This window comes from Numenius arquata, chromosome 8 (assembly GCF_964106895.1).
Source record: "Numenius arquata chromosome 8, bNumArq3.hap1.1, whole genome shotgun sequence".
NCBI lineage: Eukaryota > Metazoa > Chordata > Aves > Charadriiformes > Scolopacidae > Numenius > Numenius arquata.
In genome coordinates, this window is record NC_133583.1 from 44,079,317 (window position 1) to 44,151,405 (window position 72,089).

General features: G+C 39.9%; 1 protein-coding gene across 1 annotated transcript; it reads left to right on the forward strand.

The window, feature by feature from the left end:
- The first annotated feature begins 15,729 nt into the window (after positions 1 to 15,729).
- On the forward strand, positions 15,730 to 46,097 carry ZNF644 (zinc finger protein 644). Its single transcript, XM_074151955.1, has 8 exons — positions 15,730 to 15,785; positions 28,378 to 28,483; positions 29,824 to 31,873; positions 32,315 to 32,870; positions 33,069 to 33,674; positions 36,242 to 36,364; positions 43,649 to 43,751; positions 44,276 to 46,097. Exons 3-8 carry the CDS (start codon positions 29,855 to 29,857, stop codon positions 44,466 to 44,468), a joined length of 3,600 nt encoding a protein of 1,199 aa, XP_074008056.1. The 5' UTR covers positions 15,730 to 15,785; positions 28,378 to 28,483; positions 29,824 to 29,854; the 3' UTR covers positions 44,469 to 46,097.
- The last annotated feature ends 25,992 nt before the right edge of the window (positions 46,098 to 72,089 follow it).

Sequence of the window (72,089 nt, forward strand, 5' to 3'; positions counted from 1 at the left end):
GTGTCAAAGGCCTTACCAAAGTCCAGATAGACAACGTCCACAACCTTCCCCGCATCCAGAAGGTGGGTCACACGGTCATAGAAAGAGATCAAGTTGGTTGGTTAAGTAGGAACTCCCTTTCATAAAGCCATGCTGGCTGGCCCTGATCCCTCGGCTGCCCTGCACTTGCCGTGAGAGCTCACTCAAGATGATCCTCTCCATGATCTTTCCCGGTACCGAGGTCAGACTGACAGGCCTATAGTTTCCCGGATCCTCCTTCCCGCCCTTCTTGTAGATGGGCGTCACATTGGCCACCCTCCAGTCATCTGGTACCTTTCCTGTTGACCAGGATTGTTGATAGATAATGGAGAGAGGCTTGGTGAGCTCTCCCGCCAGCTCCCTGAGTACCCTTGGGTGAATCCCATCCGGCCCCATGGACTTATGCGTGTCCAGGTGCATAAGCAAATCATTAACTACTTCCTCCTGGATTACGGGGGGGGTTGTTCTGCTCTCCAGCCTTATCTTCCAGCTCAGGAGGCTGTACACCCTGTGGGTAGCTGGTCCAACTATTGAAGACAGAGGCAAAGAAGGCATTAAGTATCTCAGCCTTCTCCTCGTCCTTGGTCGCAATGTTTCCCCCCGCATCCAGTAAGGGATGGAGATTCTCCCTGACTCTCTTTTTGTTGATGTATTTATAAAAACTTTTTTTGTTGTCCCTTATATTAATGGCCAGGTTGAGTTCCAGCTGGGCTTTTAATGTAATGTGCATTAACAGGCATAACGTATTTCTGCACAAGGGAGAGAACCAAAAATAGAAATGATACTTGGGAGAAACCATTCAGGTTCCTATATAACTGAAGTGTCAGGCTATTTCTAAAAATACTGTGCAGGTACTGTGATAATTCATTTTTAGATATGTCTTTTAGACACTAAAATCAGCTTGGGAATTTGCATTCCATTTTTTTAGTCCAATGAAGTTCTAGCAGAGGTGAGCAGAGAAGATGATGTGCAAGAGGTAGTCTAGCAAGGATTTATGTCAAAAACAAACAAAAAATTGCAATGTTGTAGTAGGGGACATTTTTCTTAATCATTGCAGGAGTTTTGTTTGTGTGCATAGTTTGCAAGTTCCTTTGTCTATCCACATAGATCTTTACACTTACATAGACACAAGCAATTAAAATCTTCTTTATTGTTTTCCAATGTAAGAGTATTGTGTTATGTAACAAGATACAAAATTCTAAATTAAGGCTATATTTAGGGTGATGTATTGACATTTAGTAAAATTGTGAAGACATCCAGGTTCTGTAGTCTCTTTAGAAATCTGGCAACGTTCATTAGGGAATTAGAGGGATGAGTTCATATTTTTGCATAAAAAGTACTGCAGTATCTCAGCAGAATGTTTCTTCATGTCATTTGGAGCATAAACAGTGAGTTGGGTTTTTTTACTGTTACACCATTTAGAGAAAAGTCGGTTTGTTTGACTTCTGCGAGGCGATGATTTTGCTGTTTAGGATGTTAGGTGCTGTTTTAAATGAAGTTCTATTTAATATATTTCAAATAATTTGGTTTAGGTCCATCTGGTAAGCTGGTCCTGAAGCATGCTGATGCATACTGTTTTCGAAGGATGTAAATATAAAGGAGGGAGGATTAATTAGTGATTCCTTGTGTTGTGGTTTCCGTGATCATCTTAAAACAAAGTCTTCTTCCAACTTATTAATACTAGATCCCAGGGTGGTTTTGTTCAAAGTAATCTCTCTGTGACTTCACTTTCATTCTGCCAAACATTTTACCTTAACTTTTCTTTCAGTTTTTTAAGTCATCTTCTGGAATGCCACTTTCAGCAGGAGAAAGTGTAGTGGTTTTTACATTCTTGAGGTTGTCCCTTTTTCTTCATGTTTGCTGTCACTGTAGATTCATTAGCATTTCTTCCTGACCTTAAAGGAGATTTTAGCATTTAGAAAAGAAAACCAAAGCTATATGGTGTTAATCAACAGCTTACTTGAAGGAATGCAAAAATATTACTGTTACCTTTTGTTACCAATACTTTTCTATTCAGAATTCACACTATTTTTTAATAGGACAACCCTATTAGTGTAAAAAATCCAACCAACCAAAAAAGCCAAGCAGAAAACAACAAACAAACCACCCCAAAAGCCCCTCGCCTTTTCTTTTATCTTGCCTTCAGTACAAATCTAACTCTTTTATGACTACCTATACTTCATAAAAAATGAAAGACACAAATATCACATTGGTTTCCCCTAAATATTGTAAATTCCCAGCAATTTTCTGATAGGCTTAAATATAGTCAATGAATAACTGTGGTTAGGGTATTTTGAAGTGTAATTTTGGAGAAGTTGACCTGTTCTGTGCTGTATCTTCATTTGTTTTCTGTTTTACTTGTTCTCTGAGTTGTCTTCAGTTTTGGGAATCAGGGGATAAAGATGGGTTATTTCTTAAATTTGTAGTAATACCTTATGTATCTCTGTACTTTTAGCAGAGTTCTGGGGAGTAGTTCATGACTTTTTTTCTCTGAAGCTGTTTAAAGTTGATTAACTAGGAATTGAGTAAGTTCTGAGCATTTTTATCAGACTTGCTCTAATGTTGTCCATGAACTTAAGGAAAAGTTCCTCTCTCTCCTTTAAGCCATTTAAACCAGAAGATTTCATACTCGTAGATATTCTCAAAACATTCAGTTATATTTTCTTCAGTGTTCCAGCTAAAAACAAACATTAAATGCTGGAGCTAACCTTGAAAATCTAATTTGTATGTTTACAAAATTCCCAAGAATAAGCTAAAATAGTAGCTCTTGGGCCAGTCAGTGGGCAAATAATCAACCCTATTTATGGGCCTAAAAGTAAGCACAGAACCTCTGTTGACATAGGTGACTAAGTTTTTGGGACATAGTAGTCAATATCTATGTGAATATATGAAGCCTTTGCAGGAGGTATAGTGGTGGTCGTTTTGTTTTAACTGTGGATGTCTAAGACAATGGCAAAGTTTCCTTTATCTTAGGTACTCCCTTCCATTTGTTTTAAGAAGCTTTGTTATTAATGCAAGTAACATAAACTGTTTCCTTGCTAGAAGAACGTATTTCTGTTTTGGGATTAACTGCTTTTTAAGGTGCAAGGGAGGTGTGGGAAACATACATGTTTTTTTGCCTCAGTTAGAAGACTGTCATTTGTGTCTATATTCTGAAACAGTCACATGAATGGCTTGTGCCAACTGTGTATCTTCATTTTATACTTTTGATTTTATATAACCGTAGCCCATTGGGTTTATACAACTCTAGATCCAGTTTTTCTGCACTATCCCTGTAATCTGATGTAAAGCATATGAAACAAGCTTGGCGTATGTGTCTCATCTTTTCTGTTTCTTGGGCTACTTTTGAAAGTTTGTTTGGGAAATCTGTTTTGGTCAGGAAAACTGACGCATCAAGTGTTGTTTGGGTTTTTTTTTAAGCTGCAAACTAGGTGCCTAAGGACAGCCAATGGGCTGGATATGCACCAGTGAGGATAACCAATGTGGTGTGCTTTTTGCTGTTGTTGTTTCTGAAAATCTTACAACTTCTGTGGGGGTGTACTAGAAGGATGGTTCCCTCTAGCCAGAACAAGGGTATTCACTGCTGTAATTTGTCATGTGATGGACACATCAGCACTTTTATCATGAGATCAGTATTTCATATGAGTAGCAACGTATGTCATATCACCAAATGGTGGCAATGAAATGGCCAAACACGTGATGTAATGGGTTTTCTGTTTTGTGCTGTGGCAGGTATGTTGTGAACTTTAAATATATTTGTTAGAACCTGTATGCCCTGCCTCAGTTATTGGTTATGTATCATTATAGCTAGCTAGTGGAAACTAGGCCAGAAGGTACGTATTTGCAGGTGTGACAAGGCAGTAAAAACCAGTATACTTGGCTGTATATGCAAATGAATGGAGGTAAGTCTCTGCATGAAATGCTGCATGCCTACATCTGAAATCCTAGGTATCTTATTACTAAAAAATGCAAGTTTGAAGGCCTGAGCTTGTCCATTGGCTGTCATGTGTTTGGAATAATTAATTCAAATAGTAAAAGAATCAAAGATACAAAGGTTTTGCTCGATTGTTGGCTAAGGACAAGGAAGTGAATGGTGCAACAAAATCCACAAGTGTTTAAAGGGTTCAGGTTTGAAGAAAGAAGGATTAATGAAGCAATCTGACATGGAGACTCCATAGAAGTTTATTAAACAGTGTAGAAAGTAGACCTCAAGGTACTGCATAACTTAGGTAGAGAGACCTTGGGAAAGATCATGGGAATATCTGCTTCATAGCAAAATGCTTTTCACAAAATAATTTTTGAGCAAAGGCTTAGTAACTTTACAAAACACTTGGAAATTATAGTATAAGAAACAGCCCTGTATGGTGATGAATTTAGAATGATAGTAATAAAACTTGTAGATACTGACTGATTGAACGCAGGGACCATGAATAATGCTCTTGCTACTGAGACATGGATGTTGTGGTGCTGGTGATGTGTGGCTGGAATGATGGAGTGTTCCAAAGGGTAACTTGAACTACCTCTCAAAGAGGTATGTTTGTTGGAGGCATTTACCTCAGTTTGCTTGCCAGGTGTGGTATTATAATCTGGGTTGCAAGATGTGGGCTGTTCCTATTAACACCCCCCCCCCCAAAAAAAAAAAAACAACCAACAAACCAAAACAAACCCCTAATGCAGCTGTGTAGCATAAAGAGGTAAAAATAAAACACAACTGGTTTAATTATGTTGCATTGCTACAGCTTATCTAAAGTAGGAAATAGTTTTTTCCTATTTAGATATGTGGTGGACAATGTTGGAAGCTTAAAGTGCCACCAAACCAAGAGTGAACACTGAGTAGCTCGGTGAGGAATGGATTTTTACTCATTTTTAAAACCATTTTCAAGCTGTTACGGTGATAGTGCTGACAGCATATTCTAATGTCACTGCTTCACCAAAACCAATCCTCTGTCACCAAAAAGCAGGCTGATGGAAAACGAACGAAAGGCTTTACATTACTGCTTACGTATATGTGACTCCCCAAAGTGATCTTTCATAGATTATAAGTAATAGTATGTATATGAACCCAATTAGAAATCTTCACTTTTCACAATTGTAGCTTCACTTCAAATCTGATAAGCAGTAGTTGAATCTTATTGTATAAAATACATGTATATTTTATTTGGACAGAACTATTGCAGGAAGAATGCCAGTACTGGCATTTATATTTTTAGGTGATTACTTTTTTATGGTTATTTTCTTCATACTGGAGCATTTACTGTAGTGACAGCTTAGTCCTCTGATAAGCAAGCAGGCTCCTTGGGAGTTAGCAGTGGTGTTTAAAGATCTGGAGTGTCTACTCTGTCCTCTGCTGGAGGTTACTGTCATAGGGATATCAGAGTGAAATGTCTCAGCCACACCAATTCAGAGTTCAGCATAAACCTACCTTCATTTTAAGCTTAAGTCCTTACATATGACATATTTATTATTAGTTTATAAGCAGAGGTTTACTAATACTTAGGGAGATGTAAGTGTGCATGAAATCTCCAGGAAGTTTTTGTTAGATTTTACGTTTTCACATGCATAGTAAATACACTTCCTCAGAGGCTGTGAACAGGAGATTCCCTTTCCTGCCATGGTCCACGGGAAGTGTCAGAAACACTGTCTAGACAGACAGCAGCAGGCATTAGAGCTCGTGATCCCAGTATAGCTACCCGTTCAACTGGAACAAACTTGTGAGGAACTGAATTTGGACTTAGGATCCTGTTTTATAGGGGGTACTTAGGCACTAATACCAGTTTACTGTTCCATCCCGTTGCTGTTAAGAATGGTTATGTGTGTCACTTTCTTCTTAGTGCCCTCCCACCTTTGCTTTCTTTCAAACTGTCATGATACAAGAAAGGGAGACTTTTTTAAACAAAGAAGTGAAAACAGTGTCGTTTATCACTAATTTTAGCTGTAGGATTTTAGGTTCGACCCTTTAAAAAAAACTGCATTGCAGTCTTAAGAAAGCCAGGAAAGTGTTTCAGGTGTTGTCATTTTTAAGACTGCAGAAATGTAGAGGAATTGGAACTGAATGTGTATGCTAGTTTTGTCTTAAAATGGTTTTCTAAATACAGAAAATTCAGAGATGTCAATCTACTGGGAAATTGCTTTTGACTACAGCACCTGCTTTGATTTTTTTTTTTTTTTTTTTTTTTTTTACTGTGTGTGATCTGAGAAGGGGTTCTCTGCGGCTGCTCTCAGCGTAATGACCAAGGTATCAGCCTGCTACCGGGTAGTCTTGTCTTGGGCTGTGCTCTTAGGAGACTGTAGTTAAGATAATGAATTGCATCACTGTTCTTCTCTTCCAGTGTCCTGCAAACTGTTTAGCCTCCTAAATGTAGGGTTTTTTTAAAAAAAGTGAACTGCCATACTGTAATATTTTCATAAGAGTAAACTGAAATTGTGTCGAGTCCAGCATTAGAGAATACTGTTGGGTAAGTGTATTAGACCGGAGAAGGCAGTCTAGGGGGAGGTATCTGAAGTATGTAGCCAGAGAGAAAACTGCTGAGCAGTTTGCCGCCTTTGGGTTTAAACAGAGATTGCAGTAAGAACTGTTGGCTTTGGAACAGTGTTAAAGCTAAAAAGAAAATGGCTACCAGAAATCATTGTTGCTACAGTAACAACATGGCTTGACTATTAATGTGCTGCTTTAACTACTATTACAAATGTTGTGCGAGATACTGCTTTTAGGTAAAAGCGTTCTTAATGCAAACAGAGATTTAAATCCATTTAGATATTAATGAATATCATCCGGCTTCTTGCTTTAGAATAGTAATCTGTTTATTGGAAAAACTAATTTCTAGTAAATATTTTTTAAAAACCAAAAAGTTACTTAATGGTTTTACATTGTTTTAATAAACATGATGTCCTTATAAAACAACTCACAGGAAAAAAAACAGTACAAAGTATTGATCTGTCTTGGTAATTATTTTTAAAAAAAATCCTGATACTATTTCATGAAATATGTGGTGTCTGGTAACATAATTCTAGCTTTCAGAAATTAAGCCCATAATTTTATTTTTTTTTTCATGCAGCAAAGCTTTTGTTTAAGATATTTTTATATTTTGAGTTCAAAATAAAAAAAATGGCCAACCTAAATCCTGTTTGAAGATTTATAAATAAGGATCAGATTCTAGAGTGGAATCTACTTGGGGTTCTGCATTGTATTTTATTTCATAAGAACATTTGTGTATGTGTTGTGGAATAAACTTTTTGTAGTTTTTTTTATTAACAGGGAAGGGTGCAGTTATGTTGAAGAATTTCAGAGGTATAAAATGAAGTATGTCAGGAAAGGGATATGTGAAGTGCAATGAATGTGAGAAGATTAACTGATGCATTTCTGTGTGTGTCAGGATTCCACAGGTGGCAGACTTGATGGCAGGCACGGACTGACAGTAAACTGTGTCTGCTCTTCATCAAAGTCCTGTATGTGTGATATGTCCTGTATTACCTATAGCAGATCCCATTTTTCTGTAGTTCTTTTGGTTTTGGGGGGATTTTGGTGAAGTTCTCTGTCAGACTTTGTGACTCAAAAGACACCGTATTCGTTCAGTAGAGATGGAGCTGATAAGCTATTCTCTATTCAGGGGACTTAAGAAAGATTATTCAGTGGTCAATGATAAAAATTAAGAAGGCCTTTACTTAAAGTATGCATTGAAAATATATGATTGCCTATGACTTGGAATGCAAGTATCTGTACTTAAACCCAGGTATTTCTCAAGTAGCACATGCTTTATTTACTTTGTATATATGTATCATTTTTATTGTACAATCTTACTTCACGCAAATGTGGTGGCCTTCGGTGGTGGCATTGCAGCATTGGTGGATAAGGGAAAAGCAGCTGACACAAGCATTTGACGCTGTCTGGCATGGCATCCTTGTCTCTAAATTGGAGAGACATGGATTTGATGGATGGACCACTCAGTGGATAAGGAATTGACTGGATGGCCGCACTCCAAGAGTTGTGGTCAATGGCTCAATATCCAAGTGGCGACCAGTTTCAAGTGGTGTTCCTCAGGGATTGGTACTGGGACCAGTGCTGTTTAATAGAGTTGTCAGCAACGTGGAAAGTGGGATTGAGTGTGCTCTTGGCAAGTTTGCAAACAACGCCAATCTGTGTGGCATGGTTGACATGCTGTAGGGAAAATATAAATACAGGCTGGGCAGAGAATGGCTGGAGAGCAGCACTGAGAAGGACTTGAGGGTGTTGGTGGATGAGAATCTTGACATCACCAGCGATGTGTGCTCGCAGCCCAGAAAGCGAACTGTATCCTGGGCTGCATCAAAAGCAGTGTGGCCAGCAGGTCAAGGGAGGTAATTCTGCCCCTCTATTCTGCTCTGGTGAGACCCCACTGTAGTACTGTGTCCAGCTCTGGGGCCCCCAAAATAAGAAGGACATAGACCTGTTGGAGCGGGTCCAGCACAGGGCCATGAAGATGATCAGAGGGCTGAAGCACCTCTCCTATGAAGACAGGCTGAGAGAGTTGGGGTTGTTCAGCCTGGGGAAGAGAAGGCTCCGGGGAGACCTTATAGCAGATTCCCAGTACCTAAAGGGAGCCTACAGGAGAGATGGGGAGTCTTTTTCAGGGAGTGTAGTGATAGGACAAGGGGTAATGGTTTTAAACTGAAAGAGGGGAGATTTAGGTTAGGTATAAGGAAGAAATTCCTTACTCTGAGGGTGGTAAGACACTGGAACGGGTTGCCCAGAGAAGCTGTGGATGCCCTATCCTTGGTATAGTGCCATCTTCTCCTTTCTACAAAACCCCCAGCATTTTAATAAAAACACGAAGAAGGCAAAGCTGGAAGAAATTCCTTACTCTGAGGGTGGTGAGGCACTGGAACAGGTTGCCCAGAGAAGTTGTGGGCAGATGGTCTAACATCACTGTACAGTTTGGTATTTTAAAAATTAACCTTGAAATGTAACAGGCTTTTTCTTAAAATGAGCACGTGGAAGGTGCTGCCTCAAATGCTTCTAATTTTTATTATTTTTTTTTAAAGACACAAAATGCATGTTTTTTAATTAAGTCTGTTGGTTCCTTAAAAAAGTACTTCAGCGAAAAAGCTTTCTGGTTTTGATTTCCGTTTACTTAGCTCCAGCGAGGAAACCGGGTGTGCAAACTTGGACTAGAAATTTGTAAGGACTGATAGTTTCTATGCAGTAGGCAGGATCTCATGTAACTCTGCTCTGGAGTTGCATTCATGCAGTGCTTATTATAGTCGGAGGGTATGTCGCTGTATTTTGGGGTGCTATAGAAAAAGCTTATGTGATGATGTGGTGAAGCTAGATCTAGTGATTCAGACTGGAGGAGTGATTCTGTAGCTGGAGTGATTCTGTAGCTGAAGGGTAGCGGCAGTTCCTGCTCAGGTAATGTATTGATGAGATTTTGCTGGCAGCATAATGAAAGGAGAAGTATTCAATGTCAAGGATGACGCCAAGGTTATGTACAGTGCCATTAGTAGTTTGGAGTGGAATAGAGAGATGATGTCATCCTGTGCTTTAAGCTTTTCCTATTTGAGAGAATCTGTTATATTTAAGGTATATAAATCTAGCAAATGAAGAGCTAGTTCATGTGGTCAAGATAAATAGTCTGAAGTATAACTGAAAATCTACAGGTGTTTAGTATGCAAGTGGTGAGTTCATTTGTAGCTTTAACTGGTAGGGAAATGGCAAAGAAGGTGAATTACTTCTCTGCAGCTTATTGCTTATGATGATTCTCATTGTGAATAATGTCATTTGATTTAGTTGGATACTGATGGACTGTAAACTTATTAAATATCAATGATACTTAGAATGTTACAACTAATCTTAGCTGAGGGGGAAACTGCATTGATAAGAAACCTTCAGAAACAATATATTAATATTTTCTCTTAAGGCTTTGAAGTTCTAAATATTTTCAGAATTCCGTCTTTAAACTGATGCTTCAGTTTAGCGCTTTTATGATGCTTTCATTTGTATGTGGACTGTTACATATTTGCTTGCTGGATAATGTACACTCAAAGAAAACAGCTCTTAAATTATGTTGTTTTCCCCTTGCTTCTCTATGGACATCTTTCCATCTTTGTTGTTTGCCTATTCTGCACATGTTTAAATGCTTACTTCTTTATGTGTTTAGTGATAGTAGAGGAAAAGTAACTTTTTTGACCATTATGTGTTTTGTTAGTCCAAACCCCAATTTACCTAGAATGTTTCCCTCTGATGGCTTTTCCATTTTTTAGAATTTACGTAATAGAGATTTTTGAAATAATAATTAAATCTGCCTTAGTTGATGGTAAAAACACAAGTCCTTTTTTTTCCATTCAAGCTATTCTCTGACTACTGTTTTTCCCTACTGTGATACTCCTATTAATGTTGCATTCATCTACTTGTAATCTTGTTTGGACTGAAATAGCTTCCCAGTCTGAGGTATGATCAGTTATGTTCATTTCCTATGCTGTCACGCTTTTCCTTGAAGTGCTTCACCATCCCATATGGGGTGTTGTCAAAAGCAAAACTTTTTCTAAGGAGAAAAATGAGAGATTTCAACACTTCCACGTGAAAGCCCTACCACAGCTTTGGGAACTGTGCATGTGGCTTTTACTGTGATGAATAGACAAAGGAAGAATTGTAACTACTTTGAACTATTCTTCAGATAACTCAAAATCTAGCAGGAGATTCAAAATGCAGGAGGCAGTCTTCTCTCTTGCAGTCCCTTGCTTGCTCACTCTTGTTCAGTCACTGCAGATTCTTTGAAGTCAGAAGCATTTCCAGTAAAAGGACGTAAATTTTGTCTCTTCGTGTTGTGAAGTGCTAAGTTTTTGCTTAATTTGACTTCTGGATAATTCAGGCTTCAGTAGGGTACATGCACTTAAATACTGCTTTGCATTAACTATTGCAAGAAGAGTGATAGTTATTTTTCTTTTGCACATTTATTTTTGGTAAAGTTGATTGTAGCATTTATAATTCAGTTGGTTAAACTAAGGTTGGAATAGCACAGATTGAGAGGATTTTGCAAATTCTCAAAGGGAATTAATTCCATGATTTTAGAAAACTTCATGTTTACATTCGAGTGATTATTTAATCTACACTGAATGTTAGTTCTATATATTTGTGGGTACTGAATGTAGATTAAGTTGGTTTTATACTTTTTAATAGAAATCAAAGGGCATCGAAGCTCCTTGTGCAAACAGAAAGCAGGAAGCTACATTTTGTACAGACAAGGTCACTGTTGACTACCTGTTGGTAAAATGGCAGTATAGGCTTGTATTTAAAGAGTTTTTCGGCTGTATTAACTGATTTAGAAGACTGTTGCCAGCTACATTTTTGCTTTTTCAGACCTCTTCTGGAATTATTTTGTTCTTGGTAGTTGTGTGCACAGTTTTAGCTGGAACGTCATCTGGGCTTCTTATAATAGCCTTTTCTTAGAGTAATCTCTAGTTTCCACTGCCTTTTTTTTCCTGTATTGATTCTTATTATTATTAGATTTCTCTAAGATTACGGAATCTTTCCAGAGCTGCATAAGATATTAGAAGGAAATTTCTGCCCCCTCCCCTTTCAAACTTAGCAGATTTCAATGCCGGGACAGCAGTATCCTAATAAATGTAAATGCCACTCTCCACCAACTAATCAGATTTTGTAAGTCCCAGAAAGTACTTGAAATCAAGACTACAGTTTCAAACGTTTTGCTGTGGTTTTATGTTAAGCTGGTGAAATGGACTGTTTAGCCACAGCTCGTACCAACAAAAGGCGTTCCTATAGTGTAGTTTATTCTAGCCTGTGTTTCTTCTTCCTTCCTTCCCCGCAAGGATAATCAGCTATGGGGGCAAAAGCTAGTTTTATATTACATTATAACTCTATTTAAAAAAAAAAAAACAAACATCAATGAAAAAGCCCAAACAAATAAAAAAACCCACCAAAAAACTTCTCTGTGAATTACGTTCCTGACTTGCAACCATTCCAAGAGAAGGTGCTGGTTAAAGGTAGTTAAGTGTCTTTTCCAAGATAGATGTAGAAATGTCATTTATCACAGATCTGTTAGGAAACAAGGGCTAAGTAGTAGATAAATAGGTCAAAACACTTTGTCAGGATTACTGAAAATTTTATTTACTCTTGCATTCTAGTGTTTCTCAAACATTTTCCCCCAAAAGGGGCATGTTACAGGAGATATTTTATTATAGCAAAGAGGGCCCTAATAACGTAAATAGAAAGTGAATAAAAGCAAATTTAGTCTTGACATAATATCCATCTCTAATGACAACAGGAGTAGTTAGACAAATTTTATGTAGTAACTTACGTTTGAACTCAGATCAATTGTCTTTGTAAACCTTGTATTTTGAATGGTTATGAGCTTTATGCAAGAGTCATGGATAAATTTTTTTGTGCTATCTTTATACGTGTGAAAGTAGCTATCTTAGTTGTTCTTTATGAACCTGACTTTTGAAGTAGCACCTCTAACTGTTGTTCACTTGGGAAAGCAGAATTATGGAAGCTTTCGTAGCTGTTCTCTAGCTAGCCAGAAAGATTAAAAATTTTAAATAGACTAGTGTGATTATCTGTAACTATTATTTTACAGCCTGTATATTTAGCCTCAAAAATTATTATTCCTCAAACATGCTTTTTGAGAATCTCTTTCTATCTGTAGCTCAGATACACTTGGGGTTGTACTTTTGTCTCTGAGCAATACCCACAGGTGTGACTTTGTCATTGCGTACAGACTGGAGAACTTTTTGTGCCTACTTCGGCCTTTTTCGTGTGTGGCATGAAAAGAGGTATGATTGGTATGCTGCTTTGGTTTTGTCGCTGGGCAAGGTGATCATTGTGAGCACTGAACCAGCCTTGGTTCGCATTTACTGATGGGTGAGAAATGCTTATGGCTTCAAGCACTTTCAGTCCATTTGTGTTTCTTTAGTATCGCTGGAGGTACCTCTGAGATATCGCCCATCTCCACCATTGCAGTTTTCTTCTACTTCCTGTTCTCTGCCCTTATCAGAACAGGCAGCTGCTTATCAGTGATCAGAAGCCTAACCATTTTACAGCAGTCCTTTTACCTGCTGTGGGCCCTTTTTCAGTCTTTGGATGGCGAGGCCTCAAGGTAGATGCTCTGTAACCTAATTTTGTACCTGCTTCTGAGTCCCTTTTGATGCTGTCTTTATTACCTGGTGCAGGAGAGTGGCTTTCATTTTCACTTCCTTTCCTGATGAGAATTAAGACTGGACAATCAGAGCCAAAGCATTTGTGATTCTGAAATCTTTGCCTTTCCCTAAGGAGTCTTAGAGAACTACCTCTCTTGGATCTGCTAGTAAAGAATTTCAGGTCCTCAGTTTTTCCAAATGTCAACACCCTTGAAATGAGGTATTAGAGTTTGATTGTTTATGCTAGAGTGAGAGGAATTTTCCTTGACAGCAGAAAGACCTTTGAGAGGTGAGTGTTGGTTAAGTACTGTAACAGTGAGAGTCTCAATGCTATCAATAGCTTGGTGCAGAAATCTGGTGTCCTGATGTGGATTGCATTGCCTCCATCAAGATGTTTGCATGCCACTGCACGTACTATCTCCCATTGGGTAGAGCTTTGAACACCAATGGGTTTAAAATCCCAAAAAGGGGAGTTAATTCTGCGGGGCCCTTTGAAGTTTGTAACACAGGGCTGCAGTGACCAGCCCTTTCGTCCTTCAGCAGTTTGCTTGCTGATGATCTCTTTATGAAACTTCTGTCACCTTTCCATCAGCTGGACAACATCTGAATTATGATGCCCCATCGTCTCTCTTCCATTCTCTTTCAGTCTGTGCCAGATGTAGATATAGAGTCACCTCAAGTTTATCCCCAAAGCGGTCTGTGAGCTCCCTGTGAACTAAAGAATACTTACATTCAAGAGTACTTGCACTTAAGTTTTCTCCAAAGAGCACATTCGAAGAGTACATGCCCTCCAGACAGGCAGTGTAAGGCAAGGCTTCCCATGTTATGTCAACAGAGTAAATGGATTGGTCTGAAGTAATGTGTTTCCATGCAAAAGCTGTTGCAGTGAGTAAGGGGTTGTATGACAGCCTGCTGTATTGCCACAGGGCCCTACAGTTGTCTGGGCTCAAACCTTTGATGCAAAGATTCTGTCTGCACTTGAATCACAAATCATGGAATCTACATTGAGAACAGTTATTGCTAATGTTTAGCTAGTTGCAACGTTCAGAATGTGAGAATTGCTGCAGTGGTTTTGTGAGATCATTTTGCATGGGCACAATCATCGATGTAGTTCTTGTAGTGAGAGAAGTGTTAGTCTGGAATTGACTCTGCCCAGCCAAAGTGCAGAGGTTTACTGAGATGTCTGGTTTAGTGCTGATCGTCGTGTTTGATAATGTAAAGCCTGCATAGACCTTCTTTCACATTTTTTGAAAGGTGTTCTGGCCCTTCATACCTGCAGGGTGTATTTTGTGGGTGTTTTTAACAGTATTTTATATTTACCTTCTGTAACCTACAGTTGGGCTCCACTACTGTTTGAAAATAACACTTTGACCTCTTTAGGTGCATTAATATTACTCTAGAACCTCACTAAAGAATTTTAATTTTTTCTGTAATACAGCTTGAGAAATGAGCATATCTTTTGAATAACATTAAGGCATAAAGGCTACAGCTTAATTTGGTAGCCAGGAAATTATCCTGGGGCTAGGGAAAGGAGCTTGGAGATGTCTGTTGCTTTATATTGGCCAGCATGACTTTTTTGAAAGATCTGTCTTTCCTTACTCTCTTTGTATTATAGGCAGGTGGCTTTGAGACAGTTACGGGGAGCTTAGAATCAAAAAGCTGTGTGTGAACAAATTGAGGGAAGGAATCTGAGGCAGTATGTGAGGATAGGTCTCTCTTTCAGAGTTAATTTTGGTGATGGATATATTAGTTTAGCCTAGATGTGAATAACCCTCTCTAAAGCTGTATGCTAGTTGTTGTGTCTTCATTAGAACTAGATCCAGTTCTGTAGAGATGCTATACCCAAATCCATTCTTGGTTTTGTGCAGCTTCAGTGACTTTCCGAGTCTCTTCCAAATGTTTTATAATCTGGTATCTTCAACTAGGAAGTGAAAAATTTCTTTGTATGGTTAGTTCTGTTAAAGATCCACGAGCAAAACTGAAATTAGAACATTTAATCTGACATTAGTCAGCCTTCATGAAGGCAAAATAAGTTATGATTTTAAAATGGGCCAGCTAATCTTAAAATAATAAACATAACTTTGTCATTGGAAAGGCAAGGAATTAGTGAGGCTCAGGTTTAAAACCCTCCAGCACTTAATCTCAGATCTGTTGATTGGTTTTGCTAAAAAGATTTTTTTAAAAGCTTTCATTTGCAACCATTTCCTTCCTGTACTGCGTTCCCTATTCAGGGAACTTAAGACAGCTGACTTTGAAGGCACTAACAGAAAATGCAGCAGAGGTTTTCTTGTCATGCAACCTTTTTTCCCCCCGTTCTGCCCACTTAGTTTAATAGCGTTATGTATATCTGATACAATTTATTGGTGAGTTTTTTAATTAAAGTACCAACATCTATGTTATTTGAAAATTACATATGTATTTGAGAGACAACCACTAGAATCTTGGTGCTTCTACCAAGAGAAAACTGATAGAATGCATTTGTAGCTGTGGATTTCTTACCTCTGTGCTTTGCCTGTCTTGTCTGATAGTGTCTAGAACACAAGCAGTGACAGCTGTACAGTAAGTTCTTGCTTTATTTTGCAGGTTTGTTTTAATGTGGAAGTGGATCTCTCAGCTTAATGCAAATCAAACAAATAAAGGTGAGTAGAAGTTTTGGTTTGTTTTTTTTTGTCGCTGGTTTGTTTGTTGTTTTTTTTTCCCCAAATCTCTTGGATCCATTAGTGTATACTGCTAAACACTCAGAAAAAGTGGTCAGTGAAAATTTTATTGAAACTTGTGTTTTGATTACTGTAATTCATGGGCATAGACTTCTGTGATACCAAAGTAGGAACAAAACACACACCCCCCAAATATTTTAAGATTATAATTATATTTTTCTTCCATAAACTTCTGTAGTCAAAAAGCTATCAAGGCATTCTGCTAGCTGTTGGGAACCAAAATTATGATTACTTCAAATGAATTTCATCCTCTGCATGTTATCCACCTGGTTTCAAAGTACTGAAAGTGTACTTTGCATTGTCAAAGCAGCGTGTTAAACTTGCACTTATACTATTAATAAATAACTGTGGGAAATTTGACCAGCTACCAGAATAGCATTTCAAATTTTTAATAATGAAATTCTGTTGGTATCCCCCCCACCCCCCCTTTTCTGTCCTCAGGAACCCTTTTGGGAGCTATTTGAAACACGTAGTATATGAGGATTTAGTGCTGGTACTTGTGAGAGGTAGAACTTAAGTGTCCATTTGCAATTACAACATGTCCGTCTAGGAAAAAATTTTCTGTAACTTTGGCATTTCTCCTCCTCCCCTTACCCCCCCACTGCCATTATTTTGGGAAAAAAGAATTTAAGCCCAGATTTTGTTTCTCTTTGTGTTACTTGATATTCTGCTTCAGGAATACTTTGAACTGTAAAATTAATCTTTTCTCTATGAAATTATGTGAAACATTTAATAGAGCAATTTGCTTTAATCTGTTTTGGATTGAGTCTTTCAAGAGTATCTTTAGGTAAGGCCCCACAGTTTGGTAAATTCTCTGCTGTGGAGACAGGGCATGAAGGATGGACTGGTGTACATAGGCTTCCGTAACAAACAAAAGCTGGCTTCTCAAGTTCCCTGTTCGCTGTTTGGCTCATGTGCCGTCTCAGAATGCAACTGCTTGCCATGAGTTGGTATTTTGAAGAGGTGGGAGGGAGATCCCATTTGCTCAAATGAGGTTGTTCTTCAGTTCTAATCTCCAATTAATATGTAGACTTTATGTAACTTTAAAAATGTGATACGTGCATTTTAAAGTAGACATGACCTGTTTGTTTGTATCTTCTGCTCTCCTAAGACTTTTTTAGAGGTGCTGCTGTCAACTTTAAAATACTGATTATAGCAGCATGCTTTGTAGGGAATTTCAATAACTATTCTGTTCAGTGTTGTTCTTTTGTATAACATATAACTGATTTAGTAGTTTGATTAGAAATTCTTCTGAATTATGAACAATTAAAAGCATGCAGTCCTATGAACAATTAAAAGTGTAGTCTGCATGTACTTACGTGTAAAGGATGTTTACTGCCTTAGTCTGACTTTGCAGGTTTCTAAAGTGTGCTGCTTTGTGAATAGGAACAAATGTAACTGCAAAAGGAAATACTTTTCTTTATCTGAAGTTGAGTATAAAACAAGAATTGTGGCTAGGGAAGGGACTTGAATTCACAGTAAGATTTTGATTGTTCCCTGTGCCTTCCAATGCTTTCAGTGCTTAATGCTTACAGTTTATGTTCTTCTGTTCTTAATTTGTTATCTCATCAGTGGTTTAAATGCAGAAAATTAGTTGAGAAGTCTAATATATAAATAACTGAATGTGTTCTTTAAGCATGAAGTCTTCTGAATTAAACGCCAAAGGCGTTTTATCTTAACAGTGGATAGCTGTGTGTAATAGAAAAAGCTGGTCTCTGAGGAGGAAGCCTGTACTCTTGCTTACATAACTAGAGGACAGAAAAATGTGTAAAAGAATGCATGGAAACAGTGTAATGAAGTTTGGTCAGTATTATTACTGCTTGGAGGAGATCTTGAGGTTCTGACAGTTCTGTGCAAATGACAACTGAATAGTCAGTAAATCAATGAAAATACTACGCATTATTGGGGAACAAAACAAAAACCAGAACAAAACAAAACCCAGATCTGGTTATACAAATTTGTGGTGTACCATAGTTGTATTGCGTTGCAATGTGTATTGCTTTTTGAGTACTCATCTAGTCCTGTGACTGAAAAATGACATAGCAGAGCTGAAGAAGGTTCACAGAAGGGCAGCAAAGATTACTGAAAGACTTAATTTTAAATAATAACCTGCATTTCCCAAGTGCCTCTGTCTTCTGTCTCCACTCATGAGTGTAGTGGCTGCAGTGTCTTGTAGACTTCTAAACAATTAACTTACTCGCACAACTCTGTGCAGACTTGTCCTTTTGTGTAAGCTTATGTTACTTAAATGTGATTTTGTGAGCTGAAAGTGTGATTTAATGATTTGCTCAAATGTTTTTCTTGTACTCTTGACCAGAATGTATTTCCTAATGACTCTTGATAGTGTGCTTTCCATGTAGGTTTTCTTTGAGTAAAGGCTTTGGGGGTTTTGTTCTTCTAATTTCAAATAATTCACTTTCCTAATGCAAATATGAAAGGTATGATATCCTGACTGTTGGAAATTAAAATTAAAAAAATAATTACCAGTTAAAAACACACAGGTGTAAGGTAATTTACAAACACTGAATGTACTTTATTGGGATGACCGTAGTCTTTGTTCTTAGATTTTATGACTGCCAGACTGCATCTTATGAGCTTTATAGGAGGATAAGTCTTGTTTTAAATAAGGGGGAAAGTTAGGAAAAAATAATCGTGGTCTCAATGCATTAACAGTATAATGGCTAACATTTCTGTGTAACAGGAAGCGTTACAGAAGGTAGATGTTTGTGCTGAATTTCCCTGTAACAGTGTGTAGAGTGGGGTCAGATTTTGAGCATTTGAGATCCCAGGCAAAATGGGACTTGCTTCCCGAAACTGTCTTGAATATATTTTAGTATTGCTTTACCTAAAAATAGAGGGTGTAATAAATGAAGAATAGCACCATAGATGCTGAGGAAGATTATATACAGAATTCTGCACAAGATAAATTTGAGTATGTGGTATTTGTGTTTCTTTGGCTCAGACAGGAATCATAAAATTTTTATCTTGTTCATATTATCCTGGTAACATAATGTTGAGTTTTCTACCATTAAGTTGCTTATGGTGATGACTTTAAAAACAACCAACCAACCAACCAACCATAAGCCAATTATTAGGGGAGTTACCTTATCTTTTCTCATCACTTGGAATTACGAGTTTTGTCTGCTCATGTGGTCATGTACAGAGTTATATAGCTTTGGGCCTTTTAAAAACTCATTTCATATGTTCTTCAGTAAGGATGATAATGTTCTTCAAGTTGACAGAATTTTTTGTTCTTAGTCTAAAAAGGTACAAGATAGGTTTTGGCCTTACTTGTCTGGCACTGTTACTTCCAATCATATTAGCTTTTTAACCCTTGATTACTGCAAGAATATAGAGGATGATGAGAGCCAGTTTGCTGGTAAGGATGAGTGAGTATCACTAATGTAATTTGTTACACTAGGATTCTACATCAAATGAGTAGAAGCAGAGTATTCATTTCAGGTAGTCTTTTTATAATTGGGAAGAATAGCATGCTTTTTAGGAGTTAAGAAGTCTCTACATTAGCAGGAGAGACAATCTTAAAATTTGTGATACTACTAAGATATGTACAGCAAATTTATCAGCCAAAAAAGCAAAAAGCAGGAAAAATTGCTAGGTGTGTTTCAGATCATGATGGGTAAAAAGACTTACAACTTTTATCAAATATAATAGGAAATAAGGTCTGAATTTTTCCAGAGTTGAAAGGTGTGTCATGTTCAAAGATCTGTCTCAATAAAATTGGGTTAAACTGGTTTTTAATGTTGTCTTTAAGAAAGTTGTACTGTCAACGTGTTACGAAGCATCATGTTGTCATGCATGTTTTGATTGTGATCTGTAGGACTGACACTTCAGGACTAGTCCATGCAGGTAACTAACAATAGAGTTTAATGAACCTGAGAAATACTCCTGCAAAAAGGAGTCAAATATACCTGACTTCTAAATATCTGGTTGTGATCTTTATATACTAACAAATGTACATTGAATAGCTTATCTAAATAACAAGCCGAATGTTTATACCTTGAGAGGTCTTTTGCTTCAGTTACTGAATTCCCCTTTCTCTGAAGTTTGGAATTGTAATGAAAAAGAGACTTTTGTGGCCATGTAATTGTAATCACTAGGGATTTGTATAGAGTTACAAAAAACAGCTAATTATTAGAATTGGTTCATTGATACAGTTCTGTTGGGAGAAAGGATTCTTCACCCAGCTGCTCACAAAAGGTGTCTGAACAAAAAGACTGAAATGTAGGAAAAATCTTTGTTTAAATTGAAAGTCAGTTTTAGATTTGGATATGAAAATTCTCTAGGTTCTGCTTTTATTAATTGTAAATGTCTTTGTGCTAGTACACCATTGCTCAAATTTGGTGGCTGGGGGAATGTTTTCAGTTCTGTGTGCTCTACTAGTAGGGAATAATTAGATTTGCATACAGAATTTCACCACCACTTGGTGGCAGTACTTGGCTTCAAAAGGACTTGTTTCTGAGTAGATAAAGTGATTTTAATTCTGTAAAACTATAGGTTATGGGGGGGGCTGGATTGGTTTTAAAATTTCTAAAAGTTACTGATGTGTTTTAGAAATGAAAATGCTTTTTATTTAACCTACTGGAAGTATTTGCATTTGTATGTCTCTATGGAAAATCTAGCTATCATGTCTAATATGTAATTTAAGAGTATTTCTTGTGTTAATAGTATTCTCAGAAGATGTATTTAATGTTCCCCAGTTGAATTATTTTAGCATTTACTTCTAGCATTTTACTTGAATTGAGTAGTGTACTTCAAGTAATTTTACAACATTAAACGTGCTTCATGATAGTATTCTTCATAATGTTGTCTTCTGCAGTTACCTAGAGGACTGGCAAAGCTTATTTTTTGCCTTCTGAAATGTTCTCTACATTTTCACTTTTTTATTTATTGATACAAATTTTAGTAAAAGATTCCCCTGTAGATTTTCCTGTCAACAAAGTTAGTGAAGGTTTGTGCCCTTACTCACAGTTGTTGTCTCTCAGTTGTGCTGATTCAGCAGTGTGTGGGTCCCAGCTTTTTAAACTGGATAATGAAGTTGTTGATAAAGTGGGAAAGAAGGAAGGTGAGGGAGTGGAGGAAGGCAGGAGTTATTTAAATTGGCTTTGCTGCAAAGAAAAGCATAATTCCAATGTGTAGCACTGTAATTTGACAGCATATGGCTCCATGTTGAGACTGCTTCCTCTTCTCTGCAAGCCAAAATCTTCTGCAACGACAGCAAGTCTTTCATTTTAGTATTATCCCCCACATAAGGACCGTAGTGGTGAGACCAGAGCCTGGAAGAATGCAGGCTCTTTCCTAAACATCTGCTGTTTGTGAAACATCTCACTCACTGTGACTGGAGTTATAACAGCTTTCTGGTTGGAGTGGGTTCTAGGAGGAGGAAATATTTTTATTATATTGCCTGAAAAGCTGACACTGAGAATGCAGCATCCTTAGGCCATATCAAGACGTGTGAAGGCATCTAAGTAAATTGTGACATAGAAGAGAGATTCATCCTGGGGAAAGTCCTGAATTGTGAAATACTAATAGAAAATAAGGTGGGATTTGGGAACTGCGTGTTTATAAATTTGAGTGTGATAATAGTACTTTACTTAGTGAGTGATAATATTATTTTATTTAGTGAGAGAAGTCTGGAAAATGGGAACGCTGGAAGATAGATAGAAGGGAGAGGGGCATCAAATTATAGTTTTGCTGTGAATATGTTCTACATAACTTGGGATAGAGAGAATGCACTTTTGCTGTATGCCTAATTATTTTTGTGTAATTTTCTTAACCTTTCAGAATGATAAATCTGAAGTTAGTGGTTGGAAACTTTTTTCTTAATTCAAATTCTCTTGTGCCTATATTGCTGATATTTTGAAATGAAAGAAAAAAAGTGGATAATCTCAGCATAGGGAGCACTCTAAAGAGGAATAAATAAGTGAGAATTGGGGTACTGTGTGGCAAAGTGTCTTAATTGTCATAGTGGCCCTTTGCTGGACTCTCTCCAATAGCTCCATACTTCTCTTGGCCTGGGCATCCCAGAACTGGACATGGTACTCCAGATACAGCCTTACCGGTGCTGAGTAGTGGGAAAGGATTACCTCTGACCTCAGTGTGCTGGCAACACTCCTAATGTAGACCAGGATACTGTTGGCCTTCTTTGCCAGGAGGGCACACTGCTGGTTCATGTTCAGCTTGCTGTCCGACAGGACCCGCAGGACTTCTCTGCAAACCTGCTTTGCAGCATGTACTGATGCACAGGGTTGTTCATGGTGCGGGACTCATCCTATCCTTGGTTGAACTTTATGAGGTTTCTATCAGCCCATTTCTCCAGCCTGTTGAGATCCATCTGAATGGTAGCACAACCTGCTGGTGTATCAGCTGCTCCACTCAGTCTTGTATCATCGGCAAACTTGCTGAGGGTACCTTCTGCCTGTTAGACCCAATATTGACCCCAGGATCCTGTGCTAGTTACTGGCCACCAACTATACTTTTTACTACTGATTACAACCCTTAACTTTTTGGCAGTCTGATAAAAACATTGTCTTACAACAAGGATTGGGAGCAGGGCTTTTATTTATAGACTGTAATGAGGAAAATATTTCTTGTTTTGTAATGCTGGTTGTTAATAAAATAGATGGTTAATTGTATTGTGTCTAGATAAAAGCAATTTTTGGTACCGTACTTGAGGCTTAAGAGTACGTTTGACTGAAAAATACAGGTAATAGTCATAAAAGAGATGAACAGTGTTTTCTCAAACATTTCTCTTTAGAGAAGAAAAAGGTGTGAGCATGTGAGACTGACATAAAGGAAAAGAGTTTATCTATGCATGTAGAAGTATGTGAGGGAACAGTTTTGGAGAGAAATAGTGTGTACTATCACAGAGCATTAAGTCTGTATTTTTCAAACTTCTATGTCGCTTACTGGAATGCTGCTAGTCATTACCATCTATGCCTGCATTTAGGAAAAATAAATATTTGATTGTAGTTCTCATCTTTAATAGAAACTAATGGCAGTGCAATTCAAACTAGATCATACTCCTCAAAATCCGAATTAGACAAAGAGCTGCAGGAACATGGAGACTTAAGTACTTGGCTGTCCTCTATATGGAGTGCTGCGAGGAGTTATGGAAGCCCGTAGAGTTGCCAGACAGTATGTGACTAACTGTTCTTAAGTTATCAGTTTCAAAGGCTTGAATTTTTTTACTGGCTAGGCGTCTTTTAGAAATACCTAATTCACCTTGAAAAGTCGCTACCAATGAAACCATCTTAAAATGTTGCATTAGCACTTAAAACTAGAAGAGTATTTTTTTTAAGTCATACATCTGATCCTTGTGACACTTAAATTGTAATGTCATTTATTTTATTGATTTCAGTATTGAATTTTAGCATGATGCACCCCATTGTGACAAACTGATTTATTTTCCTAAGCAAATCAATATTAGAGGAATAAGATTAAGAATGGTCGGTGGCAGTAATGGTATTCTCTTCTATGATTTCTGAATTGTAAGATGATCATTCTTCAATCGTGTACCTGTTCCTTTCACATGTGGGATGTTAAAATATCTTAAACATTTTAGACCAGAAATCAAGTTTCTGAAATTTTGACATTTTTAAAGAAACATTTTTTTTCCTTACTACTCGACACATAGTTTTTAAATAAATTGTTTCATTAGAATCAAAGTTTCAGGTAAATAAACTTTCTGAAAAAGTGTGCTTCAGAGTTGATGTTCCTGAGTATAATCATACTGAAAAGATGGATGCTTTTTTTGTGATGACTCCGCTATAATTCAGAGTTTCTCTTTGGTCAGCTTTTTCCACAGAGATATGACAACTCGGTAATATTTAAACAGCAGGCGAAAAGGTTATACTATGGGTGGCAATAACTTTGTATTTCTTTATTTAGGCATAATACAACTTCTTAGTGTTGTAGCAGTAATTTTTCTTGCTGCTTTAAAAATTGTTTTTAATACGGGAGTCTGATTAGCTATGAGAGTTTTCTGATACTTGTTGTTTTCATGTGAACAGCTATGGAGCTGAATTGAAGATAACTAGTTTTCAGTGGAACTCGTCATACTGTAGTTATATTAATAACCGTATACTTGAATGTGAAGTAGGTGTGGGAGAGCAGTATTTGTGGCGGTGTGCATATTAAACAACCTGTCTATTCACTATAGAAGTTTAAAAAAAATCCAGAAATGTTAATGTGAATTTCTAGGTCTCAAAGCTAAGTAAGGCAGTCTACAAATAGTCAGTGTCTTTGCTGTGCAGAAGGGAATCTATTTTCAACAACTTAATTTGCAAACACAGGTGGGAGCTGGAGGAAGACAAGGTGAGTCACTGACTCATCCTCCAGTTGTCAGGCTTTGTGGTTCTATTTCCATCTGAAGGGTGGGTGGATCTGGATAGCTTTTAAGAAGAGATAAAGTGGAAAATGAGTAATAGGTATTCTTCTAATGATCAAAGTATCATGATTTTATTGACTTTGCATATTCGTATTGCTAGATAAACACAAAACTTGAGGGGGTGTGAACCGTGTGCATTATTTCAGAAGAGGCAAAAATATTGTCCAGCTATCCTCTAAATAACTTGATTATTTTTTTCTCAAGATGTGGCTGGTTTATGCTAGTACACTACTTGTTCCTCTGTTACTTTGTAGGAATGTTTGTTTTCCAAACGTTCAGAAACATTCAGTTTTGATGGAAGCTCCATGCTTGACATTTGCCATGATTAAGTTGAAGGAACAGACTGCGTAATGGGACAAATGGAAGGATATGCCTCTTTAGTCCTGGGCCACGATGTACTTAAGCTCACTCTGTCTGGTCTGTTGTTTGTTGCCTAAAAAGCTGTGACTTTGGTTTTATCATCTTTAATATCATCTTGTCATTTGAGAAAGCTTTACTACAGGAATGCTTGTGGATAAAAAGATAAGTTTTCTTAATTTTCTCTATTTACATAACAAAGTCTTGAAGAAAAATCTAAATGGGAACAGTGCAAACCTGAAACACCTTTCCTATCTCTTGAATATTCGAGTAATCCTTTGGCTGTCCTGGTTATTCACAAATTAGCTTAGAGAACTGGAATTATGAGGGATTACTTGGCACAGGACAAGTATATTTTTGCCTTCTTTACAGCACTATGTTTCTTCAGTTACTTTAACTAGGCTGAGTGAATTCAGTCCGTTTAGGAGATGGCTTCTAAGTTTTTGTGTCATTTAATAGTTGTTCTGTGCTTTTAGCTCACTGGTTTATATTTATGATTTTAATGAGAAACTTGCTATCAAAACACATAAAAGCACTTCATGCTTTTCACATACTCAACCAGATTCTTCCATCTTAATTTTTCCACTCCAGCATGCTTTCAAATCTATTGTAAAACCATGTAAAATAAAGTCGGTTTTGTAACAAACTGACAAATCTCTTGCTACTAGTAGGCAACAGCATAGTACACTGAGCACTTGAGTGTAAGTTTTAATGAACTAGTATTCTATGAAGGCAACACTTTTCATTTGGTGTGTGACCCTATTACATAGCGACGGATGTCATTATGAAGTAAGAATGTGTAAGTATTGTAAGTCTACTGGTAATAAATACAATTAATAATGTACATAGAACAATGGAATTAAGTACATTCCTATCAAAAAGAATTATTAATGAACAGAAAGTGGACAGCATAGATCTGATGACAGGAAGGTTGCATCTAACCTGAATTACTGAGTGACCTAGGAAGCTTGCTCAGAGGGATTACTGAATAATTATGTTAATATGCAATTATCACCTCATTTCTTCTGTAGTAACCTCAAGATGTAGTGTAGTAAGGGTGTTATAGCAAGTGCTGATAGTTTGCAAAAATACTGATGTTCAAGATTTTTGAGACAATAAGATTAGCTTAAGGCATTTAAATGATGATCTGTCAGCTTGAAGATAGATCTGACCTTACGCTTTTTTAATGCTTAGACTATCTGGCCACAGGCAGTCATATCTGCAGAACTCATTACGATTTTAAAAACTGGTATTTTACCAAAAAAAATCTATTAAAAATACGTAAATTTAATAGGGATGGAATGTGGCTTAGGTGGCTAAATAATTGGTTGCTTTCTCCTTCTGAATATAAAATAATTCCTATATAGTAAATAGCATATTGTGTAAACCAGGAGTAACAGTTAACTGCACTATAGACATTCTAGGCTTAACTGAAATAATTGAATTGAATTTGACCTAGCATTTTAGATAAAGTGTGTTTCAAAGGTATGAGCCTGGGATTGTGTATGATTGAGTAGAAATTTTGAACATTGCCATTTTTATACTTACGTATCTCCTAGGTATATTGCACTATGTGCTTAAGTAAAAATTACCTCAACTGTATGGTGCTGGCCCTGGTAGAGGATGTAACAAGCAGTATTTGCAGCAAACTTAAAGTTTGATCTCAATGTTTAATTTTTCAAATACACTAAATAAGGATTACTTAACTATATATTTTGACAGAATTAATAATTTGTGTATTTCTGATAAGATGTAGAGAAGATAATTTTAAAACTGTGATGGAAATACACAAAGAATATTGCATAGACTTAGTTAAATCTTAGTTGTTACAATGATTGATTTTTCTTTTTTTTCCCAGAGTGTTCAGATTAAGTAGTGTTTCAGTTTGGGTGTTGCAATTCCTGGATGCTATGAGTTGGATGTTAACGTTTCCTCAGAAACAATGGCATTATGTTGAATGTTTTCTTGCATGTGTCTCATTACACCTGTCATTGTTGCTGCATGAATTTCTATGCATGGAATAGATAATGAAGTATTGCGTCTTGGCTCAGTGTTGTCACAAATTCTAAATTACTGTAATTTTAAAAGATATTTTATATGTTTTATTTAATTCCACGCTGTTAAAACTGCTAACTTACTTCTTGTTGTCCTGCACATAAAATAGTGAGTTGTGCCACCCTGATAGCTGGAAAAAATGTGATAATTAGCAGAAAATTATTAAAATGTAACGGTGATACTATTGATACAGTAAGCATTTCAGGGTTGATTCAAAGACTGAAATCTGTAGGGACAGCTCTATTACCGTAGAAGTCTTCTAATCGGATCCATATGGAATACCTCACAATCTCCATAAATACACAATATAGAAAGGCGTCTCTTATAAGATTGCACAGTGTAGTGTTTTAGATACTGCTCATGGTAACTCTGAAGAGAGTCTCAGTTTAAAGGTGATCATATGGTGCCCTAGCCACCTTTTCAATTTAAGCTTTAACGCTAATATTTAGCATCAGTATGGTTTTGTATGCAGAGCAACATGGGTTTGTCTTCATCACATAAACCTGTGAAAAGTTTTCAGGAGCCATTCTGATAATGAGGGTTGCAATCTCCAAGCAGGCACGATATTCTCAGTTTGCCTCCCTGCTGTTCAGGGGGTACCGGTGAAGTTGCTTTAAATGGGAAGCGTCTGTTCTTCCTCTGAACCCCTCACACCAGAACAGATGGGTGGAACTTGGAACGTGGAAGGTTTTACCTCAGAGGTGGTAACAGTGAAGCCACTCATTAACACTGAATTTACCACTTCGTTAGCAACGTTGCTTCCTGTTGAGAAAAGCTAATATAGGCTCTCAGATTGACTGAGCATACAATTGTCTACCTCTGCAGTAATAAAGCGAGGAAAATGCACATCTTTCAGGCAAAATTGGCTTACTAAATTTCTTCTAAACTTTTTGTGAACACTTTTATACTCCGCTGCGTGATGCTATATGAAACTTACAGTATTCAGTTGTAAAATTGTTGGAGCTGTTGTGCATCCTTGGAGGTTTCACTTCTTTTAATTGACTTTTGCATTACTGGTTCTTAGTGCATGTTTGCACTGCCCATTTCTAACTTGTGTAGGTGATGTAAAGTCTCCTGCTGGGTGGTGCATTATCACCATTTTAGGGTGATAGCTTTGAATGTGATCTTATTGGAAGTCTTTATTATGGTGGAAATGACCCATCTGAAAATAGCAAAGAAATGCAAAAATCTAAGAAATAGGAAGATGAGAAACTGGGATATCTAGTAGAACATGTGCATAAAGGTATGTTATAGGTAAATAATACGATAAAATATTTCATACACATTAAGCATTTATTTTGCATCTGATACAAGCATTGCTGTATTTCCAAATTGGCTAGTTCAATGACTGAGTAGCAAAGGAAACATTTTTTTAATGGCAAAATTTTTTCATTACATTTCTAGTCCAAATATAGTTACTCTTATCTTCAAAATAGTAAATAAGTTGTATCACATTAAGGTTTGTATTTTACAAACTTAAAGGAGGTTAAAGTATTTGTTTTGTCCTTTTGCCAATTTGAAACAAAAGAGGCACAATAACAGAGCATTTCCATGGGGCCATAGCTAGCTTTGAGTTGTGTGGATAGCTGTCGTAATGTTGACTTGAAAAACTAATAGAAATGCTGGACTCATTTTAGAGTGTGATGTATAAAGGTGAAAGTGGTGTCGTTTAACCAGGTGGTTTTCTCTCCTTAGGAAAAAAGGATGTCAAGCGTGGTCTTCCTTGATTTCGATGAAGGACTGTTGCAGGGAGCCATGGATATTAGTTGTGAGTTATAACATCTTAATTCCAAGAGTCTAGGTAATGACTCCTTTTAACTGAGCTCTATTCAAAATGTTAATTAGTAACTGAAACTAAGTGTGTGATGGCAGGAATCAAATTCCCCAAAAAATCAAAGTGAATAGTACTCTTTAAAGGTAAAATATGTGGTTTCTGTAAAATATAGATAGATGTTTCTGGCTCCTAGATGGATGTTTTAGTGCCTTATGCTTCCTGTGTTCTGAGGACACAGTATAAGCATTTATCTCTGTGTGTAAGAGGTAAATGCCTGGGTAGACTTAAGTTCACACCAGTTTCTTACACACTGATTTTTTTTATGTGGAGGCAACTCCTTTGTGCTCACTACACATTGGTACATGATTTTGTGTATGAATGGAAGGCACTTGTGGAAAGACATTTTTATGTGCACAAGGCCTGCCAGAGGGAATTAATATGTACTAGTTATCTGTACTAGTAAATACTATTATTGTCATGCTCTGGATTCGACATGGTGATTTCCTCTGGTAGGTAAATCCTAATTAAATGTTTCTAATTGTGGGGTTTTTTCCACCTTTGAGAAGATGCTAGTTTATTTGCTTGTCATTTAAAATGGCCTATATAACATAAGCAGGATCTGATTTATTTAATTTAAAGCAAATAGAGCCCTTTTGTAAGAAGGGAATGGGAAGACATTTAATTTCTTTAGTGAGTTTGATCCTTTGCTATGTCTCTATCAGTAATCAGATGTTCAAAATCAGCTTAGTTGTGTTTTCTCCTTTAAAACCACAGTAAATATTTCTGCAGGCTTCTGTGTAGCATCAGGTCAGTTGTATAAAAGCACTTTGGAAAAAAGTGGTACCTTGAGATATGTAAGGATTATTTTCATTCCCTAGGTGCTAAAGGGAAGTATGTTTGTTTTGTTGGATTTTTTTAAACATCACTAAAATGAATAGCGGATGTCTGGGTAGCCATTATTCCTAACTTGCTTTATTTCTAGAAAACAACTAAAGATAAACTCTGTTTATGTTAATGCACATGTAGAATGTATTTGCACAGTTTTTGACAATCTCCCCCATCTTGTTTGCATACAGGTGTTCAGGTTTTTTTGAACTGGAATACTGGGCAGTGACTAGTTTGCTGTATGGTCATTAATATAGCATAGCAAAAAAGTATAATTTTTTTAATTGCTTCATTGGTTAATTTTAAACATGTCTTGAATATCATAAATAAAAAAGTACATTTTTAAAAATGTCAAACTTATTTTTAGGTTACATTGTGAAGAAGGGTGATCCTGAAGAAAACTGTAACTTATTTATTTAATAACTACCATTATTTATTTCTGTGATTGCCTGATTCTTTTTTTGCTTTTTTTTTTTTTTTAGTATAAATGTACTTAATGGACAGACCAGCAACATGGATGATTTAGAGATAAATACTGAAGTCACTGGTGCTAAAGAAGAGGAAGAAATCCTATGTGATGATAATTTCATATCTGAGGAAGAAGGTGGCATTCCTAAACCGCAAGAGAGCGACACATCATTTCAGAAGAACAATACATTGACTCTGCCTGAGGAGCTATCAAGGGACAGATCTGAAAAAGCCTTAAGTGGAGGCCAGACTTCTCTATTTATACACACTGGTGCTCCTACTGTTTCTAGTGAAAACTTTATCTTGTCTAGAGGAACTGCTGTTAATGGACCAGTTTCACACTCCACCTCAACTAAGACTTCCATTATGAATAAAGGCAGTGTTTCATTAACCACTGGACAGCCTGTAGGTCATCACACAGATTCCTGCTCAACTTTGACAGTGGTTCATGATCTCCAGCTGCCTGCAAAGAGTACAACACAGAAATCAAATCAGCACCCAGTTCTATTTTTGTTACCTGATGTAGCACATGCTAAGAACCTGACTCATTCCATTAAAAATCTACCTACCTCTGCTTCAATTGGTTGTGATTCACAGAAATCAGTAGGAAATAGTGTAGATAGCACTTTAGTAGGCCAAGTAGAAGGTTGTGAGGATGATAAAAATTTACTAGTAAAAGATGATTGTGTTGATACATTAACAGGCATTTCCTCAGGTACAGGTGGTTTCAGATCAGGATGTGATCCCAGCTGGGATCCACAAAAAGAGTTTATACAGTTTCTTATGACGAATGAAGAAACAATAGAGAAGTCTCCAATTCACTGTAAAGTAGGCTTAGAAAAAAAGCGAAAAAGGAAAATGGATGTTAGTAAAATAACACGCTATACTGAAGACTGTTTTGGTGATACCAGTTGTATTCCCAGTAAATCAAAACTATTAAATGTTGACTTCTTAGAGCAGAATGAGGAGCTACAAATAGTAGAGCCACAAAAATATTCATTGACTAAAGTAAAGCCTGAATCCACAGATGAAGAGCTGGAAGCTGTCGATGCTATCCAGCAGCTCATTTATAGTCCCGGTAGTAACTGTGCAGAAGATACTTCTCCTGTTCACAGTAGCACTTTTCTTTCCAATACTTTAAAAAATAAATGTGAACAGAATGATTCTGAGTCACCATCTACTTTCAGTACTGATGAACCATCATTTTATCCCTGTACAAAATGCAATGTGAATTTTAGGGAGAAGAAACATCTGCATAGGCATATGATGTACCATTTAGATGGGAACAGTCATTTTCGACATCTCAATGTCCCCAGGCCCTATGCATGTAGGGAATGTGGAAGGACATTTCGAGATCGTAATTCACTTCTTAAACATATGATAATTCACCAGGAAAGAAGGCAGAAACTGATGGAAGAAATCCGTGAGCTGAAAGAACTTCAGGATGAGGGTAGGAGTGCACGGTTACAGTGCCCACAGTGTGTATTTGGTACCAATTGTCCCAAAACGTTTGTGCAGCATGCAAAGACCCATGAAAAAGATAAAAGATATTATTGTTGTGAGGAATGCAATTTCATGGCTGTGACAGAAAATGAACTGGAATGCCATCGAGGGATTGCTCATGGAGCAGTAGTCAAATGTTCAATTATCGGTAGTGACATGTCGCAGAGGAAAACACAGAAAAAGGCATCCTTGAAAGATCCGTATTTAGGATCCTCAAAAAAGTCATCGACATATATGTGTAAGATGTGTCCATTTACTACTTCAGCTAGAAGCATTTTAAAAAAACACATGGAATATCTGCATCCAGCATCATGCATTGATCCCTTTGGTAGCCATCTTAGACTAGAAAAAAGAAAAGGCAGCATAATAGAAGAATCTTTAGATTTTGGTAGCAGGACAAAACAGTTGATGAAACAATCTTCTACTTTTCCAAAGAACTCTGTTTTAAAACAGGATGTAAAAAGATCATTTGGCTCTACTTCACAGTCCAGTAACTTCGCAAAACTTCACAAGAGGCCCTACAGGATACAGAAGGCTCGGAAAAGCGTTTCACAGTCATCTGTAAGTGTGTGCAATCTAAATTCTACAAACAAGACCTTTTTGATTAGAAATAGCATTGAACAGAAACCTAAGTATTTTCATCAAGCAGCAAAGCAGAAAGCTTGTGTCAAAACAAGTGGTAATTATTTATATAGACACAAATATGAAAACTACAGGATGATTAAAAAATCTAGTGACTCTTATCCTTTGCATTTAAAAAAGGAAGAGTCCAACTCTGTCAGTTCTTTACATTTGTTTTCTTCATCAAGTAGTCCCCATAATAGTTGTTTTGTCATGGATTCAAATAATCTTGATTGCAAAAGGGCAGAAGGCCGTAAAAATCGTAGGCATGTAGCTGTAAAAAGAGTGGTTAAAGATTCCAAGAGGGAAGGCTCTGTTACAGGAGATGATTTGGATTGCTATCCAGATTTTCTGCATAAAATGACTGTTGTTGTTTTACAGAAACTTAACTCTGCTGAAAAAAAAGACAGCTATGAAACGGAGGATGAAAGTTCATGGGATAATGTTGAACTATGTGATTACACTACACAGTCTGTGGAGGATGAATCTTACAGTGATATTAACCAGGAGCATGTAAACCTATTCCCCATATTCAAAGGTAAAATGGAAGATCATGAAGCTGGTGATAAATCTTCACTTGGTTATGAGCAGAATGATGGCTTTTATTTTGAGTATTATGAAGATGCTGAGGGTGGTACCTTCCTGCATGATTTGCATGATCCTCAGAATTTAGAAAATGTAGGATCAGCATTGCCAAAGCATAATTCAGTTTTCCATTGGACTGATTTATCACTTGAAAAGAAGTCCTGCCCATACTGTCCAGCAACCTTTGAAACAGGTGTTGGATTGTCCAATCATGTCAGAGGACATCTTCACAGAGCTGGACTAAGCTATGAAGCCCGTCATGTTGTTTCACCAGAACAGATAGCAACAAGTGACAAAATGCAACATTTTAAAAGAACTGGAACAGGAACTCCTGTTAAACGTGTTAGAAAAGGTAAGTTGTGTTGGTTTGTGTTTGTTGTTTTTCTGGGGGTTTTTTGGATTTTCTTTTAAAGGGGACAAAGGGATTTATTGAGCACTAAACAAGACTTGCTTTACCTTGTTGTAAAGCCTGTCTTGTCCTTGTGATTTGCTGTTGTTACGTTTAACTGTATATTATTGTCAAAACCCATGAAAATTATTTTCTTTGTAGCAATTGAGAAATCTGAAACTTCCTCTGAGCATACATGTCAGCTCTGTGGAGGCTGGTTCGATACTAAAATTGGATTGTCTAATCATGTGCGAGGACACCTGAAGAGGCTTGGCAAAACCAAGTGGGACGCACACAAGTCTCCGATCTGTGTTCTGAATGAGATGATGCAAAATGAAGAGAAGTATGAAAAAATCCTGAAGGCTTTGAACAGTCGCCGCATTATTCCCAGACCGTTTGTTGCTCAGAAATTTGCATCAAATGATGACTTTTTATCTCAGAATGTTATACCTCTTGAAGCATACCATAATGGCCTAAAGACTGAAGATACATCTGTGTCTGCATCGGAGGAAGAAGGGCTGAGTTTCCTAAATGAATGTGATGAAACAAAAGCAGTGCTACATGATGGGAAAAAAAATCAGTCACTTACACTGATAGAACTCCTGAAAAATAAGAGGTTAGGAGAAGAAAGGAATCCTGATATTTCTCCTCAGAAGATGCATAATCAAACTGCAAGAAAGAGGTTTGTTCAGAAATGTGTTCTTCCATTAAATGAAGACAGTCCATTGATGTATCAGCCACAAAAAATGGACTTGACTATGCAGTCAGGTAAGAAGATGTTTCTAGCTGTTGACAACATTTCCAAAGAATCCTTTAATTCATAGAAAATGTCCAAGTGCAGAGTGTTTTATTTGGGATTCTGTTCATTTAATTCTTTTTTCATTTCCAGAGGACACTGACTGCAAGAGGTAGCACAGCAAATTTTTCTGTTGTTTTTTCTAAAGTGAAAAAACCCATCAGCAGCACTGAGGGGTTTTTGCCTGGAACATAGTTCCTGTTCTGCATGTGGCTGGGCATACAAATTCAAAGTGGACACAAAATGAGCCTCAGTGAGGAAGAAGACACATCCTGCAATAACAAGTTGAAGTTTTCATGCATATTGGGTAGACTAACAGTTCTGAAATGTTTGGGCTTGTAACCCGGTTTCTGGGCATGAAAACAGCTGGTTTGGGACCTACTTCTTTTAAGTCTCTGAGGTTTGTGCAAAGCAGCATTTGCTCAAACTAACAGAACTGTTGATACCGTTAAAAATGCATAAAGTTCCAAATTGGTAAATCACTGTCAACTAATTTTGATGGTTCTAGGCAAACATACTCTTACAACAGATTAATTCTTGTTTGTTTCAAAATTGTGGCTGCTGTGAGAAACTGATGCTTGCTTAGGGCCTGTCTATCCCGAGTGAAGACCTGTGCTGGTTCAAACTTTGTTGGAATACAGTTGTAGCCAGTGGGTTTCTAAGGCACAGCCCCTGACCCATACGGGCAGAGATTGCCCCTCCACTGAGAATTGTGCTAATGAAACAATTCTATAATCAACTTCCTAGATACTCTGTATACTAATAGAACAGGTTTTTAGAGTGATGTTTTTAACCTACTTGTTGCATAAGAGTTATTTCTAGTCTTGGGGAATTCTTACAACCTCCTTTTTAATGTGTATGTAGAGCTTGCATTTACCTGTTTCTTGTTTGGACACCACCTTACAATACTGCAGGATTCTTTAGATTGAGGAGCAGGATCTTATTTTTATACCCCTGACTTTTTTTGGTTCTGTTGGTTTTCTTGTTATTACCCCGTGCAGGTTAGTAAAACTGGCAGTGCCTAGTACTTTTTCACCTATATTCTTGTCTTCCTTTAAACAAATAAAAACAATAGCAACAATCCAATGTACTCAGAAGTTCTTTTAGGGGACTACAAAAGTGTGGCAATTGATTTCTTAAATAGGCGGCTTTCTAAAATGACATAGTAGAGGTGGAACGGAATTACATTTAATGTCTTCTGGACATCTGTGGTTGTCCTTTAAAACAGGAGATTGTTTAATAAAGGAAGTGCATCTTTGACAGGCTTAATGATTTGAAAAACAATGCTGAAGGGATAGCTTGCCAAACCTGACACTGTGTATTGCTTTCTGTTTAATATTTACCAGTGAATACTAGGTAGCACCTGTTTGGTTGTGATGAACAACCAGGTAAAAATAAACATATGCTTGCATAGTACTAACAGTTTTGAATGGGGCCCTATAATTACCTGTGGCTGAGGTAACAGAATTTGACAACTAACGCACTGTGCCAGTTGAGTTAATAAGAAAATATTTAACATCAAGTTGAAATTCTTCTGTTTTCCCTAAAAAGGCAAATATTTCTAATTCTGGTTTTAGTTTTTAAAAAGGGTTTTACCAGCCAGGTGTTCTTCTTCTGTAACTTGGCTGAAAAAACAGCATGTCTTCTGTGGGCTGCTGGAGAATAGGATTCTTTCTTTCCTGCAAAGAGAGGCTTTCCACTGAGTAGTTTTGGCTTTTTTTTTATTTTTTCTTCTAGTAATTTGTTAGTAGAGAACTTGAAATATTAGTTATCCAAAATAATATATCTTTGGTAAAATGAAGGGAGAAACATGGTGAAGTTGAGCAGGGAATAAGTTATAATGGTTTCTTTGTCTGGTAAGTGAGGAGTTCAGTAATGTTTCACTGTTTTCCTGTGATAAATAGCATATTGCTTTGTTGATCATTTATTTAGCACAAAGATTTTGGAAAAAACTTCAAATCATTAACTTTCATTATCGATTGCGCATCTAAAGTAATGAACAGACAACGCACTGAACGAAATGTTTTGTCTAACAGCTGTTCAGTGGTGTGTTTTTACCACCTATTTATCCGAGTCTTCAACAGCAGCCTAATTTAGTATTGAGCTCTTTAGTTGTATGGGTAAAACACTTAATTACCACTTTGTCAACTAGACTTTTTTAATTCTCTTTATTGGGAATGTTGCAAGCTCTGAAATTTCTCAACAGAATTGTGCTATTCAAATTGCAGGATTGTATTTTGGGATTAGAGCTTCATAATGCGGAAATCTGTAGGAACTTGATAATAGGTATTAAATGCAGAGCAGCCCAATGGGCTCAAGTTGCCTCCTTTCTGTTCTTTTTCAAATAACATGGTTTGGCTTAAAGCACTAGATGGAAAACTAATAACGGTTAACTTGGATCCTTCTAATATACTAAACAATGGCGTCAATGCAGTGAATATATTTTAAACCATCTTTATTGCAGAAAACTTTTTACAACGCTTTGAGAATTTCATTTTTTGAAGAGAGAACTGGATTATAGTTTTCTTTTGAATGATAGGTATGCCTGTGAAGCTTAGAACGTGTGTGCATTGCAATACGACGTTTACAAGTGCTGTTAGCCTGTCCAACCACTTACGCGCTTATGCACGAAAGAAGAGTGCTGGACTTTTGACTGGGACAGGTATGTTTTGTTACAGATGTAAAAGCAAGTCTGTCTATGATACATTTTCCTCATCAGACTGGACAAAAGCATATGTTAATTCAAAATAATTTTGAAGCTTCTGCTGGTAAACAATTTATTTGCCATCAAACTTCAGCAACCTGTAAGAAAAGGTATGTTGCTGTTGTCCACTCTCATGTCTGATTTTCATTCTTATTCATTTATTTTGGAGCCAACACTTAAGGTATGTAAGCAGAACTAAGAGATGGTCACTTAAGTTCACTCTCCTACAATATCACAACTTCCAAACCAGCTAGTTGACCTTCTAATGAAGTGTTTTGAAAGTACCTCAAAAAGGAGAGGAAAAAAAAAAAAAAACCAAAACAACAAACAAACGCCACAACAAACCAAAAAGTAATTTTTACAGTCTAGTAGATATAGTTACTAAGAATACTCTAGCTAAAATAGGAAAAGCAAGGCATTTAACGGTTTATTTCTAACAACATATTGTATGTAGTTGGATTAATTACTTGTTTGGCTCACAATCCAAAAACTGATCTGATATGGAGTGAGTGTAGTTATAGCATTTGGCACTGCTATTAATGTTTTTTATTAAAACACACTTCATTTTGAAATTCCTCTAATATTCTATATTTTGACTCTTTTTCCAGAGGCCTGCAGTTTGCTTGGCTTTAGGCAATTTCTGAGTTTACTTGGATTATTGCTGAGATCAGTGGGATTTAGTATGATCAACAGCAAATTGGGGAGCAGAGATGGAATATAGTGAGGAAAATTTGGAGATACGAAGTCTGGAATATTCAGTAATTCAGAAGGGCAACCATCAGTTTTCTGTGTTAACAAGCACACTTTTACATAATGATTTGGAAAAATGCATAGTGTTTTTTTTTTTTTTTATCTGCAGATGTAATTCATTACGATAAGAATGACAAACTGTTTCAGGATTTCTCTGCAGAAGGCTAAAAACTATTTTTACAAACTGGGCCTGTGGCTGCCAGGTCTTACAGTATACTAAGTTAATGCTGTAACAGTAGATTTAGAAGGAAGTCAGCAGATGCAGTAATATCCAATGTGTAGGAGTGTATGCCTTTAGTTAGTGATTCTGAAACTTTTCATATTTACTCAGTAGAAAGGTGATGATCGTGGACTTCATTTACCACTCCTGTGGTATTAGCCCTGTTGTAAGTTACTTTGCTTGTATACCCACTGGTGAAATATTTTTTGATAGCTCTATATTTAAATTGCACATTGAAATCTTAACAATAATTCAGTGGAGGAGACACTGTGGCAAACAGCACAGTACGCAGAGGTTGCATCCTGGACAAGCTTCTGTACCTCATCTTCCCTTTTGCTAAATGGGAAAAGTGAAGGTAGCTTGTTAAAGTGCTTTCAGGGATATTTGTTTGCTTTCTTTAAGAAATGTATTTTGCTAGCAGAGTAGTAGCATAGTCATCAGAACAGTTGCCACTTTCTTTAAAAGAACTGAAAGAAAACTCTTAAGTCTTGTATCACTGGAGCTAGAAGTTTGTTTAAAATGAGGTTAGAAACAAAGCTTAAAAAAAAAAAGCTTAGAAACAAAACTTTAAAAAAAAAAAAAATCTTTTGATCTCAGAGGCCTGTAGCTGGGCCAGATAAATAGCCTGTACCATGTGGATAAAGCCTTTCACTGCAACCAATGACTTAGAGAGGCATATGCTCTAGCTATACATTATGCAAGCAATGTATATTTGTATTAACTTAGTCATTACCAGTAAAACTGTTGTAACTCTGAAGTTTGTAAACTTTGCTCATTGACTTTTCATTTGAGCAAGCTCAATGCAAGGCTTGTATGCTTTACAAGCATACAAGCCAGATACTATGCTTCTAAACAGTGGTTTTATTTGATATTTCACTTTATATTGTAAAGTTTTGTGAAGGGAATTATTTTAATGCAAGATTTCACTAGCACACACTAGTTATAATCTTCACTATGTTTGTCGTTCTTGGGGAGATCTCATTTTTTTCTTATTAAAAAATGGTTGCAGTTGAGAGCAATTTTGAGATGTCTTCAGTTTGGCTTCAGCATGGAACCTTTATGGAGACAATGAGAATATGTTTATAAAGGTTCCTCCTTCTGTTTTCACAAAGCCCTTCTTATATCTTCTAAAGTAAACATAACTACCGAGAAAAATCAAGTTGGTTAATACTTGTCTCGGTTTCTTCCTGTAATTAAATAATTGTGTGTAAACATGAATGCTGTAGTTCTTTTATTTGGCAAGTGTTACGGGAGCTAGGCGTTACTGTTCAGTAAGAGAAATACAGTAATCTCGGCATGTCACCAAAGTGAGACCTTTCCTAGTGCTACATTAGCTTATGTACTAGTGTCCTGCTCAGTTTTTCAGTTTGTCTGCGTATGTTTTTGATATTGACTGTCATCATGTTGCTTTTCTAGCAGGTGCCCTGCTTCTTCAGAGTCAGCAATATGATCACATTTAGTTAAATCTAACGCTATTTTTTTATTCAAATGCAACTTGACAGTTTTAGTGGTACAATAGACAAAGATAAGCATAATGGTAAATTTTGAGAATGGGCTCAAGAAAAACATCCTAGAAGTGAAAATGTCTAGGCTGTTGGCTATTCAAGCTTAGTGTTTATTAAACTTAATTTGTGCCTGTAGTTAGTTATGCAGTATGGATCCACTGTACAGCAAATGCCTATAGAGGTTCATTTGGATAGTTACTTTCTTTTCTATTAGTGCTTGCAGGATGGTCTTCAGATGTCTGACTGGAACACTAATTATTGGTTTTGTTGTTACGCAGTCCAATTTTGAACAACGTAATGATTTAATTGCTCATCTTGAGTAGGTGCTAATTTCCTTTTATACCTGTTTTGATGAATAGCGACACGATAGTGTTTCTCAGAGCATGTGACAAACTTGTTTCTTTCTTTTGATTGTCTTCAGTGCATTGGACAGACCTATGCAAAATCTTCAAAATGCATCTTGCTCTTCTTGCTACAGTTGTATGTCCATCTTCCTTCCTTTTCTTGTCTCTAGGCCTCTCTTCCCCCCTGAAATCTCTTGATACTCTTGTACCCTGGCTTTTTACATCTTCTCTTTGTTGACTCTTCACATACTCTGTCTGTTCTTATCAGCTGTTGTCCTCTGGGAATTGCCGCTCTCTTCTTTGGTCTTTGCTTCTGCAGATGGAGACTGCTTTTTCTGAAGTTTGGGAGAGAACAATAAAATACAGAGGAGTCTGGCCTTTGAGCCAACAGTATGACTGAGGTAGCAGTTCATTTCTAATACTGCTTTGTCAAAATTGTAGTTTTGGGAAGTTTACTTCGGAAGCATATGTAGCTACAGCAGAAACCAGAAATCCGCTGGCTTTGCGTGTCTTTATTCTGTGCTGTCACACTTAAAACTGATCAACCAGCACAATGAGCTAATTTTGAGTATCCCATAAAATCCTACAGGGAGCAAATTACTGGCGGGTTTCTTTAATGCATTTTACAGTGCAGTAATGATGAGGATAGATAGCGAGTGATTGAATTTGAAAAATTAGTGAATAAATATACAAGAAAGATAATTCATAATTTTTTACTCTTTAATTGGCAATGTTTTTAAATGGTTAATTAAATCCATTTATGCCTGCAATTATTCAACTTGTGTTAGCTTACATATACTGTGACAAAAGTAATGAAGTCATGAAGTAATGAATGAAGTAATGAAGAAGTAATGAAAAATACCCAGCGTCAGTCTTCCTGAAATCAAATGTATTCCATGTTAGGGGACATCAAGAAGCAGAGCACACAAATTAGCATAGATGCACTTTAATTTTGAACCTGAGACCAAATGTCATGGCATGAAGGACATCTAATTGTGACTTCTAATTCATGTTGTCTTAGACATGCTTATTTTAGCCTCCTATCTCCATCTGTTTGTAGTCTTTCTTGATAAATGGTCACAGAACTGAAGAAGACTTTTTTATATGCAGCCTTTCTACTTAGCATATATTTTTCTAAGTAGTGTGCTCTGAAATTTGAGTGCCTCAAGCAGATTCCTCCAAAGTTTGATTGTCTTTTGTTTTAAATGGGCTGTTTTTCTGTCGCGCTGTATCAGAGATTTGATGAAGTGGTGTAACTGGTAGTTTACAAAAAGTTTTTGGAATAGCTACTAGAAAACACCTAGTGGCCAAACTTGAAGCAAGGGAAGGCATCTTCCAAAAAGAATTGGGACTTTATGGAGAATGAAGGGTGATAGTTCGGTAGCTGTGATAGCCACAAAGTGGACGTTAATGGTAGGTAGTTCCTGTCTTTCTATGGCGGTTTGCTGCAATTTCCATGTGGCTTACTAGAGCTAAGGAAGGTGCTAAAGCTGTACTTTCTAAGGCAGTTGTGCTTTGTTACAGTAAAGGCATTGGAAGAACTGTAACTGAGTTTTGGTCAGAATGTAGTTATGCTTTCTTAGGGGTGAAGCAATGGTGTGACTGACTTGATGCTTGGCAAGCACTTGTAACATCATACCAACAGAGTACTTAAGTGTGTGCGTGTGACTTCATTTAAACTTGTTACGCTCTGGATAGACAAAAATGAAGTTTATGTGTCAGCTACTGATACACATCTCTGATAACTGGTGTTGGAATTACGGTTTTCAACCAGCTTTACCCAGATGTTACACCTTCTCCACTTACTTTCCAGTTTTATTGGAGTAACTTCAAAATGTACTTGTGCTCCTTTGTGTCCCCTACAAAGTGAAGGAATATGCTCACTAGGTCAAAAGACAAAGGGAACAAAAAATACCCCTTGTAGAACACAGGTTTAGTATTCTTAGTATTTTTTGTAATGGCTTCTTGCTTGGACAAATCTACTTCCAGTCTTGGCTAAGTTACTCTGAGAATGTGTGGAGTGCTCTGAATAGTCTTTTCTTGATGTCTTTTTCTGTTCTTTGTTTTGTAATTTCTCTATCTAGAGCCTCCTTGGTAAATGGCTCAGAGGAGATACCCGTTCTGTTGTTTTCCTTGTTTTTTCATTGTTCTTGGAAAAGGTACCTTTCAAGGAAGTAGAAACTACCTTCCTGGTGCATTACGGCAGTTTCTGTTTGTGTTCCTGTCTATTTGACTGCGGAGTAGTTCAAAGAGTTTTTTTCTTAGAAGATTACACACATACAAAACCATTAGGTTTCAGGAACTCTGTTGTGGAAGACCAATTCAGGTCTAGTAACATAGTGAAAGCTCTCTGAAGTGCTTGGGATGTATGTGACTAGAATCAAATTTCTTGATGGGAATGAATGTCTTAAGTTTGCCAACATGAAGGAAATACGCTAGTTCTTGTTTCAAATGCATGTAGACTTCTATAGAAGGAGTAGAAGGAGCTTCCTGTCTGCTGCTTTTTTTTTACTCAACTGACATCAACTAACTGACATCAGATGCAACTCATGGATGTGTTTGCATTCGGATAATACTGACTTCTGTTTCCCTTCTTCCCATGATGTTCTGCAAAATCAGCAATGGCAAAGCTTTTGCTGTAATAACTGCTACAGATAAGTCGCCCCTCATGCAAATAGTTCTCTTCAGAGAATGGGTGCCTGCGTTTCAGTATTTTATCTGCTTACATTTCTGGTGATGATGTTACCGATGTTACAGTATGCAAAATATTTATACTACTTGGTAGTTCCTACAGTCTGAAAGATAGTTAGCTTTTTTCTTCCTAATTATATGAAGAATGTGCTTTTGATGAGAGCATAAAGCATTAAGAACTCTTTATCTATTCACTTATCCATAAGTTATCATGGGCATTTCTGTCTATCTCTCCCCTGCCACCTTGAGTTACTGCCTTTATATCCAAACTGCTTTCATTGTTGCTATGAGAAAAAATGCTGTTGAGCCTCATCTTCCTAATGATGGCTTGACCCAGGGTCTGAAGGAAGTCTTTTTAGGTTTGTATCTGCTTTCTACTTGTTTGATTTAGTTCTCCAGTACCTTCAAACTTCAAAAATTCAGTCTAATTTTTGTGGATACCGTAGGAATCTTTAAATCTGGGGTGGAACTGGGAAATGTCTGGTGTATCTACAAGTTAAAAGTTTGGCTATGGGGTGAAAGCTTGAGAGGTGGTCATTTGGAGGACTTGAGAAAAACGAAGAATGCCATCAACTCTGTGTTCTTTAAATGAGCAGGTTTGGCTCACCAAATGATGTCTTATGCTTCAGAATACTAAGAGGTTTATCCTTCTGTTTTGTGTTACAAGAGTCAAAACTTAGATGATGTAACTATTTTAAAAATTTAACTGTTAAGATGCTTCAGTGGCATAGCATTATGCCTTTTTGGTATCAAGAATACGACTTGTTACTGTCTTTCAGGCTTCTGTGGAGTGTTAGTGTTGTTGTCTTATGTTTTGGAATAGAGTGTAGCTAGATACGCTTCTCAGTTCAAGCAGTCCCAAACTTCTTGTTTTTTCTTGAGCTTAATGAGCTGTTTCATCATAACAATATTAACTGAGTTTAATTCCCTCATCTCCCAACTTTGGCTGCTTCTTAGAATCTCCAGGTTTTGTTACAGATTTGTATTACATCTGTCTATGGGAGGTACAGCCCTCAATGCTAACTCGACCCGTTTGTTATGCATTTCCTGCGCACACACATTCTTTTCATACATAGTTTAAATGCTTAGACTAAATTTAAAAAGTGGCCTTGCCATCCCTGTTGAATGTCCTAATACCAGCTCCCACTGCCAAGGATTAATACATAATTTTTGTAAGATGTGTTAGAATTCAGACAAGAGTGAGGGGGAAGCTTCATTTGAAATTCTTAGAATAAAAGGACAAATGGCAGGTGTTTTATTCAAACTAGAAATTCTTGATTGTATTAGCTGAAAGCTACAGCTTTGTGAAGTTGTAACTTGGTTGAACGTGAGTGGTCTTACAATGCTACTTGAACTACAAAACAAGTTCCACGATTTTGACAGCGTTTCATGCATGAAAGGGAATTTCCAATGGTGCTTTGCTTCTGTATAATTCTGCAATAGGTTAGTAGGTACTTGCTGATACTAAAACAACAGTTTAATGCTGAATGTCAATTATCTAGTCTTTTAAAGAGCAAGCACTGTGCTAAACTGAAAAAAATAGCTTTGTGTGTTTTGTCAGTAAACTTCTTAGAATACACTGTAATTGTTCTGGATTTGCATTATAATTAAATGTAGAATAACAAGGAGGTAGATGTCTTTTCACTACTGCTATAGGGGATGCTTACTAAATATTTCTGGTTAACTCTCATTGAAGTATCACTTTCACATATGGAAATTTCTCTCTTCTTAGCTTTAGACTGTAAGCAAAAGAAGTCAAGGTCAAGATCTGGAAGCAAGAAAAAAATGCTGCCATTACCTCATAGTGCTGATGAAGTTTACATACTCAGATGCAGGTACACAGGGTTGTTTTGTTTGAAAGAATTATTAATTAAGAATTACTAAGAATTTAATTGAAAGAGTTATTAAAGGCTCGGTAATTTTAGTCAAAGAAGATTTAAGATTGTATCCCTTAAATGTGTTTGTGATTAAATTGAATAATAAGGGGGGGAGGCAGTTGCCTATTTTCATTAATTTGAACAAGAGGACTTGAATCAGTCGTACTGAGGTATTAGGTTGCCAGCTGTTTCTCTAGCTGAAATCTTGTTGGTCATGTCTGAGTAATATTATGTCCTTCAAAAGAACCTTACATAAGAACAGCAGACTGTTATTGCTAGTGTTAAAAACTTAAGAGTGTAAGTTGTGTAAACTGCAAAGTTTTTGTGCTCACAGTTACTATAAATGAAGTCAATTACTAAGGTTTTCAGTGAAAATACGTAGAAACAAACTTCAAGAAAATTAAGATTTTTCCACTTAATATGTCTGTCTTTTATAACTTTTCAGTAGTGCTAGTCTTGATGGAATTTTAATATTTGCATAGGTTTTGTGGTCTGGTCTTTCGAGGACCTTTGTCCGTTCAAGAAGACTGGATAAAGCACTTGCAGCGACACATTGTCAACGCAAATCTTCCACGGACTGGAGCTGGCATGGTTGAAGTTACATCACTACTTAAAAAACCTGCTTCAATTACTGAAACTTCATTTTCTTTACTGATGGCAGAAGCAGCATCATAGAACAAGGAAACATTTTAAATTTTAATTGGATGTAAATTTGAAATACTTTGTCATTTTTTAAAATAAATTGCTACACTAAATTATGTTTATAATTGCTAAAGACAGAAAAATAGAGGAAGTGGATTACAGTAACATCAAAATAAATTGAATACTTAACAGTTACAGTAAGTAGTCTTTATATTTTATATAGGGTGGAAGATGTGTTTTTAAGGTTTATTATGTTTTTTTGTCAGTTACCGTGTTCACTATCAATACAAGACCATTACATGTATGGCAGCCATTTTTAAATTGTTGCACATGAGTACTTAAAAGACAGATTTTAATAAAACAAAGAAACCATGTTCTCTTCAGTGTTACCCAAATCAAGGCTCTGTTTATTCCAAAAAGAATTACATAGTAAAATAAGATATTATATTTTGTTTGTATGTATGTAGTGTTTTGTATAATACCAAGAACTGCTAATACAATTTACTCAACTTAGGGCATTAAATATCATGTACTTCATAGTTCAAGAGACTGTTTCATTCAAATAGGGCAATTAGTACTATTCTATCTAGGTGTGTAAGTGTTTTTTTTAAATCACATGAGGCTTTTTGTACTAAAAAAGTGGAGGGAAACTTGTTTAAACAAATTTCTAAGAGAACTATGTACATAATACTGGAAATTTGTGGTAAGGAAATATTCTTTACTTCAGTTGCATTTCTCACTGACAATAAAGTGGTGCATCCATGCTACCTCCTACTTGTCAACAAAGATGGTATTTACCCTTATGTTTTTGTATCATAGTAGATTCGACCCAACTTTCTTTATTACAAAGCATCTTTTTGTTAACAAGTTTGTTTCTTTATGATGATTTACTTAAAGTCTGACTTGCTTACAGAAGTTTGCCTCTCTACTATTTTATTTAACACTGTAGAAATGTACTAATAAGCATTGCTCACTACACGGTTAGAGTAGACTTTTCATTTATAATTCTGTTTAAAAGATGGATCATTTTAGAAAATTCAAACACAGATTGAAATGTTTCTACATATGAAGAGAATGTTTACAACTTAAAATTTAGAGCTTGTTTTGGATGTGATTATATGTATGAAAACTGTAACACTATGCTCATGCTAAGGACCTACTTACAGAATTACTGAAATAAATGTGCTGTGAGGATGGAAATATGGTGCAGGTGTCTTGGTCATGATGAATTGTGTTTGTTCATTTAAACTGTTTCAAAACATGATTTTTGTTTAAATCAAATCAGATTCCTCTACAAATCAATTTTGTATGCAAGTAACATTTCATTTTACTCATATAGGGTAACAGATACTGTAGTTAAGCCAAGGATATGCATTGATATTTTCTTTATATGTAAATAAAGTTAAAAGCAGTTAAAACAAGAGGAGTATTTTGGTAGAGTATATACATACCTCACTGCCAGTGAAATTGCTTTCCTATGGTATATCTCCTTACCAGAAAAATCTCTAAATAAAAAGGTTTAAAGAAAATCTAAATGTCTATAATGTGAAGCATTTATTTGCATTGTGTGAATTAAGTTTGTGAAATTGATTTGTCTTGCTTGAGATTAGAATCTTCTCATGATCTTAAGTAAAAGTACATTTACTTGCAATAAACTGACTTGTTCACAGATGCGTTACACTTGATTGGTGGAAAATATGAATAAATGTCTGTCTTCCTGTATGTGCACAGTTCAGAGATAACACACGAGGCTTGTTAATGTTCTGGTAAAACAGATAGGCTAAAAATACACAGCTGTTCAGGACAGAGTCCTGAGACAAGGCCATCCTAGCTCTGTCAAGGCTATTGGTAAATTAGTGCTATTGGGTGTTTTACTGTACAAGTTGCTACAGATAACTTTAGCTTTATTGTCCAAAATTATTCCTTTTTTTTTTTTTCTTTTTTCTTTTTTTTTTTTTTTTTTTTTTACCTGGAAGATCTACATCAGTACATCTAAAGGCTGGAGAAAAAAATACTTTAGAGATTTTAAGAAAGATAACTGGGATGTGGAAGTGTATTACAGACAAATTATGTGTATGCAGACTAACAAATTTCTAAATTTGTGGATGATTCTGGGATTCTTTTTATGTGCTGTGAAAATGGCAGATTTGCAGCACTATGTTGAAACAGAATAGAGGGAAGTGATCAAATCACCTTGAATGTTTATAATGCTTTAATAGAGTGCTTGTTTACCCTTCTCACCAAAAAAAGGTGCTTGTGAGAGTACCATATTTTGTGGCTGTTTAACAGATGAAAAAAATCAATTAAGTGCAAATGATATTTATCTAGTATTGTTAAGAATGCTTGTAAGGTGAAGCCATACCGTGCGGAATTTAGAAGTAGCAAAAAACTCTATTAGGTTCATAAGAATAATAAAAAACCCTAGTTAATTCTATTTAATTCATTAAACCCCAACAGTGAGCTGCTTTGTGTAACACTAAAATGCGAGGTAGTGTCTGAAGAGCAGGGAGCTCTAGGCCTGATTAGTTTCCAAAATGAGATTCTTTTGATGAGGAGCAGCAGTTTTCAGTGGCGAGCCTTGCTGAGGGGGTGCGCTGGAGCTGTGTGTCCTGCTTGCATCGCATCCTTGTCGTGATATAGTCTGAAATATATACGGAGGTTCTGGAACTTTTCTGATCATGAAATTGCATATATGATTGATATGGACTGAATTATCTTTAAAAAAATAATAATAATAATAATAGGGTAGCCTTAAGCTTTTTTTAGCTGCTAGTCCTCAAGTGGGGCTATTTGTTTTCTTGGTTTCTGTTGTTTGGAAATGCAGATCTTCTGTCACAACCTACAACGAGATATCAATCCCCCTTTGCAGAGTTACAGAGATTCTAAATAATCTGGTAGAAGAGGTTTAATTAAATCAGTCACTTTATTGTATGAATCTCAAGTTTTGAGATGCGTGGCTTGAGAGGCTCTATGGCAGTCTGTGCTAAAGAGCTGGACTTCCAGAGTTGCACTTGTGAACACGAGTGTCGGTCTGTTCACATTAGCTGGATTGCTTCGGGGTGAAGGCTGCAGTGACGCAGTGATTTTTGTTGGGTTGATTTTGATTCCTTATCACAATCTTACGTGTTTCTGGAGTTACACTAGTTTCTGGTAAAGCTCTCTGAAGTAGCAGCCTCTGGAAAATTACAAAGGGATTTTCAGAATGCTTAGAGAAGCCTAGGAAATTGTAGAAGACCACCCTCCGTGTTTCGTGAGGTGGTTGCCTATATCCCCCAGTCCCAGTGATACTTCCAAATAATCTTAAAAAATTGAAACTCTTGTTTGCGTTGCTTGAAAAGAGGTTGCTGCAGGACCTTGGAAAGGTGATTTTAAAGCGCTTGTGGTAGCTGCTGCCAAGTGGTAGTGTGATGGAGGCAAGTGGATAACAAACGTTGGCTCGCGAAGATCCCTGGGCGTTTACTCCTGTTTGCCATATACAGCTTCATATGGATTGTGTGATTTGTATTGGGTGGGCTGCTCCCACAAGCCGAGGTGGTCCACCTCTGCCCGCAGATCCAACTCCTGCTTCCTCAGGGCCCACCTTACCCAGCCCGGGGTGTCAGGAAAGGAGCTGCTGATTCTTCTCGATGGGAGAAGCAGCACAGACCAGGCGGTAGCGAACAGTAGCCACTGGGGAGGGAGAGCGAGCACCGAACCTGCCGAAGGTGGGATTGTGGCAGTTGGAGTTTATGTCCTGGGCCAGACTTGTCATGTTTGAGCTATGTGCCTGTTCAAAGTCCTGCCGTTTCAGCCGTGCTCAGGGAAATCACCAAGGTCTTTGAGGTAAGTGGATCACAGGAGGAGCGCCAGTCATGAGTTGGGGCTCAGAGAAGTGCATCCATCCAAAGTTTCGAAAGGTCAGCATCACAGGACTGAGACGGGGAGGTCTGTTTCTGCAAAGCTGCTCTGACACCAGTGCTTTTTCTGGGCCAGTTGTGGTTCTAGATTATCCTGCATGTCAATAGTGCTTTAAATCTTCTACCTGATTCTGAAAACCTACAGAAGATAAGTGTTGGCTGAACAAGGGTGGAAAAATTAACAGCAAATAACACCTACTTGCTTTTAACTGAATGGTAAGGGCTGTGAAGGAAGCCTGTTTAGGTGAGCACTATGGTTAACAGACTTTTCCACTTTTTATCACAGTAGTTAATAGCCTGGATACTTAAACACCGGTTTCATACTAAAAAAAATATTGGTTTATATAGTTTTGACTTTGTTTAAAAATAAAATCTTTTTAGGGTGGTGCTTATTTAAAGAGCTGACTGCATTACGATATATTTCAATCCACCATGCTTTGTAGGTGCTGTTGCCTGATACATGGGTAGCAATTTTGATGTAATGGAAACATTTGGCCATGGTGCCGGGTCTGTAATCTCTTGCAATAAAATGTTCCTTTTTAACAGCGCAGGCTTCTTGGTGTTCTTCCCGCGGCTCCGAGGTGAGCTGCACGCATGCGTCGCTTGAACCGGGGGGCTCCCGCTCCACCCAGAAGAGTTGGACGGTGAGGCAAAGAGGGCAGTTCTGCTGGCCGTAGCCTTCTGGAAATTCAGAGGGGAGAGGCATGGAGAGGGTGTTTGTGTTCCGCTGTTGGAGGCCAAGGAGGAGGATTGGTGGTGGAGGGAACTTCACCAGAGCCTGGGGCCCAGACCTGAATCCCTCACTTCACAAGTAACAGCGGTTCTCGTCTGCACGTACCCTCCCACCTCTCACTCTGCACAGCCTGGTGTCGCTGATGCCCTCTTTCCCAGCTAGAAACTGGTTTTGCCTACAGCAGAGGCTGCGCGGTGGCTTCCTTCTGTACCTGGACCCAGAGTTCCCTGAAAAACCCCATTGGTGTACCTGGGGTGTCCCTGTGTGCCCTGCAATTCCCCACAGCCTCCTGCTGCAGCGTGGAAGGATTTACTGCCATGCCACGACCACTCACACCCACGCACTGTAAGAACAAAAATGTAGAAATTGATCAAATTTAGCTTAAAAGTATTTTTCATTTTTCCTTCCCCCCCCCCCCCCCCCCCTTTTTTTTTTCTTTTTAAGCAAGGGCTGGAGGGTGGGTTCCCTCCACAGCCTTGCTAGGGTGAATAGTCGGGCACTGCTCCTTCTCGTTTCTAGTTGCCTTATAAGCTGAAAAACTTGTATTTTAAAAGGCAAAGCAGGAAATCCTTCTAACTTTAGTGCCCAGTTTGGACATACGTCAGCTGTCAGCCTTTTTATATAAACTCTTAGGAATACTCAAATGCATCAAGTAGAAAACCCTTGTTGGAGTAGCTGGTGTCTGGCTGCGGCGCTGCTTTCCCCGGGGGGGCAGCGGTTGCGGCTGCCCCGGCTCCAGTCCAGGAGGGGCGGCAGAGAGGGCTGTGCGGCGTACAGCTGGGTACAAAGGTGGTTCGCGTGTGTTGCCTGAAGATTTGACGTGCTGTTATTTTTGCTAGAAATAAAAATTGGGATAAATGCATCCCTGTAGGAACGCTCTTCTCTAGGTGGAGGCAAAGTTTGTTACAAAAGCTGTGGAAGACCTGTCTCGTGTAGGCTCAGGCACACTTTTTTAACTACAATTAAAACCCAAGCTAATAGCATCCCTGGTAACTGTGAGCCCGGAGACCTCAAAATTACAACTCTTACTGTCCGGTGGGGGAATGAAGGGAGCCCTGGAGACTTCTCACAGCTTCCGTAGTGTTTGTAGTATACGTGTTGTATAAATTGCAACGCTGTTGGGCTTTTCATCCTCTATTTTCTCTTAAAAGTACAATTTTGACTCCTAAGAGCTGAGGTTTACACACCAAGTGGTGATGATCCCTCTGCTTTTGTGTCACAGACCTGCAACACGAAACATTCTTACATGACGTTTATGGTGAGTGTTCCTAAATATAACCCACCGCTTTCGAAAAATTGGAAACTTCACATGCTGAAACGTTTGATTATGTATCTTTAAGCCAGCAGCAGCTGTGAATCATGTTTGTAGCTCTCTGTGAAACTCCTCCAAATCCATCCTCATTGCTGTAGCAACAACTGCTGAAGCTCTGAATCCCATTGTGCTCTTTGAAATGGCTTCAGAAAAGAAGTGTCTGATAAAGCAGAATGCAGGCTGACACCATTAACCTGTGTTTTAACCAAATAAGGAATTGCGTGTCACCCAGGTACAAGTCTTGCTGACAAGAAATAATTCTTTCATCTGTCTCTTCCCTGAAAAAACAATTGTGTGAAAGTAGGAGAAAGAAAATAGCCTTATTTGGATAAAGAAGCAGGGAAAAAAAAACCTTTCAAAAACGAGCAAACAAACAAAACCCCATAGGTTGAAACAGAAACTGCAAACAGGGGAAGACAGTATAAGCCTGAGGTTGACACTTGTTTTGTAGTCCCTGAAATCCAGCTGATGGCTGTATTTGCTGTGTCTCCAAATCTTCAGGGGTGCATTTGGGTTCCTGGCACAGAGGAGGTTAGGGCAAATATTATCCTTAGCTGAACAGCCAAGGAATAAGTTTTAACCCCAAACTGAAAGAAATAGGCAGTGACAGGGAAAAGTGGTTTTAAATCCCATTTCTTGTGTTGGAAGTCAACTGTACCCATTCCCTTTGCCATCTGGAGGACGTTTACTGATGCTTTTTAAGTGCTGCATATAAATCCATAGGCACTCGGTCCTGTCATGAAGGAGTGTGAGCTGCTTTTCCCACATATGGCCTCACTCACAAATTTGGTACTGAAATCTGAATTTTCCACGTTCTGTTCATGTAGGAATTAGCATTCACTGCCTCCAAAAAAAATCTCTCCTCTTTGCTATTTGGCATCCATCATTTTATAACACTCTCTTCTCATTGAAATAACCTCCACTACTAAACCTGGTGTTCTCTAACTGCAGCTGACCACGAGTGCTAATAAACGACTAAAGACCCTGACCCAGAATGTGAGCGTTCTTCCAGGATCCCAAACTCATTTCTTTGCCCTCAGGCCCAGGTTCCCATCTGGGGACGGTACTTAGCCGCGTCTCACTGGGCTGCTAGCCTGACTGTTTTCATTATCTTCATTCCTAGCTTGGTTTGTTTTCCCTTTCCTTGTTTTTTGCTTATATCTACATTTGCTTTTTCTTCTTCATTTTACATCCCTCTTGTTCTTTAGGACTTTATTTTACCACTGGCTACCAGCGATGAAGCTTTTTTGGGAAAGTCCTATGAGCTATGTCACTGTGAAGACAGATAAGAATACTGCTTAGTGTTCTTAAAAACATAGTTAATGACCTGATTTCTGATTTATTTTATATGAAGACAGTAGCTGTCTGTACCTAAGTGGTGGTGGGAGGAGAAGAAATCGCACAGAACAAAAATCCCGAGTTCTACATCTGGTACCAACCCAGGATTCCAGAGTTGACTCCGCTGTTGGGAGCTGAGCTCCTGCCTCATGAGTTACTGTACGTAGCACGGGTCATCTGGGAAAGTCAACATCTTGTCCCATCTTTCCGTTTTGTCTGCATGAAGGTGGGTTGCTGATTTTCTCTTTTTTTTTTTTTTTTTTTGTTTCCTGACAGCCTTTCTGAAACCATAGAAGTATTTAGAAAATTTAGCATTTGCTTGAACAGTTTTTGTGAATAAGCAGCTGCTTAGCTTTGAGCAAAGCAAAACAAGGATATCTATTAAAAGCTGGTAAAAACATATTGGAGATAAGAATCTCAGTCCATTTACTAGTAAATGATGAATGTGATAGCATGAAATTCTTAGGAAATTAAACTGTGGTTTCAGATTTAGATGTAGAAATGTGCCAGCAGTATGTGAGCAGCCCTCTCCACTGCCAGCAGCAAACAAAATCAGCGACCTGCAGGTTTCTGTAATTTCCTGCAATACACCGCGGCTGGCACAGAATTTCATAAAGGATGGGGACAAGAGAAGGAAGCCCTGTTTTCCCATCGTTCCTGCATTGTGTGCTGGCCACGGAAGTCGTGTGGTGGTCCAGACTACATCTTCTTTGTGTTACCTTAGAAATTGAAAGCAGCAGGTATGTTACACAAGAGTATCTACAGTCTAGATGTGTATGACGCCTGCTACCACAGCAGCCAGATTTACAGTGAACAGACCTTTTATGTCTTTCTTTGTTGAAGAAGTAGGTGCTTATCTTGCTGTTGTCCTTCAGATTTCAGATGTCTTCCCTACCTTAACAGACTGAAAATGTCAGTCCTGGCAATCTAGAGCTAGGTATTTGGATAGCGTCCTTGTCTTGGAGAGACTCTGAAATGGCTGGTGAGAGCTGCCCATCGTCAAGCAGTCAGGCCTGATGGTGAATTTGAGTGCTTGATTTCAGGTTTCTGTCTCTGAGGAATTTGACTGAAGGTGGCAAATCTGTTCTGCTGTCACTGTTATTACTGCGCAGAGGGAGAAAGCACTGACCGGTTTGGGATCAAGCTAAAAATGGAGCAGTTACTAAAATTTGAACTAGGTGTATTCAGAGCTTCAACTGCTTCATATTCCAGCTGCCAGCAAACGGCAGCACGTGCTGCCCACAGCCAGCGCTGGTATTCACTGCTGTTCCGGGGAGCTTGTTTATCAACAGAGAAAATCTGAACACTTTCCCTGCTTTGTTTTTGAACTTCTACTGCATGCACCTTCTCTCTCAGTCCTTTTCCCCTGCCCCCAGGAAAGCGTTAGTTGTGTCACTTTTAACTAGAAAGTTTCTCATTAAAAGTCTGTGTTAATTCTAGAAGACTTGCAAAGGTGAGATTTCTTACCCCTTGTTACCCTGCAGACCTGAACTATTTCTCCACCTGAAGGTGGTCTCTGCCTACAGGGGTTAATGAGGCCCATCTCCAGTTTTGTACATAGGAAGTAAATCAAATTAAATAATAACTATAAATGTAGCTTTTCACCGCACCGATATTTTGCCCTGGTTAGGAGTCAAAATGGTTTTGATCTTACTCAACAGGGAAGCTCTGAAGACAAGAAGGCAGTATGAAATCATAGTCTCGTTTAGGTGTGGTTAGTGCTGAAGCTGGAAAATGGAGAATGGCAAAGCCATGACCAAGGGCAGCGGTGGTGCTGTGGACACACCGAACGAAGTCAGATACTACTCCTTAACCTGTCCTGAATGTTAAGTTCTCTGTTAAAAGTCCACAAGATCTCTGACCTGATTAGTGCTGGGAACTAATTGGATAGGAGAGAGGAATCGCACCTACTGCTAAAAAAAAGTGCTCAGAAAAAATTGGTTAAGTTGTCAGAAGTTAGCCAAATGCATCTACTTTGAAATACCCTATTTGAGAAGTTAATAGGTGGAGAATAATGTAGTGTCAAACTACAGAAAATGCAGTATCAAACAGGTGCAGCTGACATCTGACATGGTTGATACATTGATACTTCAGAGCAGGTATTATGTAAGAAAATAGCAAAAGTGATTGAACGACTTTGGGGAGCCTTCCTAAGAGTATCTGCTACTTCTAAAATGCACGTAAACCTGAATCATGTTGTTTCTCTTCCATACAAAAAACGGCTTATATGATAGAATGGGAAACACAAGATAAAAGGAGAGAGTTATCTCACTGCAGTATTTTCATTAGGATTGTGCAGAATAAGTAATTTCCCATAAAATGGGAGGGGTAGAGAGCACTGGAACCCGCATGTGCTGCAGCAAGGCTGGTAATTAGAATGTAGCCAGGCAAAACCACAAGGGGGTATGTAATAAAAGAAAGCTTTAATGTGATTTAAATACCGTGACGGAGTTGCATTCAGTGACAGCCTGGTCACCCAGTACAGTGCGACATCCTCCTCTATAGAGATGTGTTCCTGCAAGAGGCTCCTGCACCGGCCATCTGGCTCGGGCTGCGGGAGCCCGGCACAGTGAGGGACATGTAACCCGGTGGGACACACCGAATTTGCTTTAAAGTAGGTACAGTATCTTCTCATAATAAAAGCTTGAATATGGCCCTAATTTTCCCTCGTGTGGGAGTATGTCATTTAAAAGGGATTAAAAACAAAGATAGAGTGTATTTTGGACACATGCCTATAAATCTCCTTCACGTACTTTTATTGCTCAGGAGCACGGTGGGGAAGGTATGTGCTGAGAAGCATGGGTTGTGGAGGACCATTACACTCTTGCTCAAGAAATTTGATAAAGCTGTAATATGCATCCACTGTTCCAAAAGCCTGGTGATGGGAAGGAGGCATGAGCTGGTCTTTCTTTCTCCATAGTTTCCTTTTGGCAGAATACAATTCCTTTTGGCAGGGACACCTCCCACTAGACCAGTTTGCTCAAAGCCCCATCCAGCCTGGTCTTGAACATTTCCAGGGATGGGGCATCCACAGCTTCTCTGGGCAACCTGTGCCAGTGCCTCACCACCCTCACAGTAAAGATTTTCTTCCTGATATCTAATCTCAATCTAAAGACAAAATCTAAATCTAAAGACAAAACTCCTCTGGTTTTGTCTGGTTTCTTCTAGTCAACATGTGACTAATGGGGGGTGATTTATTTGCTTCCACTTCTAAACTTCCTGTGCCATCTACTGAATATTCCTAGAGTCTGGTGTGGGTGTGTGTTGCTGTCCTTTATGGGTTTATTTGCCTTTCACTGGTCCTCGAACAGAGATCACTGCTAACAGCAGGCGAGGCAGCTCCTTCTGAAGGCAGCCCAAGCTGCCCTGCACTCTTCCCAGGAAGTAACTTCTTTGAGAGTGGAGATCAGTCACTTCTCTCTCTGCTTTTCTTGTCTTGGCTCTGATCGGAATTGTCCCCTTACATCTCCTTCCCTCCGATAGTACCATGTTTTAAAACCTGGCTTTTTTTCCTTTTGCGCTATAAATACATGGACATAATATTGCCTGTATTTGTAGAGTTCTATTTGGGCCATGCAGTTTTGTTAGTCAAAATTATTCTGTGAAGTAAACAAGTATCTGGATGCTTTATGGACATAACAATTCTATAAACAGTTTCTATAAGTTAAGTATTTTTAATTGAAATATCTAAATTAGTTTTGGGTTTTTTTGAAAGTAGGTGGATTTTGGATTGTTCACCCATGTAAACGACAAACTACAGTGATGAAAGGCATGATTTAAAGGTAAATGAGGTGCTGGAGTTGCAGAACTCTTAAAACTTCACCTGAACAGATTGGAATTCCTAAATACATCAGTAAAGCAGATGTTAGTTGATGCTGGAGCTCTCTAGAAAGATCTCGGCTCTGCTCTGAGCACTTAGTACTGAGAATGCTTATTCCAGCCAAATACATTTGACTTGTGTCATCTTCTGCTCGCTTGTTTGCAGCACAAACAAGGCAAAAAGAAGATGTTTCCTGCCCCACTTGGGCTGATGCAGCAAAAGCTTTCAGCATGTGAAAGTCCTGAAGGACATGAGTCCTGGTCACAGATGACATTCTGATGATTAAGACATTTGGGAAGTGAATTGGTTGGACAGATCAATGGCCAAAAGACTCAGTGATGCTTGTCCTAAGGGCTACTACCTATGTATTCCCTTGTGCTAAGGCAATAGTAGACAGCGCAGACAAGGACCTGAAATTCTCCAAGACTGGGGATGCTCAGAGAGCAGAAGGTACACCATCTTGTTTGTCCTCCTCTGGTTTGCCCCAAATCGCATTTGTGAAAGGAACTATTCTGGAACAAATGTGGAGCCTGGTGGAGTTTAATGGGTGGCTGTGCTGCTGCTGCTCAGGACATGAGCTTGTTTTCATCATTTTAAGTTGTGCTTTTTCCTTTAACCTTCATTTCTCTGTTTTTATCTGTTGATTTTCAAGCATAATGAATACTCCGAAATGAGTAGCATGAAGAGAAGAATCAGATTAGCTCTTTAAGTTCTACTCTGTGTGATCTGGAGTAAATGAGGGGGCTGACTGTCTTAGAGCTGTGTGTCTCAGCTGATGGAGATTCTGGCTTTCTGTCTCATGCCTGTGTGCAACTGAGATGTTCAATTATTTCTGAAATGTCACTTATCACATTGGATGTTACTGTTGCTGTTCTTAAAGAAAGTTGGTAGAGAACTAGTTTTTAGAAGTTTGGTGTTTTTTATACTCCAAGAGGATGGAGGCCAGCAATGACACAAATATCACTTGTGAGAACAAAAAGGATAATCTGGAAAATTGTCAGTGCTCCAGGGCACTGGATTTCTAAATGTCCTGGGCTATGTTTAAGCGTGTCATCAGGATTAAGGGAAAAAAACATCTCTTTTCTGTAACACTACCATAAAATAACTTACAGACCTCAAGGTCCTTTCCAGCACCTGTATATGAATAGAATAATGAATCATTAAGAGGTGATGCAGATAGCGTAATTCAGATGTCGTACTTAACAGTTTAATTTGGTCAGAAATTGTATCAAGCAGACTGATGCAGGTGCCGGCTCTATCTGCAACATACTGAGCAACAACTGCAGCAAAACCAGAAAGCAACAGCTGACCACCTATAACTCATTTAGTGTGTTCTGCAATAAGCCTTACAGAAAAATTTATGGAGCAGATGGGCAAAAAATGTTTATGGCCTTATGTGCCTGTGACTTTTCGTAAACAGATAGAAGTGAACGTATCTCAGGAATTCCTCACTGAGGTTCTTGGATCACGTAAAAGCATAAGATGGGCCCACTGGAGAGGATTCTTGAGCCTTGAAATGAAACCGTCACGGATGCGATTAAAAATAATACTTGTCACTGTTACAGATGTAGTATTTGGTCATCTAATACATGTTATAGAAGATCAGGATGATGTAATTAGAGCATCTGGTGCTCCACGTGAGACTAAATTAAGAGTGCCCCTTATGGGGTTAGGAATAGGGGAGTTCTTAGCAGAGATTGTCACTAGCTAATGAAAATGTTAACATCTTACACTTCATTTCAAAGGAGGATGCCTGGAGGATCACATGACTGCATTGTCCATGACTCTGTGGGTGAACTCCTGGGTTGTGATCCTGAATCATGTCAAAACAGCGTCTTGGTGAACTGGTAGAGGTGTAACAGAGCAGGATGAATGGGACTTTCCTTCCTTTCTGGATCTGTTTGCAAGGGCAGCTTGTGATGAAGCACCAGCGCTGCTGCACCAACGCTGCCCAGTGCTCCGTGGACCAAGGATGGGCACAGGCCAGTGGAGGCAGGAGGATGCCCATAAATCTGCGCCGTGACTCCTCGGCACCCACGTTGTCTCCTTAGTGAAGAGGACTCGTGAGAACAAAATGTAGGTCTGTGGTGGTTTCAGTGTTGCAGACCAGAGACGATGGCCATGCTTGATTCTTTCATCTCTTGCACAATTTCAGCTTAAAAATACCATGAGAAGAAAGACTGTTACTTTTTCTGTACCATTTAATATATCTTTGATTGATACAAAAATGAAAGGAAACAGTGAGCTTATGTATACACACACACACACACACTTACACACCCATTCACACATGCACAAGAAATGCAGATAATTTACAGTAGCATTTCCCCACTGACTTAAGTGGGTATAAAAATCACAGATGTTTATTACTTTGGAGATGAAGGTCTAAGGTTACCTTGATGGATTGTGATTATTGTTATTCCCTAGAACAAGCTGTTCATTCACTGTTTTAATTTCTAACTTTAGTAACTCCACAGTTTTTTATCCTTTCTAAAATCACTGCAAAGGAGAGGCAAAGTTAATTCTGAAAGCAGTGGTTTCCCTTTATTTGTGTACGCAGTTGGCTGTGTGATGATCGTGCTTGGAAACACTCTGCTCCTGCAAACGCTCCCACCCCCTGTCTGTACCATCTCTTTAGAGTATAAGCTCTTTGAGAAGGGAAGCGTCTTAATTTTGTGTCTGTGTAGCTTTTGGTACCAGGGATTTCATTTGAAGTTTGTTCTCAGTAATACAAATAGATAATAATCAGAGTGATGGTTTGTACTGGGCAGCAATAAATGAGCACCACAAGCAGCATGCCAGGGTGAGACTGGTTAACAGTTACTCACAGGGAGGAGGGGACAGAAGTTGTCACAGGGATATTCTCAGCCAGTTTTGTGCCATGATTTAATTCTCATGTGAGAACTGTATAAGAAGATTTATTTCATTTAGTGTATTTGAGACTATTAGCTATGAGAAGCGAGATACAGTAAATTATATAGTGTACAGAGCATATAAGCATGATATGAGAATCCTGTTACTGATCTAGGAGAAGAAAAGGCCTGAAGCTCTGTTTTATTATTCTGTAAATATGCTGTGCTAGAGGCTCTTAAAGCAAGATGAAAGTAGAGGGTTTTTTTTAATGTTCATTACAAAGGAGCCCTTCTCACACTTGGACGGGTGAATCTACTTCTCTGCCTGCGACTTCATGCGGCCACTTGTCTGGAGGGTCCCCAGAGGTCAGGCCTAATAAAAGGTTATCAAATACCAAGAAATTATGGACTTCTGGGTAATCAAAGTCTGCTCATAAGAAGTGCCATAATTTATTTACCTTCTAGAAAGAATAGAGCAAAAATTGAATACAGGAGGACATTATTTTCAATAGAAATATGTAGTAGAAAATAATTTTAAATAGCATTATTAAAATGATGAAGGTAATTTAAAAATCGGCAAAAATGCAGCATTGAGGTGGCAAATTTTCCTAATTAAAAAAAGGACTTCAGCTGATCTCACTGGTGATATGAAAATTATGCACCTGAACTACTGTGTGCAAAGTTTCCCTGCAAAGCTATGCATAAGGCTGGACGTTTGACATGTTCAGTTCTACACTGAATATCCTACAACCAATTCCTGAGCTAGAGTAAGCTGCTTATGAAACTAATTGTGGTTAAAAGGTACAAAAAATATAACCAGAAAGTAGTAAGTTCGTAGTAGGAAACCCTTCTTAACATCAATCCTTCCTAACATCACGGGCAATTTACAATAATAGACAAAAACTGATTAGGGGAGTAATTGAAAATTGTAGCAAAGTGTGGCTAGAAAAGTGGGAAGAGATTCAGGCTTAGAGAAATACGATATTTATCTGAACTAGACTTTTTTTTTTCCTTTTTTTTTTTTTTTTTAAGTATGTTGCTTATTTACTGGGGCAGAGCCCTGGCATTATGGTATGTATCTAGGAAGGACGGCTCACGTTCTGCCTTAGGTGATCAGGTTAGGGATGTACCTTAAACATTTTGGTGTGGTGTATCTGGGAGTTGTCTAACCTACTGAAACTCCTCCACCTGGCACACAGCACCTCCGTGCCATCCAAGGAGTAGGTGCTGGGCGCTGGGAGCTGGGCTGTGCCTGGGGGAGATGGGGCACCCCAGCCACACGCAGTGTCCAGCCGGCACAAAGAGCCTCTCCAGGAGGGACAGAGCCAAAAGGAGACAGCAGAGAAGGGCCCCCTCCGGCACCGTGGCTCTAACGCGCTCTCCTTGGAGACGATATGGAGGTTCAAATCCCTCCAGGCAGAGAAGGGATTGAACATGGATCTCCCACATCCTGGGTCACTGCCCTAATTACTAGGTTAGTGGATAAAAAGGGAATGACAGCAGCTGTGGTGAATCCATCCCCTTATTTCCTTTGTGGTTTTTTTTTTTTTTTTCCCCGTTGAAAGTGCCTGAAATAAAACATTTTGGCTGAAACAAAGCACTTTCCTCACTGCAAAATTTATGGGATTTGTTTTGTTACAGCAAAGAAAACAGCAAAATATTATTTCAGATTGTTCTGAATGTGGGTTTCTTGCTCATTTTAGTTTCATTCAGTTGCTTTACAGTGGAATCAATTATTTGCACAAACCTATCTGTAAATGTTAAAACCTACAATTTGGGCTTTGTCAGAGGATAGCTGCCTATCTCAGCCTGTACTGGTGGGTTGTGATCCTACCAGTGACAATAGCTCCCAGCACAGCAGAGCTTGCTGAGGTGGTACGATAGGCTCTGACCTGAGAGTAGACAGGTACGTGTGCACACTGTTGAACTACTGAACACCGTAGAATATATATTTACATTGATTTAGAAACTTAAGTTAAAAAATGGCAGTCTGTAGTCTGTTGATGCCTTTCATGGAAAATAAGGGGCAGCTGGTCCCATAGTGAGTATCTTTGGGGGGAGCAGCTTGGTACAAGTCAGAGTGGTCTTCCTCAGGGGAAGATAATGACTTGGTACAAGCCTCCCAGTGGCTTGTTTTGGATGACTGTGTTTGGATGCGTTCTTGGTGGCTGGATGAACCACCAGGTCATAACAGTACCAAGCTTTAGTTACTGGTACTCACTGGAAGGAGGTGAGGTGTGCTGCGAGGACACAGGGGCTCAACATCTTCAGAGGGAGAGAAGCTGAACCCTGTTGTGAAGTCCCTGCTATGTGAAAGGGAACTATGGGCAGTTTTGCCATGCCTTTTAAATATTCAGGATTGTGTTTCACTTTTGCTGCTCATCTCCTGGTTGGGAGTGGGTCACCACAGCCAGCCTAGTTCTAAGAAGCAAATGTACATGGTTATTTTACTTTTACTCCCTTCTTTGGGCCATTGTGGATTCCAATATGTCTGTTAATTGTATTTTATAAATGACATAAATGTATGTGTAACATTACAATAGGGAAAATATGACAACAGTAATACTATGGAGCATAATCCCTGCCTCAGGAGCTTGCTATCCAAAGGCCTGAACATGTTCATTGTACTTAGGGAGGGAGCAGTGTGGAGATGTTATTTCTGCTTGGCTTAACATGAGATTTGGGGTTCTGATAAATGGGCAGGAAAAAGAGCTGAGAACTGCCTCTCCAGGGACAAGATATCTGGGTCTAAGCATCACCCACGAAGTTCTGTAGCTCTGAAAAACTCTTCTGCAAGATGGATAGGAGGGATTTCAGCTCCTCATTCTAGCTAAGGGAAAATGTTCGGGAGGGTTGTTTTGGATAAACAAAACAAAAGGCTGCAAGAGTTTATATTTCATTAATTCAAAATTATCATTAAAAAAGCAAACCCCAAAGCGCAGTCAGCCATTCACATAAGGCTTGCTTAGCACTTCTCAGGTGCGGCACACTTACTCTCACAGGATCAGGCCCTGAGGGGACACCGAGAAGAGAAATGCTTGAAAGCAACATATGGAAATTGAACACGAAGTAAAAACTCGAGTGGAGGTAGGTGGGCTCAGGAGCCGTCTGCAGGAGAGGGAGCCAAGGCTCCGCAGTGGGAAGTATGTAGGAAAGGAAAATATGTAGAAACTGAAATGTATTCAGCTGCAATCATGTTAACGTAATGCGTGCAGTCATTTCCTCTTGACGAGTGTGTGTAGCACATCACAGAGCTGGGCCTGCTGTCAGGGGAAGGTAAAGGCAACGCACACATGTGTGCGTGTCATGGACAGAACAGCGGTGCGAGGGGTACGAGGGATGTATGGGGAGAAACCACTGAGTGGAAGGCTACAGAAGATGAAAAGATGAAAATACATTCAAGAAGGGCTGGTATTTTTTGTGACTCGATGATCTCAAAGGTCCCTTCCAACCACTAAGATTCTGTGATTCTGTGATAAAACTGACCAGTCGTTCATAATTAAAAGAAATGCTTCCCCAAGGTCACTTGAATTTTTTCACCAGGATCACAAAGTTGTTCTAATCTTCACTGGTATTAGATCTTGAATTAAATGTGTGCTGGCATCTGTGAGGGTAAGTTTCTGTTTTCTTCTTCCACCCCTTATAGGAAATTTGCTTAATGTGAAAGGAGTTAAGTTCTGGAAGGTTCCAAGCCCTCCAAGAAGGGATTTGGGGCTCGGTGAAACATCTCCTGCAAGCACTTGGTATCCCAGGGAAAACCAGCATCTGTCTGATCCCCATTCCCATAGACCTTGTGCCATTGACTTCCTGATGTGCCTAAGCATCGGTGAGGTTTGAGCTCCATCAGTCAGCCACGGGGACACAGAAGCAGTGGCTGCTTTGCCCAGGTGGAATGATCTACTTGGGAAGGATAGCCCATGGTTTGGCTCCCTAAGACCAAAAAAAGTCAATCTGAGCTTTTTCCCCCAAAGTTAAACATTTTTCAAGACGGCTGCCATATCAGCATCTCTTCCTGTTTAAACTTTTATAAGGTATTGCTTATGGCAAACAGCCCATCAATTCTGCAAATCCTTCCGTGTTTATCTCCCCCCGCCCAAAATTTCAATCGGACTTGCAGTACTTTTTAATCCATGAACACCTCAACTGTATGAGGGCTGCTGTATGAATTTAAAATTTCACCTTGCATTCTCAGATTTTTATTCACTAGGATTTGTCATTATTACCTAACATCCTCCTAAGCCCAGGGCATTTGTTGTGACGCAGGAGGGGTGTGTGATTAGCTCAAGTATCACAGGCTTGTTCAAACTTTTTTGCTTTCCTGCAGGTAGGAGCGAGGGGTGGCCCCTGTTGGGTTACGTCTCCTGGCAGCCTTTCTGCCCCCTGCCTTAATCCCTCTCTGGCGGCTGGTGGATGGGTGTGGAGTTTGGTGTCACTCACCTACACGCTTTTCTTCTGTGGCAAATGTTTAAAACCTGGAGGGGCTGTCGCGGGCCTCCTCGGTTAAAAGGGCAGTTGGAGTCCCTGCCACATCTGGGCTGCGGTTTCTTAGCGTTTACCCAGACATCGATTGCTTGTTGCTTCTTAGGGGAAAAACTGAAAAAGGCAACTTCATTGTTCGTTTGTATCCAGTATTTATATTTTTTTTTTTTTGCAAGTAAATTGTCAGAATAGGCAGCACATCTTTGATACTTTGTCTCTTTATCAGAGTCCAAGACAGCTGATGACATTATATTGGGCATTCATTTTAGATCTGCTGAGCCCACAGAAATCAATAGTTTTCCATTATCGGGTCCGGCTGGGTCACTGGTCTGTCAATGAGCTGTTACAATCGCTGTACAAGGGTGAACCTGACCAGTCAATTGCTGCTGACAAGAGGAAAACACGCTGACAGCCACTGGAACAAGCCAGAACACAGATTTGCACTTTGGTTTGCCATCCGAGGAGGCTGGGAACGGGGCTATTTCCAAGATGTAGGGCACGCACAGTGGGAGCAGAGGCCCCCTCCCTCCCCCGGTCCCCGCCGCGCAGCAGACAGGCATTCCCTACTCAGGAACTAAGGTTTTCTTCCATAGTCCCACACCCCAGAGAACTCACTCACTAACTGGAGATGAAAGAAACACCTTCCTTGGCACTGTGTTTTTCCAGCTAAAAAGGGAAGTGCTAAAAGGGGAATACTTCTGGCAGCCAGTCCTCTTTCTGTGGTGGCCATTGCTGGGGGATGCTGGGCTTGGGAGCTCCTCACCCATGGCAGGAGACCGTGCTACAGCAGGCTGGAATGCAGCCGATGGGGCTAACTCCAGCTCTTGTCTGTCTGTGTTTCAACACTGACTTACTATCAAACTTGAGAGCTGAGCAAAAATAAATATTTAGAAATTATCCCAATATTATGATTTTTAATTTTCAACTTTATTAACTTCTTTCAAGTGTTAAATCCTGACCGTTTTATTTACGCCTCCGGTCTTCTGTTTGATTCTCGCAGAAGTCAATATTCACTTGTGTTCCATCATCAAACAAAAAACTGGTAATCAACTTTATCACTGGAAGCCAACTAGCTGGGTTTTAAAAAATACACTACCCAAAAGAAAGATCATTTTCTTTAAATGAGAGGAGAGGGAAGCCTTTTTAACAGAGAAGAGCAAACCTTCCTTTACTGGTAATTAGAAGCACCAGCCTTAAATGACTCGCAGCATTTGGTAGCTCAAGCCGCGTCAGATCTCTTACAGCATTAATTAAAAAGAATTTATGTTTTTTTAATAAAATGCTTCATGTTTTAGCCCCTTTTCTTCCTCCTACCAAATGTGATTATGGGGGCTGAAGGGAATTCAGGTTAATATGTTGACACACTTAACAATGCGGGGTCATGTTGCACAATCCGCTTGGCTGGTTCGGTGCAGCGCAGCCCCTGACAGGTCCTAATCAACCGCTGCCCTAAAGGCAGAGGCAAGGAGAGGATTTTAATTACTGCTCTATACGCGAGTTTGCCAGCATTAAATTGAGACATAATTAGGCCTCCGAATTTTAATAATTGTCCTAGCTAATTGGGCAGACAAGTACGCTCTGCAGCGTGGCGTGATTAGATAATTAGTGTCTCCAAATGACAAAATTGGGCTCTTGATTGCGGATTCCAGATGCGGAGGGGGAGAGCGGGCGGCTCCTTACGCCGGCAGAGCCGCACCAGGGGAGGCGGCCGGGCCGGTCCCGGTGCGGTGCCCGGGCGGAGAGGGGAGCGGGCGCGGTGCGGCGGTGGCTCCGGGGGGCAGACGCGCCTCCCGGCCGCCCGACGAGGCGATTGACTCGGCGGCGCTAATTGATCGCTTCAGCCCAAGGACGGGGCGGCGCAAGCGACGGCCGCCAAAAGGACATCGGGGCTCGGGCCGGCGGGACGAATCCCGCCTCGCCGGGCACCGGCAGGGCGGGGGGGGGGGGGTCGCTGCGGCTCCCCCCGCGGCCGCCAGGGGGCGCCGCTCCCGCGCGGCGGCGGCTCCGCGCCCCGGCCGTGCCCGCGCCCGCTCCCGCGTCCCTCGGCAGGGCCGGCCGCGGCACCGTAAGTACCGCTACCCCTCGCCGGGCCGGCCCGGACTGCGGGCGCGGGGGGGACCGCGTCCCGCTGCCTGTCCCTCTGCCCGCCCGGCCGGGCCGGTTCCCGCCGCCGCTGAGCAGGTGCGTGAGCGGCTGCCCCGCCGGCTCCGCGGCTGGCGCCCAGGCGGGAATCGCTGCCCTGCGCGGCTTCCCGCAACCTGCTAGCGAGCTTTGCAAATTATATGTACATATATATCATTATATCTATCAAATATATATATATGTATCTATTTGAGCCAGACGGAGGACTCGAACGGCCGCGGACACGGCCCCGGTAGCCAGCGACAGCGCCGGGGCTGCTCGCAGGTACCGCCGTGCTGCTGCCGTCATCTGCGGGTTTTACTCCCCGTGAGTCTTTTCCCGTTAAAAATATTTCATTTTTAATGATACAAGTAAGTGCATTAATAATTTTTTTTTTTTTTTTTAAATTGGCTTTATCTGGGGAGGGCGGCGGGATAAACCCATAGCGAAGCGGCGGTGCTGTGGCTCCGCGCACCGTGCTCCCGGGCCGAGCGCTGCCCCTCGGTGGGTGCTCCCACGCGTGTCCGCGGCAGTGGGAGCAGGGCAGGGCGGAGCAGCACCCCCCGGCTCCGCGGGAGAAGCGCATCGGTTCCCTGCTCGGGAAACCCGCGCACCCTGGCTCCGTCTCCCCGTTCCCTGGAAGGAAAACGGGGAGGAGGCGAGGGGCGACGCTCCAAAGCAGCTCCTGGAGAAGAGGTCCTCTCCCCTCTCCTGCCCCCTCCCTCGCCCGCCCCTCCGCCGCCGTGCAGGTAAGCGGCCCCGCCGACCTCCCGCCGAGCCCCGGCTGCTGCCGGTACCCCTGGGTTACTCGAGCCGCCCGGGAGAGAAGCCCCCCTCGCAGGCTGCTAGAACGAGGACTTGCTTTTGTTTATTATCATTATTTTTTGTCTGCGAAGAACCAGGCTGTTATACGCAGCGATATAAAGTTGAATCGCTAATAACCAAAAGTTAAAAAGCAAACGCTTCACGCGGCAGCATTTCATGCAGCTGGTGCAAACCCGCTTTTATTTTTTATCTGCAGGAAAGGAAAAACAGTTTTATGATTTATTTTTTTTCCCTGTGTGTGATTGCACTGTCATCGAAATACAGATGGTTTTCCTGCTCCAACTGAAGTCTACATCAGTGATTTGCATTACAGCCTAAGGGCTTCTTGGCTTTAAAGGTCTAGTTATTTTTGCTAATATATCAAGATTTTAACTCCTGACTATTTCATAAATCAACTTCGGATGCACTGTACAGTATTTGTATACTTATTTTCAGAGGTACATTCTAGCACAGTAGATTGCCGTCTCGCCATTTCAGCGCTTCAAAGTGATGATGTTGGGAATTGTCAGCTCTGAAGACAAGGTTAGCTCACAGAAGCAGGATGTGCTGTGTAAAATGCTGATTTATAAAAGTGTTACAATCCAGATATCTTGCAGGTCGAATTGCATGCATTATATGATCAGAAATACGTAGAGGATTGATCTCCCAGTGCATACTTAAAGCAAAATTCATGTTGTCTTCAAAGGTGAGGGTGCTGGAGATGTACCGGAGCAGAAGCTAGAAGGCGCATCTTGCAGCCAACCCCAGCCTGGAGAAGCTGTGGCAAAGCCCTCCTGTATTCTGATAACAAACTCCTGCGGCCTAATGTGCACGGTCCTTGCCCAAGCCCTTGCTAGGAGCGGTAAGCGCCTTGCCCTGATAAAAGTGAAAAATACCTCCTGTGAACCAAATAGATGCCTACTCATTTTTAAAAATCTTTTCTGACTTCGATGGGCTCTTGACGACCAGGTGACACATCCTCAGGTCCTACGAGCTGCTTTCCCGTAATCAGTTGCTTTCTGAGCAGCCTCAGTGGTCTTTGTGCCCAAGGGGTCTCTGGGGGGGGTAGGTCCAGCAGGCTCCATTTTGTCATCCTCCTGTCAGCATGTGGGTGACACTGCCAGCAGAAATAAGTGGGCTTGTGATGCTCCTATGAAGGTGACATCCAGCTCCAAGTTTGCAGTTCATCAAGTCCACTCAGTGAAGTTGAACAATTTAACCAGTGTCTGATGAAGCCTTGGATGCAATTTGTCTGCACTATATCAAATTCTCTTCAAATCTAAAGCAATCATCAGAGGTTAGATGGGGGGAACCTAACAACATAGTAGTAGCTCCTGCCCTGATCCTGCAAGAAATGCTGTGCAGTCACATCACAGCCGTGTGAGGACAGCAGCCTGTACTGGTGCATGGTCATTGCAAGGCCAAGGCCACGGTGAAGCTCCTATTCTCAGGAAACTTCGGTGGTGTTTACTGACCAGATTACAACTTGAGTATGCTATTACTTAGCAACCCTTGCCAGGAACTCTTTTTTTTTCTGGCTGGTGGGAAGGCTGGGACTCTTCCTTCAGGGACACTGTTAGAGACAACTGTCCTGTCACTTGTGCGCAGTTTTTGTGATATGGTAGCAGGGTGATGGGAGCTGAAAGCCACTCAGATGTGGCACCAAATGCAGCTGTGTGAGTTCGTCCTGTTTCTCTCAGGAAATGTGCCCTGTCTGTGCTTTGTGCCCTGCCTGGCCTGCTGCTTCATCTCCAGGTGCAGAGGAAGGTATTTTTGTAGATAAGATGCTACAGTCTTGGGACTTGGTTATTTTAGAAAGTTTCCTTCCGTTACCAAGTTACTACAACAGTTTGGATGAGTTAAAGTATGGAAAATGGTATCCCCTTTCTGGCTGATGTCTTCTTGGTGAAGGCCAGGCTGCATGTAGTGCTTCTCAGCTGATAGCTGGGTCTTGCTGGTTTTGCAGATCTTCCCTAAGGTGACGGTGGCCACTGTGCACACTGGGATGGACAAATAGAGTTGAAGAAATCTATTGACTTTGAGTAATACGATTTTATTTTTTTTCTGAGTACCAATTTGATTTAATAGTTTGTGTGGTTTTTTTCCTAGTGAGTTTAATGATGCTGAAAAAATGTAAAAAGTAAATAATTAGACCTATAAAATAGGGCATATATTTATTTATAGTGGTGCAGTTGAAACGATTCAACTTGTTGGTGTTAAGATAGCATAATCTCCTTAATGTGCAGGCAGTTGTAGGAATAGAAAAGCATTTTAGAGTACTAGAGGGGGTTTCAGTCCTGCTTTCTTTATGAAGCGCCGTCTTGCTTTTTCTCTGATGTGACACACGACGGCAAAACCCGGCTCGATCAGGTGTCTCCGTGTCCACCCGCGCTGGGAAGTGCAGCCAGGCGGCCGGAGGCGATGCCCGCTGGTGGCAGAGCCCCTCCTGCCCGGCGGGCTCCGGGCCTTGGCCAGGGCACGGCTGTTTATCTCGGGGTTCGCCATCAGCGCGTCTCCCCGGCGCGGGGAGCACCCCGAGACCCGCCAAATCCGTTATTCGGGCCGCGGTCCCGCGGGCAGGGAGCGCGTCCCGCGGGGGTGCGGGGGGGGGGGATGCGGGGGTCCGCGGGGCGCCGGGCCGAGCGGGGCCGGCAGAGAAGGAGCCGCGGAAGCCAATACTTCAAAGAAGCCGTCGGTGGCCAGAGGGAGGCGGACAAAAGCGAGCGCCCGGCTAACGAACGCGGCGCTCTGCCGGCGAGTTTTCAGGCGTTTTAAGTCTAAAGAAGAAGTGACAGGGCAATCATCTCCTCGGCTCGGCTGCGGATGGGAGGGTGAAATCTTGCTAACAGCTCGTGTATCTGTATATTTAATTGCGACCTGGCTGCATGTTCCTGTTGAGGAAGGATGCAGATGACAAGCGAATCTATAAAAACACAGTTGACAAACCCGGGAAAGGGATAACTGACAGATGAAACGACAGTCAGCGCGGAGCTAACTGGCAAACGCATCAGTACAAAGTCATATACCTTCTGAGAGGAGTAGTAGTTTGTTTTATTCCGGTTCTCCAGAGTTTTATCTACTGTCGGTGTGATGGGGGAGAGAGGAGCTAATGTGCCCTGTTTAGGATACAAACATGCAGATTAGATCAGACTTCACACACCGTGTTTCACTCAAGACTTAAAACAGTTAGAGGAATAAACCAGGCTTCCACCACTGAGGAAAAGCAAAACAGAAAGATACGATTTATCTTTTTTTTTTTTTTTTTTTTTTTTAATGATTTAAAGGTGTTTAAAACTTGTTTAAACAACAGAACCATTTCGCGTACGGATACAGGGAGTCACCGGGAGCTCACGGGGACGGGAGCTGGGGCCCGGAGGTCGCCGCCGCCGTTGTCCGAGGCTGGGGCGTTGGGAGAATATCAGCCCGGCTCCCGTTTTCTTCACTTTTGTATTACTTTAAGTTTTCAATGAGGGTAGTGTAATTACGAGGCGTTTAACTTTTTGCCAGGCTTTTTCATTATGGCTTTGCATTTGCACCTCGCTTTTAAGAGAAGTAATAACATTCACAGTCAGGGGCAAATCCTGTTAATGAACAAATTAAAGTTCAAACAGTTATTCAAGTTCACAGCCCCGCTCGCTGCTCCTTTAATAAGTTATACATGTTACTTTCTCTCGGGATCACTCCCCCTTTTATTACTTTTTAAGCTTTTCATAAGCACTGGCGGGCTATATGGGCAGCTCCCAGCCTCTAAAGAGCCCACAAATCCTGAAGGGAGCCCTAATCCGGCCTTAATTTGGCAACTTTTGTAAAAGACATAAAAGCTCGGGTGCCAGCCTTGTGCGCTCAGATGATTGTATGGCCAGGAACAAGACGGGGGAAGGCCCTCCCGCCCTCTTTCCCGCACCCACCTATTTGTGCTGGCTGCCTCCCCTCCGGAGCTGTGCAAAGGAAGAATCCTCCGTTAGTCCCTCCCGGGTACCGGAGGATAAATTAGGATGTCTGATCGATAGCCTGGGAATTTCCAGCCCACCTTCCCCCGATAGCTCTGCCCGGCTCCGTTGGGCGCTGGCTGCCAGGGCTACCGGTCCCCGCGGCCCTGCCCGTGGGCCGGAGCCCGGTGCGTGCTACCGGCGAGTGTTAACGACGTGCGGTTAAAAAATATACAATAATAATAAAAATCCCTGCGCTCTTTCTCTCTTCCCGCCCCGCTTTCTTCTTTTCCGCTAAACCTTTCGCGATGTGAGTGTCTGCGCTCACCTCGGCATTTGCATAACATGAATCTTAATTCCCCTTGTCAGTGGCTGCCCGGACCCGGGGGAGCCGCGGCTCCCGGCGGGGACAGGCGGGGAGCGGGGCGGCCCCCTCCCACCCGCGGTGCCGGGCTCCCCGGGCCGGGGGGCGGCGAGCGGAGTCCAACAAAGCCCGGGGAGTTTGACACTGGTTCAAGGCAGCGCCGGTGCAAAAGCGCTGTCTATGTACAAATAGAGGAGATCACACTCCCCATTATCTACCTCCTGGCGAGTGTTTGATTTGTGACATCAAAAGCTTATCAAGGCAAGCTTACAAAAAAAAAAAAAAAAAAAAAAGAGGAGAGAGAAAGAAGGAAAAAAAAAAAAAGCACCTCTTCATGGATGGAGCTCGCTCCGGTTTGGGTGATGCGGAAGGAAAGGGAAAAGGGTAAAGAGGAGGAGGCCGGTGTTGTCAAAACGGCGCCGGTGCCGGGGAGGCGACTCCTGCCCCGCCCGTGTCCCCGCGGGCCGAGCGGCGGGGCCGGGAGCGGGCGGGAGGGCCGGGCTGGCCCCGGCGGAGAGCTGGAGGGAGGCCCCGATTCCTCGCAGCCATCCGCACAGAAGTGGTTTGATATAATCACCATGACAACTGCCGCCTATGAGCATACAAATACTAGAGATGAAATAGACAAAAGATTAGCATGCCATGAAAAGTACAATAAGTTTCTTATTTAGCATTTAGATAACTGCCTTTCCTTCGGAGCAGGCTTCAAAGTTGAACCCAGTTTAGACCAAGAGGATTAATTCTTTCTCCCGCATGCTTCATTGAATCTCTCATTACCAAACTTTGTCTGTATTGATGTAAGATTTGATTGAAGATTAGAGCATTTAGCAAATCTTGCTTTTCTGCATGTATCAGGTCTTTTCAAGCGCAGCCCGCGCTGCCCAGTGGTCAATACCCTTACTTTTATCCAGTGTCTGCTTCATTTAAACTTAATCAACTCCCTCAATGAACTGGAACAGGGAAACGTCCCTGCGGTAAGAATGTTGTGCTTTTCTTAGATAATTCTTTGCTCCCTCTCCCAATCCGCTGGCGTTAAACCTAAAATTGCTCTCTGATGAACTTAATCAATATGATAATGACAATTGGGGCTGAATGGCTCGGCCTGGGCTCCGCGTGGAAAAGGTAGATGGCTGCGGCCATTGCCCCCAAACCAACTTCTCCTTGTCTCGCCTCTCCTTTTGTGTGCGCTGCTCCAACCTTTCTTTCTTTTTCTCTCTCTCTCTTTTTCTCCCCCCTCTTCCCCCCTCCGTGACACCGACCGCTGCTCACGCTGGAGAATGATGCTTCTTTGTGCGGCAGGAGGACTCGTATGTCACCGCCCGGAGAAGCGGAGCGGAGCGATTGGCTGGGTGAATTATCTGCCTTGTTGCAGTGAATTATTTGCGCTGTTTCCTTTCCTAGTCAACAAGTTTCTGAGGTATAGTGCAGATCAATCAAAGCTGACAGAGCGCATGTGAAGCTTTTACTGTGTAAATCTGGACCTCTTGTCCCGGCTTCGTTGGCATTGGCATCTGTATATCATTTTTATACTGCTACCAGTAGAGCAATTTCAAAAGTATTTGCAAGGAAAATGGATGTCCCCATCTGTTCCTGGAATCATAAATGTGCCACTTTCGGAGGGTTTTCACTGGTAATCATATCTTTAATGATGAACAAACTTGTGATATATACCTTTCCATAAAATGGGGTTTTCTTCACTTTATTGTGATTGGCTGGGATAAATAGCTTTTCCATATGTTAGGGAGATAAAACATAAGATTACCAGAGCTCGTTTGTTTGATCATAAACAAAAGAAACAATTCGCTCCAAACACTCTTTAAACAGAAACAACTGCAGAATTAAATTGTATTAATAGGCTATCGACGGGTCAGGAGGCAAACAACCGTCCCCGTGGAAAAGACAGCTGTTTTAAAATAAGAATAGACGGTCCTCCTCGCCGTTCGGGTGACCTTAGTGCAGTCGTGGATTTTAAATAATCGATGCTGATTTTTTTTTTTTCTTAAAAT

Coding starts and splice junctions, on each gene's coding strand:
- ZNF644 (XM_074151955.1), top strand. CDS start 29,855: ATGGATGATTTAGAGATAAATACTGAAGTCACTGGTGCTAAAGAAGAG. Junction 36,365..43,648: donor TGGACTTTTGACTGGGACAG/GTATGTTTTGTT, acceptor CTCTCTTCTTAG/CTTTAGACTGTAAGCAAAAG. Junction 43,752..44,275: donor GTTTACATACTCAGATGCAG/GTACACAGGGTT, acceptor ATATTTGCATAG/GTTTTGTGGTCTGGTCTTTC.